The sequence below is a fragment of the Colias philodice genome, chromosome 5 (assembly GCF_061535455.1).
Source record: "Colias philodice isolate Cphi_HAF_F1 chromosome 5, ilColPhil1 Martin Lab GWU primary, whole genome shotgun sequence".
In the NCBI taxonomy this organism is placed as follows: Eukaryota; Metazoa; Arthropoda; class Insecta; order Lepidoptera; family Pieridae; genus Colias; species Colias philodice.
In genome coordinates, this window is record NC_143090.1 from 10,236,688 (window position 1) to 10,307,133 (window position 70,446).

Consider the following 70,446-nt stretch of genomic DNA (forward strand, 5'->3'; position numbering starts at 1 on the left):
AGCAAATCGAGAATTCCACAATAAAACCAATCAATAGAAAAGGGAATTTATGAATACTAGTTAGTAAGTCAGAGGCGAGGTATCATTACCAAAGATTACTAATCAGTTTAAAAACTAATCTCTATTAACAAAATAATAGACAAAATTGCGATATACATATCAGACTTGTTCACGCGTTTTTCATACACGCACAATACGCATATTTTCAAGATCCAAAGTTCACACATTGTCATGTATAGTACACCTCACGGATTCGTGGGCAGTTATCGGCAACCTTCGCTCGGAACTGACCTATGATAAGCGAAGGTAATCATTGCTACTGAAACGTAGGTGGGTTCTATTGAATTTAACGTATTTATGTGCAATTATTATGACCTTTATAATATAGAAAGTAGCATCTACGTATATACTATATAAGTTATTGAATAGTTACCGCTAATTATTTTATGTGGCATCTATGTTGCTGACTGCTGTACATGACCTGTGAGAGAGTTACAACGTCGTATTTATATCCTTTTCATGTTTTTATTTTATCTGGTAAGGATTTTTAGGGCTCAGATACCGCTAGCTCTATGGATGCCTACGTTTGAGGTCCGCAATGTTTCCGTCACCTTCCAATACGTACGTTGTTTTTATTTGGCCGATGTAAGAGTCCACATTCTACAGACCTACAGGCTACAGTACCCTATTTAAATACTAGATTAAGCATAGGTAGGTATACCTACTTCCAGATTACGATTGTTATTATTAATCGTTTATCATACATTAACTTATCATAGACTGATTTATAATTGTTTATTTGTGTATTTTTTCACTAGATTATACAGCTACGGCTACTACCTACCTGAACTTAGAATTTCTGAGATGAAATAATTGTAAATCTGTTTTGATTCTGTAACTGTCTAGTGTCTGTGGTCAATTATATTATATCTTAAATGAATCCTTCTGACTTTCTCTTTTTTGCATTTTATCTGCTAAAGTGGATGTTTTTTGAAATACAGAAGTAAAATTTACGACGTAGATCTCTGAAAGGAAGTGTGATATAATAGCTTAGCGCCTTAGCAAGGGAAAACATTTATTTAATGAGTCTAAATTTTTGGTTAATAATTTTAGGTCGATTGGTTAATTAACTAACTATAGTCTGTCCACTATAAGAATTGCTTTTTGACAGCTCGACGGGTGATACCAGAAGTGATGTTCAAAAGATTATCGATTGTGATACCATTTCAATTATAAATTCAAAATATTATCATAAATCGAATCAGGTACGTAAATAATAATTACAACGTAAACGTACTAATAAGATATGTAATAATAATACCACATATCTATGCATTGTATGTTAAAACTAAACTAAACTAATATTTTATTTTTTATTGGTTTCTATCTTACAATTTGGTTGTCTTTACGTTTAAATTATATAACATAATAGAAGAGTTTTTCTGTATCGGATATATTTTACAGAGTATTTCTATCGATTATTATAATCTATCGACCCATCATTGAATAATTCTGTGTAGACATCACTAAGTGGGCGGAACCTGTCCATGAAGAACGATAATTATTTGTATGACATTTTAACATAGACAATACAATCCTTCATAGGCGTGCAGCTGTCAAAAAGCAAATAATATAATGGACAGAGTATAAGTACCTATTTTAAAAGAAATCGTTTCTCGCTCGATCTCTAAAATGACATCAACTATTTTTTTTTCGTAATAATAACAAGAATTTTCCGTATACAATACAGATAATAATAATGTCACCGGTGCATCAAACGAGTTTTTAATATCAACTTGGGTCAGGCGTCATGGCTTCAAGCACTGCTCTATCACGACAAAAACATGCAATGAGCTTTCATATTTTTAACTGACTTCTTTCATTATTTTATAGGATAGCAAACGAGCAGATGTGTCTATGTGTTAAGCGATCCACGCAGTCCATAAGCATCCGATCCACTGAAAAGTGGCCATGAGTTTTTGTACACAAAAAGAAGGATGTGGTTAGGGAGCCAGGTGCAAATTTGGTTAACTATTTCCTCTCAAGAGATAATTCGTCAGACGCATGAGAGTATAGTATTATAAAGCCTCGTGAACGTCAGCTGGCGCTCGGTTGGGGGGGTGAGCGGTTGTAGCCTCCCACGCACATAGGAAAAAAAATACATTCATTCATTCATTTCCTCTCAGCTAAAAATTTGTCAAATTGTAGCTAACCCAATATCTCAACGAAAAAAAATAGTCAGCTGGTTACAACATGGTGTATTATACGTCAGCTGGTGTCTCGAACATGAAAGTTAAATTTAAAGAAAAATTTATTTTCCGTTATTTCCTCTCAAACAAAAATTTACCTGATGATAGCTTATATGTAACTGTGGATAAATATATATGTCAGCTGGCTGTATCTTGGTGGAAAAACCGTCAGCTGATACGGGAGGCTACAACCGCTCTTCCCCCCAACCGAGCTCCAGCTGACGTTCACGAGGCTTCATAATACTATACTTTGATGCATTTTACTAATTACCGCTTGAGAGGAACTTGGTCATAAAATCTGCTGCTGGCTCCCGGACCAATGGGGTTTCAATATCATTAGATAAGACATTTATTGCTTGACTTCTCTTATAAAAATGTGTTTTAAACTGTTTCATTTATTATCATCAACCATTATATTATTATAATCTGGTTGAACAATATTTTTGATAATTATTTTTGGTAACTATAAGGTAGGTACCGAATTCACAATCTTCATTTCATGCATTTGAATGCCATAATAAACCAAAAATATCAATTTCAATCTTCATTTCTCTTTTTTTTGTAGGTATAATGTATAATATATTTTCTTTGTAAAAAGTTGATGGTATTTATTAACAACTGTGCGTGATTCATGGAAATGATAGGTAGGTACCAAAACATTTTTTATGCAAAGTAATAAAATACTAATGGATTCCATGTTTTTTAAGTAGATGTCGACAATTTGTCTAATAAATTACTTGTAGGTACCTACCTATAAGAATTTTCCGATACATAATTTGTTTATAAGATTACAGCTTTCTCGAAAATTCGAAACTTGTACAGTACACTTAATTTTCAACATATCGAACGAAAGTCATCCGCCTTAAAATATTTAAATACGTATGAATTATTTATTATGATCCATCAATTACCTATATTAAGCACGAAAAAAAAAACAACGATATCATAGTTTCTTTACCAATAGTAAAACTTAGTACCTATGGTTAATTGGTAAATGTTACTATTCAGATTCTTGTGTGACATCTTTAATCAGCATATCGTATAGGTATATTAGTTCACTCTTTGATCAGCATTTTGAAAACTACCAGCGCGGCCGCGGCGTCTTAATTAGAAATTTTCGCATTTCTCGTAATAATAATAAAGGAAGTTTGGTCGATTTTCCAAGCAATACAAAAGTGTTTTTGAATATTATAGACTACCTATATATAAAAATGTGACGCACTTTTATTTTTATTTTCATTCCTATATTATAGTTACGCTAACGCTATACTCTATAGAAAAAACCTACACAAATATTTTGTAGTTTAATGTATTTACTAAAAAGCTTTTCAAGAGCTTAAATAAAGTCAGTGCAGTTAAGTAAATCCCATCAAAAACATCCTGTAAAAAACCCAAGTCTCGCAGCTCAGTTTTTCTACCGTCAAAAGTTGTGAGATCCATGTAATACCAAGTCGGTTAATCTATTTAGTGTCTACTTGAAGGACCTTCTGTCTTAAGTTATTACATAAGTTATTATCATGCCAATATTAAAAATATTTAACGTTTTAAACAAATAGATCGACTTGGACATCGCTTGATTTGATTATTAGTATGTATCACACTACACAGCACGACGGGCCAGCGACCAACAGGAACGAGAGTTTCAATCGCGTGAGGCGCGAGAGACTAAAGAATCTAATATAATATTGTAATATTCATTTTGTTTTCATGCGATGTCCAAGTCGATCTATTTGTTTAAAACGTTAAATATTTTTAATATTGGCATGATAATAACTTATGTAATAACTTAAGACAGAAGGTCCTTCAAGTAGACACTAAATAGATTAACCGACTTGGTATTACATGGATCTCACAACTTTTGACGGTAGAAAAACTGAGCTGCGAGACTTGGGTTTTTTACAGGATGTTTTTGATGGGATCTCACTTCTTTTTGTAGAGCCTTTCTTTTTGATACCACCACCAACCACCAACTGCATAAATAACTTTGTAATCCCATATATTTATATGGGATTACAAAGTTATTGATGCAGTTGGTGTATTTGGAAAACTGGACCGAAATTACAAAATATTTAAGTTTTCCCATGATTAAGACACTAAACTCTATATGTATTCCAAATATGAAGCTTCTAAGTCTGCTAGAAGTGCCTTGGACTTTTGATGATCGGTGAGTCAGTGAGTGACAAAATTTAGAAACTTTAACAAGGTGTCATTCTTAAACTACTGGTTCAAATTGACTGAAATTTTAAATATTCCGTGTTTATACAATGCCGGATTAGTTACTGAAGATTCAGGTTTCTTGCTTTATCCACAACCGAATTATAGGGGGTCGAAAAAGGCCCGAATTGCTTCGAGAAAAGGATGGTACGGCCGTGCCGCTTTTTTTTTGCTCGACTTGGCGGGGGCACTGCCGTGCCCCCAGATAACAGAACAAGAGCTGCCAACAAATCATTTGATGGAACAATTGGAGTTATTGAGGATTCGATAACACGTCGATTACGAACGAATCGAGATTGGGGATAAGCACAAGTTGGTACAATCGATATGGCGACTGGGATTTATAAAAAAAGTTTGCGTCCGCGAATTGTTAGGCCAAGTTTTGGAATTTTCGAAACATTTTAGACTCTATGACGACTACGCAACGCACGCTTTCTTTCCCGCGCTTTTGTCGACGCAAGATGGCCGCTTTGACACATGACACAAACCTTGTTTATGGTCGGCAACTTTGCGACTTGGGATGTGGCATGCGAGACGGTCACGAACCGCGGAAATACAATTTAACGAACGATTTCTATTCATGACTGTTTTATGCTAAGATTTGGTTATCGTTTTGCATTATTAAGTAGGTATATACCTAATATATTTTGGATGTAGTAAAATTAAGTATTTACCTACTCTAACTTGTAAAGGAAAACTTCATCCATTTTTCGAAAACATTGAAAACACATTTGATTTGTAAAGATTATCAGGTTGATTTATAGCTATCTATAATATTAATATATAATCAGGTATTAATATATAACTAATTACTTATAGATTTTAATCAATAAGGTAGGTCCACAATCTTGCAATACTAGACAAACTAAACAAGGAGACTTAATAAATAGTTATTCGTTTAAATTTAAAACAATGCAGAGTTTTGACTTTCAAGTGTAAAGCTTCAGCATATAGAATTGTTAACCGGAGAAGTGTTGAGATAAAAAGTGATAATTAATGTAAAATAAATAATCATTAAATTTATATTTCTCTATCAATGTTCATTAACCCTGTAACCTGTTTCACGAAAAAATGCATTTAAAAATGATAATAACGATAAGAGTTCACAAGAAATAATAAACAAATTATGAGATCGATGTAACACAATATTAAGCATTCACCTATGTTTGATACCTTTTGCAAAAAACTTATTTAACAAAACTGTTACTTGAAATTAGTTCCCAAAATTATGGGGAAATTGTTTATATCCAAACATAGCGTGACTCTTCCCTGAGTTACTGAACTGGGTCACAGAAACCCGTTATCATTTACCAAAATGATAAAATGAAGAAATTATGAAAACTTTTGAAGAATACCCACTATGTTTACGCTTGTAATGGCAGCGCTGAACATCGTTGATGTTTATCAATGAATAATTAACCACATTTTAAAGCCTCTTTCATTAATTATTAGACTGTTGGGAATTGTAAAATAAATTGCCGTTGTTGGTCTTTTGAATAGATATAACCATTTCATGTTCCACCAAAATAAGATAACAACATTCAAAAGAAATCTTTCAGGTTTATTTTTCTTTTACATATTATATTTTATCTAGGTAATAAAAAAAATGTTTCTGATACCTATTTAACTCAAAGTGGGCGTGCTCCCATAAAAAAAGATGCTTTATCAATCTTGTTTTAACAAAACAATTAATTAATCTCTCTTTCTTCAGTGTCAAACTGTGGTATGTTAAATCAACAAGCAACGATTAGATAAATCGATGTCAATGACCGAGAGATGTATTTTTTTCAGCATAGTAACGGTTGCGTCACAATAATTATCAACTATTTTTCTAATACGCGGATATCGCTTATCTGTAGGAAAGTTATAAAATTAAATAACGTGTTTACAAAAAAATAAGTTTAAAGATGCGTCATCTTCAGGTGATTGTAATAAGGTGGTACCTACTAGTAATGATGCTAATCACTAACTACTTCTTAATTGCAACTGTTTAGAAACCTTAGTTAGAAACACTGCAGAGGACTGAGGAGCCGATTAGAAAATTGTCTTGTTGTGCGGAAAGCAAAGCTTCTTTGGCAAAGCAAATATTTATATGTATCCCTATCGTGGAACATTTTTAAATCAACCGTCAAAATTTATACCTTTTAACAAAGAACAAATGTGACTGTATCATTGTTATGTTGTATTTTAAATTGGCAGAATCATCTGTTGGGATCGGGAAGTGCCATAGACAAAACAAGGAAAAAGATGTACAGATAGACAAAATCTTTGACTTTAAGAAATTTCAACTGCGAACCAATTTATAGTCCTGCTAAAGTCCTGCATTATTTTTAAGCAATCGAGTTAGACCACTACAAAAACACAGTTTTATTAAAAAAAAACCGGCCAAGTGCGAGTCGGACTCGCGCACCGAGGGTTCCGTACAAACCTGCAATTTTTTTTTTCACGGGTTAAAGTCAATTAGATCTAAGTATTTGATATGAATTTCAACTTGATAGCTCTACGCGTTCATGAGGAAAAAAGTAATAAGTTTATATTTATTAAAAAATAAATATATATTTTGTAATGTAACTAAAAATTTAAGGTTTTCGGAATTTTTCCTTTATGTGTGCTATAAAACGTTGCTTCATGCCGAATTTCAAGATTCTAGGTCGACTGGAAGTACCCTTTAGGTTTTGATTCCCTTGCGAGTACTTGCGAGTTTCAAAATATGCAGCTTAAATTGCTGTTTCTTTTGATTGCGTTGACATAGAAGTTTGATTTTGTTACAGCTTAAAGGTATTATAGACCTGAGTATTTGGTATGAATTTCAATTTAATACCTCTACGCGTTTATGAGGAAATGAGTAGTAAGTTTAAAATTATTAAAAAAAAATATATTATGTGATGTAACTAAAAATTTATGGTTTTTGTAATTTTTCCTTTATCCATGCTATAAGACGTTGCTTCGTACCAAATTTCAAGATTCTGAGTTCACGGGAAGCACCCTGTAGGTTTTGATTCCCTTGCAAGTGTCGAAAATCTGCGGCATAAACGGCTGTATCTTTTGATTGCGTTGGCTTAGAAGTTAGATTTTTTCACAGCTTCAAGGGACAGTAGACCTGAGTAATTGATATAAATTTCAGCTTCATACCTCCACGCGTTCCTGAGAAAAAGGGTCTTGACGGACGGACGGACGGACGGACGGACGGACAGACGGACAACAAAGTGATCCTATAAGGGTTCCGTTTTTTCCTTTTGAGGTACGGAACCCTAAAAACGCCAGGTTATATTAGTATTATGTTTTAGCAAATTAATTCAAAATAACATTTGTTATTAAACAAGAGACTGTATTGAGTGTACGACGTAACTACGTTATTAACGGTATTATTGCTGTTTCATTTTAAACATTATTATAATTTATTGTCTGTTATTTATTAATTCCGTGAAAGGTTTAAATTGTAAGACCTACAACACATTGTAATTGTAAAATACAATAATTTGGAAAATCCAAAAGTGCACGCCTCATAATTTTTTTTTAATAAATATTTATTAATTATTATTTTTGTTTATTTAATAACAATTAAACCACATCGAATCAGACCCTGAAAAATGAAAGGGTTCTATTCCTGAGCATACTCAAGCGTAAGAGAAAAAAAAAGACTCGATTAGTAAAGTATTTCGGTCGCTATCGTGTTAACAAGAAAAAGGATCCGCACATACAGACACACGGACGTCCAAGACAGAACTTTTTTAAACTGTTTTTTAACTAGTTTAAATAAAAAAAATGACATCAAAAATATCATGAACGTTAAAAATAGTGTTTTTTCTTAATATGTGTGTGTACATGTATTATCTTACAAGTGCAATGTATGATACATAAAGACATTTTAAGTTTGAAAAATCAGATGTTTTGCGCGAAGTGACAGTAGTACCCACCTCAACGCTTCGCTTATGAGGCGTGCAATAATTGTGACTTGTGTTCTTAGATAGGAATTATGTTACTTATTATGTCTAACGCTAAAATTATTTGTTAGAAGCTATCTGCTATCGCGCGAATCGTGATATCGGTCAATGACACGGCCGGCCCGTCTTACATATTTGACGTCAGTAATAATTACGAATAAGAGATAAAAGTTAAACAAACAATATTAGGATAAAGTTGAAAGTTGAACTCAGTTGATTAGCCAATCCAGAATTAGTTTAAAATTGTTAAACTTCGTAGAATGTGTTAGAACAAAAGACGACTCGAAGGATCATTGTTTCAGTAATTTAGAGAGTTGTTCACTATTCTGAATGTTACGTATATGCTATTAGGTATTTAATTTGGATACAATGTGATAATGAATTTGGGTGAGGAAAGCGGCTGTCTGTATGATAGAAATAAACAGGGCGCTAGAAAACCGCAAGATCACTTTATTTTCAAACATCGAAGTAGGTACAAAACAATATAACTTTAAAAAAAATTATGCTTTTCTTTCTGTTCATCCACACAGAATGGATCACATGCACCGCTAGATTGTAATATGCAAAAGCTAAAAAATATTAACATTTAAAGCTGCCGCGGGCAAACTCGCGCGTATTAGTTACTGTAGAAAATGAATACGCAATTCTGTCTACATCACAGTCTACATGGTATTAAGGTCAATAAATTATAGGTAGATTTATAAAATCAATTAAACTTTCCACACTGTTATCAGCATTGTTAATTCTTATCGATGTCTGCGGTATGAGGAAAAAAGAGTAACAGCCCTGAGGGCTAAGTTATCAAATCAAAACAAGGGTGTGTATTGAAGCGAAACCTTACCCTAAAGCGTAAAAAATATCCAGTTCAGCTTATCACCTATCCGATATGACACATCAATTTTAGATATGCGTTATATTGATTAAACTAATTGTTGCCTTGATTATTTTGTTAGGCGTTTGTTATGTTGTTAGTTGTTAGTTGTCACTAGCGGATTCAGATGCATCTCACCTCCGTAAGCGCTTCAGTTTAAAAACATAGAACATAGAATCCTAATATGTAAGTTTTTCTTCTTATTGTAGTTATGTTAAGTATGTCACTTAAAAACTTTTGACCAAATATTTACTTATGATGCTAAGTAAGAACCTACCTGAATACAGTTATATTTATGAATAAAATAAAATTAATTTATAGATAAGTAAGTAACTACTTATAGTAGTTCAAAATAATATTTTACGCATATTATGCGTTATTTATTCTCGGTAAGACATAGCTGTATGATAAAAAAAAAACATATGCATTATGTTTTTAATATTATAATATAGTTCAAGTAAACTACATTTTATATCCATTGGTTGGTAAAATATCGGGTGATGTCGGCGAGGGTGCTTGTAGGTGGTAACGACGCTGTTAACGTTGCTAGGCAACGGATATGTTTACCTTTTTTAGTAGTATGACGTATCCGTATACAAATCAAACAAGAGCCGGCGTGGTACGAGCAGGTGATATTTATATTCTTTAAATTTATTAATTATCACAATTATTTAATTCAAAAGTTACGTATCTAATACACTACTGTTTGTACTGTTTTATAACCTACCTAATTTGTAATTTTTCGCTGCTACAAATGATTATTTTTTACTAAAATTACAATTAGTTTTTTAAAAAATATTTTAGGGTGTTTTATTCTTTTTTATAATAACCTGCTGGAATGTTTAAATTTGTTATTTATTATAGAATATAGTCTAGAAATTAGATAGTATTAATGCCTAAAATTATAAAACCAAGCAAGTGGTTTCTTGTTGCATTTGTATAAACAGGCAATAATGATTTTTGAAAAGAGAGGTTTATTCACACGAACTCCATAATAATTGCAATGAGGGTGGTAATTAGATGCCTAGACCGAGATAGCCAGTATTTCTACCCCTTGGAAACCAACACCGTCTGTTTGCGGTTTATTCAGTGCATTTAATTTATTTGTTCAAAAGTATTCAACCTATTTCTCCAAAACTACTTTCTTTACATTTTCGCGGCTCATTAATTACCACAGATTAAATTTTGATAACGTGCTTCGTGTTGTGAATTGCTTTTTTTGGAATGGAATTTGAATTTAAATCTGTTCGACATTTGTATTTCGAAGTAAAGCATAAAAGGAAAAATAAACGAAAGAAGGTTTCTTTTCAGGTCTGAATAAATATCTGACTTTTCAGTGTTAGAAGTTTTAGTGCTAAAATATAATACGTCTTGTATTTTTCATTGTAGTTGCCTGCGAGGGAAGGTTTAACCACGCCGAGGAGCGCTCGGGCTCCGATCGGCCGTAGACCACCAAGTACGCTACCACAGCGATCTAAGAAGGAGGTAAAAAGGTTTTTTTATTAATACACAGTATTTTATTGAAACATGTTTAATATTAGGTAGGTACAATAATTATACCATTCAAAATTTGAATGATATTTCATTTAAATACATATTAATAATTATTAAATGGGTCATTTTCAAAATATTTGTACATCACGAAATTGTCAGTAAACTGTTTCGTTAGGAAATGTCAGGAAGTTGTAAAAGTAAGGCTGTATTCAGAATAAGGTAATATTACATATAAAAAAGTAAGAAGTCACTAGTTAAAAAAAAAATATATTTTTAGTTACAAAATAATCAAGAAACAATCAATTTTTATAACTCTCTGTTTGGTTTTCCTTTTATTTTCTTCTATCATTAGCTTCTTTCCATTTTTGTCTTCGAGCTTCTTTTTCACTGTCATTAAGATCTGATATTTTTCTTTGTCTTTGTTTCACTTTCTCGAGGTGTTTTTTCCTTTTCTTTTCATATTTTTCAGGGTTTTGCTTTTTTAGTTTTTCAATGTATTTTTTTGCCGTTCGGCACCGGTTAGCGGCATTCTGAAACTAAAAAAAGCTGTTGGATATATGTATTTTGAATAAAAATAAAAACAAAAGTAAGCATCACTCGTGTGGGTGGAAAAGCGATCAACACTAAATGCAATAAGGCAAGCGTTATCCCATCAGAAACCACTTGTAAAATTGGAGGCCAAGACTCACTGATCCGCTTTCACTATAAAAAAGTTATCAGATCCCAGGAAAAGTCAAGTCCCTAAGCCTGACTTTACTAACCCTACATCATAGTTTAAAAAAGTATGGCCTGTAGTTACAAAAAAATAATCTTGAGAGATTTATTGTTTTTCTCCTTTATTTTTATTCGTTACATTAAATTAACACACATTTTAATATCTTATTTTCATACTTTACACATGAGACCACAGCTTTACCGTCTACAATTTACTGACGTCAGTAAATGTCAAGAAATTGTTCGTCAGTAACATGTAAAAAATAACCTAAGAAATACTTTTACACAAAACATAATCACATTTACCATTACATTGAAAGTGTAATCTATTACTCTAGTCATAATTTAAGTATATTACAATTGCGGTAGGTGAATTCTTCAAAATGTACTTACTTTTGTTGAAAATACGTCGTTAGGAAAATGTAACTAAATTTTTTGCACAGCACACTACAGGACTTCTTCCATGTCTGGACGACGAACAAAATGGCGGCGCGTTAATGTGACCTTACTTTTCGTGACATGACCAGTTTTGCCAATGATTAGAGTTAGATTCCTCTTCTTTGTGATACAAGAAGTTGGTTAATTATGTCAATAAATCAGTGTCACGAAATTGTAACGATTGATAGGGACATTTTATAATATGTCATTCTTCGTTTATTTAAGGTGATTTAAATAGTTTAATCTATCAGATATAACACTTCAAACATTGCTTTTTAATTATGATAAAAAAAATAGGAAGTTTCATACAAAAATTCTGATAAAAATATTGGTTTTCATTGTCGTCCACATAGGGGACAATAAAAAAATGTATGGAGCTTTTTTTGTTACTTGATTTTCACATTAAATTTATGTAAGAATTTGAATCGCAATTCATTGCTTTTCATCAGAAATGATATGCAGTATGCTTAAGTTTAGTCTGTAAAACGTTAACAATGATTTATTTCAGTCGTAACCATATTTTTTTCGAAGATTTTTTAGGGGGACAAACATTTTGTCGTAATGTACAATTATTTTGAAAACGACCCAAATACCTTTTGTAGTTCTATTTTTTTAATTATTATTTTTTATTCAAGAAATCTCCTTCAAGAACTCCTCCAGACATGGATTCTCCAGTTGGTAGTGTAGGCAGTGATCTGCGGCGGCAAAATGAAGAGCTCCGTGCTCGCCTTGCTGGGGAGAGCGCGGATCACAAGCGGAGGCTCGATGCATACCGTCGTGCACAGCAGGGCCAAGCTGCGTTGGTTTCACGACTTCAAGCAAAAGTATGTAATAAAATTATTTGTTGTAGAAATAATTCATATTTCGAGTTTGATTATACCTATTCATTTTATTGGCTCCCGTTTTAGTGGTGGTTTCATAAAACATTACTTAAAAATATTGCATTGAAATCCGTTGCGTAGTTTTAAAGATCTAAGCTTAGACAAGCTTAGACAAGCTAAGAGACGGACAGACAGCGGGAAGTGACTTGTTCTAGTGGCTGGTTCACACTTTGATTAGTGTGAGTGCAGGTGATTAGTGCGAGTGCAGGTGTGTAGTGCGAGTAGTGTCCAATTGACTGCGAGTGCAGGTGATTAGTGCGAGTGCAGGCACGCTGCGAGTGAGGGGGAAGGGAGGGCGCGCGGGACGTGGCTACTCGCAGTCCACTCGCAAAAAAATAGAACACGCTTCTATTCACTTTACTACACAGCCTACTAAACACTCGCACTAAACAGTCGCTGTCCACACGTAGTACTACTCATCACCTGCACTCGCACTAATCAAAGTGTGAACCAGGGACTATGTAGTGATTTATTTATTTTTATTTATTTATAACACTTTACTATGCTAGTTATACAAATTACTTAAAACTAAAAATTATAGCTAAACTAGCACAGAGGGCGGCCTTATCACTAAAGAGTGATAAGGCCGCCGATTTATCTTTGTGTTGATTCAGTTTTTAAACGAAATTTCTTCCGTCAATGTCATTCTCATCTCTCACTTGTCTATATTTTTGTGCCAAAATTCAAAGCAAAATTCTACTTTGTTTACCTTACATATTTACAAATTACAATTCAAATTTATTGTAAAAGATGAAACAAATTGTCGAATACAGTGTAATTGAAAGCAATACAATGTTTCCTGCAAATAATATAAAAATCTCAACTCCAAATAAACACAGGTGCTGCAATACAAACAACGATGTGCAGAACTCGAGAACCAAATGCTTGAAACAACACCTCGGAGCGAAACGAGTTACCGACCATCTACTGGTAAAGCTATAGCACTGCCACCGCCGTCTCTGGCTACGTCTTCAAGTGATACTCGTAGGGATGAGCGTATTTCTGATTTGGAGACCGCACTCAAGAGATTAGATGAAGAGAAACGCAAGTAAGCAAATTTTATATTAAGTTATATATACCTTGTATGAGTTGTGGACATTTTTAAGCACACATGTATCATTTTAAGTTCTGTATTTATATTAAAATTAACTGGCTACTGAACCAATTAAACTAATGCATCAAGCATTTTCATATGAGGTGATCCATAGTATTTAATGTTTCTGTTATTTCGATTAAATAATTGCTGAAATGTTATGTATTAATTAATTTACTATGTTTTTTTAATTTCCATGTCAAAAATATTTCTACAAGAACAAAAACATTTCTTTATTTGTAAATAAATCAAAAGGGATTGTTTTGGAATAAATTAAATTTCTATGTGCCTTTCTATATATCACATTAAGTAACATGTAAATTTATATTTTTAACTTAATAATTAATTTAAAAATATAAAATTACTAGATGCGAAAAGCTGGTATCCCAAAACAACTTGCTCCGAGACCAACTGGAAGAGTCACATCAGCTGAACGAGGCTCTCACAAATGACTTGCAAAAGCTCACCAATGACTGGGAGGGACTGCGAGACGAAATGGCTATCAAGGAGGATGAGTGGAAGGATGAAGAACAGGTAAAGTATAAATAATGTACTAACACAACCAGAATAAACAATTTTTATATGAAAAATAATGAAAATGACTTAATAGAAAAAGAGAAGTCACCATGAAGTTAAAGCATATGCATTATTAATGTTGTTGGGTTTTAACTTTAAGCCTAAAAATTGGTTCTCTTTTGGAGATACACAATATATATTTTGTTCAATATCAATTACTCTATAAAATATATAATGTTATTTATTTTTGCAAATACTCAAACACATTTTCATTCATTGCAAAATTGTTCCATGTTCCATTGTCCATTTACATTTCTATGTTATTTTCATTGTTGTCACGTTTTTAGTCTTAGCTCAAACTCTCTCATTTATTCTTTCCACTCAATTTACAGGCCTTTAACGACTATTACTCCAACGAGCACAATCGTCTCCTCAATCTATGGCGTGAGGTGGTCTCTGTTAAACGATTCTTCTCTGAATTGCAAACTAACACTGAACGAGATCTGTACAAAGTGAAGAATGATATAGATTCCGCTGCCCGAGATTTAGTGGGGACGCTCAGTGGATACGCTATCACGGCGTATGCTAGTCATGGGAGCTCTAAGGTTATTGATTGAATCCATACTAATATTATAGATGCGAAAGTAACTCTGTCTGTCTGTTACTCAATCACGCCTAAACTACTGAACCAATTTTCATGAAATTTGGTATGGAGATATTTTGATACCCGAGAAAGGACATAGGCTACTTCTCATCCCGGGAAAAAGACGCAATCCCGGAAATCCCACGGGATCGGGATATATGCGGGTTTTTCCTTGAAAACGCGGGCGAAGCCGCGGGCGGAAAGCTAGTTAAAATATAAATTAATTGTTTATTATTTACTTATCTTGTGTACATTCGTTTATTTTCTGTAAATAGTTAATTAAATTGAAATATTGAGTTTGTGTAAGATACAATTTAAGCACGTCTCAATGAAAAAATTATATTTTTTGTAAATGTAAAAGTCAATAAACTACCAAATTTTATTTGTAGAAAATTATATGCTGCGTACTGAGGCATACATTGATAATCACTAATTATAAACAAATATTAAATTAAAAAATATCTCAAAATAATCTTCTTTATCTAATTTAGCCTGAAACTACCCAAGCACAATCTTCTACACCCATATCAGCAATCGAGAACCTTCGATCCGATTTACACACGGCAAATACACAACGAGACAATGCACTTTCTGAGTTGCGGGAAAGAGACGCACGTATACAGCGCCTGTTACAGGAGCTGCAGGGATTGGTGAGAATTTGAGCTTTATATTCTACGCAATAAGGTTCATATTTATAGTTCCTCGTATACAGCGACTGCTACAGGAGTTGCAGGGATTGGTGAGAATTTGAACTTTATGTTTGATGCCATAAGGTCCATATATATTTATAGTTGCCGTATGTGAGTTGCAGGGATTGGTTAGATTTGCACTTTATGTTCTATGCAATAAGGTTTAATATTACACAGCATGACACCACTCCAGGCCAAGTTGCGGGAACGAGACGTGAGTATACAGCGTCTGTTGCACGAGTTATAGGGGTTGGCGAAAATTGAGCTTTATGGTCTTCATGATAAGGTTCATATTTATGGTTGCCGATATACAGACATTGGTGCAGGAGCTGCAGGTATTGGTGAGAATTTATGCTTTATGTTCTATGCAATAAGGTTTATATTGATAGTCGTCGTGCAGGGATTGTTGAGATTTTGAGCTTTATAGTCTTTACAATAAGGTTCACATTGATACTTGTCCGCATACAGTGACTCTTGCACGATTTGTAAGGATTGGTAAGAATTTCAGCTTTATGTCGTACGTAATAAAGTTCATATTGATAGTTGCCGTATACAGCGTTTGGTGTACGAGTTACAAGGATTGGTGAGAATTAAGCTTTCATGCAATAAGGTTGATATTTAAAATATCATGTATACGAGCGCATAAATTAAAAAAAAAAAAACTAACCTTAGGATTTGTACTCGCAATATTATATGATTTATAGTTTATACATATTAACAGGAGGAGCGTTGCGAATGTGCAGAGGCGTTATGTTCAGAAGCGAATATAATGCGTTCTGCGTTAGAAGAAGTGGCTCGAGCATTGATACAGGACTCGGAAAGTGATGCAACACCCACACATATGTATTCCAGTGATAGGTATAGTTTTTTAGTGTTACCATATAAAAATATTAAGTTATTATTCGAGTGCATGTTTTCATTCTGTGACTAGATTTATAAATTTCAATAATTAAAAAATAAAAAAAATGAACGAAACACAATTAGATGTTGAAATGATGTATATTTTACTGTGTTATTTTAATTATTTGTAGAATTTAAAGTTTCTTAGACCTAAATTAAAATCCAATGAAACATTTCTTTACCTTACATTTGTGTACGTTTTAAACAAGACATGCCTTAATGGAAACAAAAAATACTACGAATAGGAGAAAATGAAAAGAATATTTATTTTATGGTTTATAATTCTTCTAAACATTAAATGCTTATTATATATTTACCAGATCTCCCAAACGAGGTGTACCCCAAGCAGCAAATGCCACAGCTTTTGCGGAAAGTACCATCTCAGCTCTGCAGGCCGCTTTGCACAAGTATCAGATACAAATACATGAGTTGCAGGTGAATATTAAAAAAAAAAAATTTTTATGAATCTTTAAAAAAAATTGTAGAAGTTTGTATGATCATTCATGAGTATGTATAATGATAGTCATCTTTTTAAATATTGTGATTTTACTTGCATAGCAAAATATGTACTAAATATAATGTATTTTTTACTATGTCTCCAACTCGAAGGACCAAAATGTAAAATATGAAATTAAAGTTTCATTTTGTGTGTTTATGAAAAATATGAATCTATCTACAGGTAAAACTGCAAAACACAAGGGAACAATTAATGACGTGTCGCAAACATTCCGATACAGCTGATAATACGCTCACTTCATTGGAGAACAAAGTACAGGATTTGCAAGGTGCTTTTATAGATATAACTATATTATTATGGTACTTATAAAGAGATAAAAACTTAACAGGGATTCTTTATTACAGTTATTAGTAACTTTTTGGCTGTCCCACTTGTAGTGGGATTGAGATATTTCACCGCGTTAAATACCTACTCAAACATTTATTCAATTACACTTCTTCGAGAAGCACTTTTGAATCGTTATAAAAATAGCCTATAACACTCTCTAGACTGCCAACCTATCTTCAGAGACAAGATTCATATGAAAAATGCGCTCCGTCAAACATAAAATACACGCCTTCGCATTTATAATATTAATAAGTATGAAACGAAACAATTCTAATCTAAATTAAATGATTTGTTTACAGGAAAGTTAGATCAAACGAACACAGATCTCAATCAAGTCGTGCAAGAGAAGGAATCTCTTCAGAAAACCGTAGAAGCGTTGCGGTGTGATAAGAACAACTTGGAAAGGAATAGAGTCGAAATTAACGCTATGGTGAGATGGATTTTTTTTATAGTTATATAAGTGACACTTCGTTAGTTTGAGAGTAAAATTTCAAGGTCGCGTCATTTCAATACCGTCACGTAGTAAAGAGACGATTTTAATAACTTTGAATCTTGCCGAAGATGTTTCACTTTTGACACGTGTGATCACACACGCTCTTTTTTATTAGGGTTCCGTAGCCAAAATGGCAAAAACGGAACCCTTATAGTTTCGTCATGTCCGTCTGTCCGTCTGTCCGTCTGTCCGTCTGTCACAGCCGATTTACTCGGAAACTATAAGTACTACAGTGATGAAATTTGATGGGAATATGTGTTGTATGAACCGCTACAAAAATATGACACTAAATAGTAAAAAAAAGAATTGGGGGTGGGGCCCCCCATACATGTAACTGAGGGATGAAATTTTTTTTTTCGATGTACATACCCGTGTGGGGTATCAATGGAAAGGTCTTTTAAAATGATATAAAGTTTTCTAAAAAACATTTTTCTTAAAGTGAACGGTTTTTGAGATATCAGCTCTCAAAGTCGTAAAAAGTATGTCCCCCCCCCTCTATTTTTATAACTACGGGGTATAAAATTCTAAAAAAAATAGAGGTGATGCATGCTAATTAACTCTTTCAACGATTTTTGGTTTGATCAAAGTATCTCTTATAGTTTTTGAGATAGGTTGATTTAACTGTAATTTATTATATTTGCTGCTACGGAACCCTTTGTGCGCGAGCCCGACTCGCACTTGGCCGGTTTTATTCTAACGAACCTTCATTAATACTTATAGGCAATTTCTCAATGTTTGGATAATAAGTTTCATGATGATTATTTATCAGTTAAAATGACTAATTAATTATTTTTGAAAATATATTTCGTAAAAATGTTCAAGTTAAAGTCGTTGAAAAAATTAAATGTTCTATTCAAGGTGGAGTCCCTAACATCGGATTACGAGAAACTGCAAAAGGTCAATCATCGCTTGGAGAAAACTATAGAAGCTTTGGAAGGAGAGAAGAGATCTCTCAACTCTGAAGTTGAGCATTTGCATAGAGAGCTGACCAGCAGGGACTCTGTTTTACGGTAATATACTAAATTTATCATCATCATCATCATTATCATCATCATCCTATATACGTTCCCACTGCTGGGACACGGGCCTCCTATGAGGGTACAGGCCATAATCCACCACATTGGCCAAGTTCTGGTTGGCGAATGTCACATGTCGTCGAACTTTTGATTCTTTGATATTTATTGTATGGTAAGAAATATTTGTAGGTATTTTACACGTTAATGATAAAAGAAAATTATTGCCAAATTATGGCTGCCCAGTAATAGAGTAAGGCAAATTTCAACTTTTGAAAGTCATTCAAAGGTAAATAAATTTGCTTTACTCTATTACTGGGCAACCTTAATTTTTCTATTGCTGTATTTATACAGATTTATCTAATTAAAATGTGTGTAATAAATTAAACTACTAAAAAAGATTTGGAAAATCCAATATTCCAATAATCCAAATCCAATACGCCTTATAATCGACTGGTCTACAATACAATTATTACAATATTGTATCTGTTTATGTATTATTATTATGTATTTTTTTCTGTAAATGAGAGTTTGTTTCTAAAATAAAAAAAAGACGTGTGGCACTCGGGGACTGCCGCGGTAAAGCTATTGCATGCTATGCCTTCAAGCCACACCTCCGCGCCCGTCCCCGTGGGGAGCGTGAAGTTTTTTCGTTATGGAATTTCTCGATTCGGTCCCCGCGCTCAAGTCCCGCGATAGAAGCTATGCAATAGCTTAATAAAATAAGAATAAAATAATATTACTTTCACAGTTCTGAAGAAGAACGTTCATCCCGTCTCCGATCGGACTTAGTGTCAACTCGTGAAGAGCTAAATAAAACTGCACTTGCAAGAGATCTGCTGGAACAACAGAAGTTGGAAGCGGACGCTATACTGTCGCAAATGGATAAGAACAGAAGTACGTACGGATTATTTTAACGTGGAAAAATAAGATACTAAAAATATTTAATACCTGACATAAATAAATAGTTAAAAAAAGGTAATACTAAAAGTGTTGAAAGTTTGAAACTATTTAATAGATTTCAATTCACTAGTTTTGAACATTTTTGCAGCATTGATGTAGTTAAGATTTTTTTGCGTAAAAGGTACCTGAATAAAACCAACGTTAAAAATATGTATATTTAAGATACAGGGGAAAAAAAGATAGCCTTTTAATTTAAGACCAATTGGCGCTGTGTGAAAATGTCGAAAAATGTTTAAAAAGTACACGTGACTGAAATAAAAAAAATGTGTGCGTGTACTAGTACACACGTAAGAAGTGAAACTTCTTTATGACCTTATTTTTAAAAAAATAATTTACTATATGCAACTTTACAGAAATACGTCGAATCACGCGTGGTAGGGATAAGAAAAAGATGGCGGGTAACGGAAAAATGTCACGCGTAACGAAAAATGTTACACTAAATTTTTTTCCAACCCCGATAAAGAATTTTCACTTCAATAAATAAATTAAAAAACTATAATTCTTTTTCTATGTATGTATGTACAATTATATAATCTAACTCCTCTTTTTATAAGGTGAGCTAGAAATAGAGCTGGAGCGCACGCTGCTCGAGCGAGGGGATTTGCAAGATCTTGTTGAGAAGCTGCAGAACTTAGTCCGGAATCTCGAGAGCGATAAGAAGAAGCTTATGGAAGATGTTAAACATGTTAGGAAGTTTTGATTGCTTTTTTGTTATATACTTTAGACATTGCTTTTGTTTGGAATAAAATTAAATCAGTAAATTATTTACGCACGGAAAATAACTCTATAATTAAAGATTTATTGTTTTTTTTTTTTTGCTTATCTTAGCGTAATTTATATTCGTCACACGCAATACATTCTGAAGTTTAATATTAATTATTCGTAACTTACCATAAATTATCGGATTTATTGTTTTTCTGATTAAAATGCAGAAGCCCTTATTATTGTCGTAGCCCTTAGTATTGTCGCTTAGAAATTAAACATTTAGTACATAAAACACAACCATAAAAATACATTTCTTACAGTTAGAAGACGAGAAATCATCTCTCTCCAACCAGTCATCAGAACAGCAGGGCGATCTGAACTCTCTGCGCAAAGAGTTACTCGCCGCAGAACAACATCGAATGGAGTTAGAGGCAGATAAAGCGAGTTTGTGCGAAAAGATCAAGTTCTTGGAAGGAGAGAGAGAGAAAGTAGAGATGGAGTTGCGACAAGTTGTTAGGTAAGTTGTTATAGTCAAGGATTTGTTGGGCGGGATATAAATGGTTTTGCAAAGTATTTGGAATGAGAAATCCTACTAATATTATTAATGCGAAAGTTTGTCAGGATGTGTGTGTGTGTTTGTTACTCTTTCACGCAAATACTACTGAACCGATTACAATGAAATTTAGCACACATATAGAGGGTAACTTAGATTAACACATAGGATAGGTTTTATCCCGGAAATCCCACGGGAACGGGAACTATGCAGGTTTTCCTTTAAAAACGCGGGCGAAGCCGCGGGCGGAAATCTAGTAATTTATAAAGGGTGGAAATCTAGTTTAATAGAAAATTTTCAAGACTATCATAGAGAACATTCATTTGACCCAACATGTAAACGTAAATTTTAAAGATCCTTTACCAATGGTACTTTCACTGTATTTGCAAATGTTTTTTCCTATTGAAAATAATACAACACAAACGCAATGCAAAAACACTTAATCAACAATACAAAAGTATTGTGAGTGTTTTTGCTCCATAAATATTTTTTTTATTAGCTTCTCTAATAATAATTCCAGAGAGCGTGGCGAGTTAAGTTCCCAACTAACAGCGATGGCGCGTAAGAAAGACGCGCTAAACGAAGAGATCATACGTTTGACACAACGGCTCGAACAAGCGCAAGAGATGATTGGTAGATTGAATCGCACTATAGAAGACCATGTTAAGGAAGGGGAGGAACGGCAGGTGGGAATATTATTTAATTTTAATTTAATTTATTTATTAAGTCAAGCATCAGGATTCAGGACTCATTTTGTTAGTAAGTAACAATTGATAACTTAAAAATTATGTTAGTAAAAATAATACAATTTAATACAAATTATTATGACTACTACTTATTATATTGTTGTTTTTAATATGCATAATAATTATGGTTGGTATATTAATGTGCTCAAATACGGCCGGTTTCAGCTTTTGGAGCTTGAATTTTTTTTAAGAATAGAAAAAAATCTATCATAGCGGAATTCGTACATATTTTTGCCGTATCGTGGCGAATTCTATACTTTTTAAACTTTTTAAATACAAAATAAAAACGTTATATACGTTTTAATGCTATGAAACTAAAAATTAAAAGCTTATGGACATGTTCTATGTATATATTTATTTCATGCGTATCTAACCCAAACAGTTAGATAAAAAGAAGTGCTTTAAATTTCCAGATTCTCATAGACAATCTAGACAAAGACAAGCAACACCTCCAAGAGCAATTAGCCAGCGTTCGTTCCGAGAAAGATGCGTTAGAAGCTGTGCTATTCGATACAGCTAATATGTTAGAGGATGCCGAAAATAGGAGGAGCAAGTTGGAACATGATTTGCAGGAAACTCTTGTACAGCAGGAAAACTTTAAAGGTAAGAATTGTAAAAAAACAGGGTTATTAATTTAGTATCTGTTTTACGCATATATTTGCATGCTTTATACAAAGCGAAACATGTTGAACAATTATCTCTTCACACCTCTCTGTACCATGTTTTTGGTAAATAAATGTTATTTTATTTTATTTTAATGTAAGATATTTTTGTTATGGTAAGATTTTAAATATAAGTAGATTTGAACCAGTCAAAATGTCGGTTTCATGTCGGAAAAAATGAATTCCGAAATCAATTTTCAATATTTAAATGCTGCAGATTGTATTCCAACAGAAAGATTATTGTTTATTTTTCCTAATTTTAAGAATTTTATTAATTTTCTGGTTTAAAAACTACAACTACACTGTTAAATACTATTTTTTTATTGTATAAATTATATTGTTTAAAATCACTTCAGGTCAAATAACCCGTCTGACTAAGGACCTAGAAAGCACAGAGAAGAAACTTCGAGAAACAAAGAGCAGTATGAGTCAGCAGTCCGGTAAGAAGGAGGCGGAGTACCAGCAAGTTATTACTAACTTGAATAGAACTACTACGGAAAATATTACTAAGCTAAAGGAGGAAAAGGTAATTATTTTTTGAAGTGAAACTTCTTTAGGCGCGTTGAGGGTAAAATTTCAAGGACATGGAGTAGGGCGACGATTTTCTTTTGAATCTTGCCAAAGAAGTTTCGCTTCTGACATGTGTGCTAGGCACGCACGCTTTTTTATCAATAATATTATCTTATTTACTTATCTCATCTTATTGAGTATTCAACATCCTTAACAACTTTATTAAATCCATTTTTTTCAGGAGCAATTACGCCAAGTGCTTGAACAGAAATTGAGTCAAACGATAGCAACACTAACGAGCGAGAAGGAAGTATTAGAAGCTAGTGCGAGGGAAAGAGAGAAGAAGCTACTCGCTATTAGAGATCAGCTGATATTGCAACATGATGAAGCGATGTTACGTGCTGAGAATGATAAGCAACAAGCTTTGCTTATGGGTAAGATTATCTTATATATAAAAATGAATCGCAAAATGTGTTGGTAAGCGCATAACTCGAGAACGGCTGAACCGATTTCGATAATTCTTTTTTTATTATATTCCTTGAAGTACGAGGATGGTTCTTATGTAGAGAAAACGTAAATATTATGTACCATGGGCGAAGCCGGGGCGGACCGCTAGTAATTAATATTATAAAGTTATGTTATCTTCTTCTTATATATAAAAATGAATCGCAAAATGTGTTGGTAAGCGCATAACTCGAGAACGGCTGAACCGATTTCGATAATTCTTTTTTTATTATATTCCTTGAAGTACGAGGATGGTTTTTACGTAGAGAAAACGTAAATATGTACCACGGGCGAAGCCGGGGCGGACCGCTAGTTTGATATAAGTTTTGTTTTTGGGTAAGACTTTACTTGTTTTCGGGTGTATTTTTTATATAGTTTGATATGGAAAGGGTTAATTTATTTTATATTGCAAGTGTGAAAGAAAGATAGCTAATAAGGTTTATGGTTATTTTTAATTAAATATCAGATTAACTAAAGTAACAAATCGTTTATTGTACATTGCACACAAAAATAGCAATTTACAAAAAGAAAAGTTTTATAACCAAAATACAATTTGGTAGCCTTATCGCTTATATGCGATCAGGTTATTGAAATCTCAGTTATATTTATTGCGCAGTACGCCTAATTATAAAAAGTAAAAATGTTTTTTTCGCATATCTTATCACATTTATATATATTTTTACATATTTTAAAGTGTGCCATTCACTTTAAGAATTCTTATTATTTGCCATTTTATACCGTAGAGTACAAGAAAAATCGTTTTCCTACGAATTTATTATCTGTACAAATTTCAGCACACCAAGAACACCAAGCGCTTATAGAGCGCTTAGAAGAAGCGAAACGCATTCTCGACTGTGAGCAGAACAAACTTGAGCGTTGTAAGCGAGACGCTCAAGCGAGGAGCGATCAAGATAGAAACCATATCAACCAGCTTAAAGATGACCTTGCTGCTTTGAAAACTAGACTGGAAGAGGCTAAGTTAGTATTTTAAATCTAGGGTCCTTTTATTATAAACTAGCTGCGCTCCGCGGTTTCACCCGCGCAGCTCCGCTCCTGTTGGTTTTAGTGTGATGATATATATGCATATAGCCTTCCTCGATGAATGGGCTATCTAACAAAGAATTTTATATCTCACAAATATGGAATAGTATCACAACTACATAGTACTTTAATTTGATAACTTAAACTACAGGGCAGCAGCAGAAGACGAATGTGCGAGATTCGAAAACCGAATCAAGGAATTGCATTTAGAAAAAGAAGCGATTAACCGCGAGTGCCAAGAGACACGTGCTCAGCTCTCATTGGCTGAGGACAAATATGACGCTGCGTATGCGCAGCTGCAGGATACTATACGCAAGTTGAAGGACTGTGAGTTTCTTGTATCCATTTTTTTAATGTTTGAATTTTTTTACGTACTAAATAAAAGCCTAAGCCTAATCTAATCGAAATTTTGTTATAATATACAGTTAGACCCTTGTTCCGGCACTTGTTTTAGCTAAATTAACAGACGTGAAATTATATGAGGTGATAATTTAACATTTTATTTTTTGACCACAATAGTATGAATTTTAAGCGCACTTAGGTACCTGAAAATGTAGGATACGACTCTCAATGCCTTTTTAGTTTTAAATAAAGCAGTACTAAACGAAAAGTCTGCCTAATAGACGCGTCTGCAGAGTTTTGCTTAGGATTTCTTCGCGTGATTGTGTCTTCATATAAATGTTTATAATATTTCAGTGGAGCACGAAACAGAGAGTTTGCGCAAAGAGCTCGGCGATACACGACGTCAGCTCAGCAACTGTACCGCGGAGCGTGATAAATACCACAGCGCGTGTACGGAACTACGTGAACATGTGAAGCGCGCAGAACTCGAGCGGAGAGATGCTGCGAGGGATAGAGACGAGGCCTATCATAAGATCGCTGGTGAGTGTGGAGGCGGATTAGCTTGGTGTAGCAAGTGGAAAGGCGGCATTAGATTGGAGTATTAAGGACATGGAGACGGCGGTAGGTCGGAGTGATAGGTGCAAGCGGCGGCACTGGTTTGGTGTGGCGAGTGGAGAGAGGCGGCACTAGATTGGAGTTGCGTGACGCGCGGCGGCACGAGCTTGGAGTAGCTAGTTTCTGTAGCATTACAATGATTCGAAATAAGTAGTGCTGCGCAACTGGAATACGTAGAAGGTGAGAATATGAGGTGGATGGAAGTGCTCAATTAAATTTTAATTGTGATTGACTTTCATATAATGTTAAAATTTTGATTTACATAAAAATAGTGGGCAAGTAATTTGCAAACTGAGATATGCGAGATGATGATGATAGCTTTTTAGCATCGTTTTCATCGACCTGGATATCTCTAAACATTTAAATGACTATTGAAATGTAAAAAGAACCAAACTTAATTACTCTACGACAAAAATATTAAATCCACCAAAAACAACAGGACTGGAAGAAACCCGTACTTCCCTCGAGCTCGAACTGACACGTATACAAACATTACTAAAGGAGTCGGAAAGCAGCGGGCAGCACGTGGACAGATCGCTGCGCACTGCGGAGGGGCAGTTGAAGCGGGAACGAGCTGCCTTGGAACAAGCACAGCATGATATTAAGGAGTTGCAGTCCAGGTGGGTAGTTTTATTTTTTGATATAAAAGGCAATTGTATTTTACCTGTTTCTGATTCAATTGGTTTCTTTTGTATATTTTTTTTCTGATATATTTTTTTTCATATCAAGAATTTTTAATGACCGTTTCGGGATTGAACTTTATTACTTAACTTTAAATTAACTTTGTATTTGTAGTTTTAATTTCTATAGAATACATTTAATATTTTAGGTTGACTACTTAGGAGATAAAGAAGAGTAAACAATTAATTTTGATACATGTAATTTGATACGTATATTATTGTTTGTCAAGTAAGAAAAGCACTTTGTTAGGTACTATTACATACATAACATGATGTATAAATATCACTTCAAAACCATTAAAAATATATCAGCGTTCACTTTTGATTCTGTTTTATTTCTACCTATTAACAACAGACTGCAGAACGAAAATGAAGAACGCGAACGCGTGTCTAACGAGGCGTGTACAGCGAAACGTCATGGCGCTGAGTTAGAAGCTTTATTGGGTGCTTCTCGGGCTGATCTAGCCGCTGTGAGACAGCGGGCTGCTGAACTTGAAGAGGCCTGTCGGGCGAGGGACCAGGTTTGTGTCAGCTGAAATATGTGTGTCAGCAATATTTGTTAGGGGTTAATTTTAATATGGTCGCGGAAGAATTCCAACCAATACCCGCGGCCCCATCATTAAAGCGGCTCGACGGTACACGGTGGGGTTTTAGTCGGTAAGAATCCGACATAACCCACGGCTCCTTCCCCGGGGGCCGTGGGTATCTTTGGAAGATTTCCCCACTTAAAAAAAGGGGTTAATTTTAATATGGGTATAGGATACATTTTATTGAAGTATCATCGTATTTGTTCTTTGTTTAGAATTCTTTAAACAAAAATTTCGACAATACAATAAACAATTTGCAGTGTAAGCATGGCTTGTCCTACTTTATAACTAGGCACGTCACTGAATCAATTGGTACAAAATAGTTGGAACATTAAAATATGCAGTAGAAAAGTATATCTATTTATCAGGAACTGGTGTTACGTCTGGAAGATTGTCGCTCGAAGGAACGGCGACTGGAAGAGCTCAAACACAACCTAGAAGTGTGTCTGGCGGACGCTACGCAACAAATACAGGAGCTCAAGGTTTGTGTTAATCACTATTATAGAAAATTCATGTTTACTTCGTTACAAGAAACCGGTAAATAATCTGACAATTGAAGAACGGCCATGTAAAAGGAGAATGTAATAATTTTAATGTTTTTTTTTTCATTTTTGTAGTCTTTTTTCTCCGGTCTGGTATACCGGGTCATCCAGATGTTGCAAAGTGAATATTAAAAAAAAGTCCTTAATTAAATAATAAATTGTATAATTTCTTGTTATACCCAGACCCGTCTAAACGCAAGCGAGGGCCGTTCCCGCGCAGTGGAAGCAGCACTAACCCAAAGTGAAGCAGCCCGCCGCGACGCAGACGCCCGCCTGTGCTCAGTAGCGCACGCTCTGCGCCGCGTGTGTGGAGTGCAGCCCGACGGGACGGTACAACACGCTGCCAGGAGACGGGTGGCCAGTCCGGCCAGGAGATACAGCCCGCATAGAGGTTGGTAGAGTCGTATTGGCTCTAGGTAGAGTCATTCATTTACGGTAGAGACAGTTCTAGCCCAAAGCAGGGTAGTCCGCCGTCATACAGCCGGACTGACACAGCCCGCATAGAGGTATGTAGAGACGTAGAGTCGATTTGGCTCAGGGTAGAGACGCTTAATTGTGGTAGAGTCGGCTTTAGCTCAGAGCGAGGCATCTATCGCTGTACAGCCGAGCTGCTCGCTGCGGCATGCGGAATCTACTCTATGAAGCTTTATAGTGGGTACACACGTACGTACATGCTCGATAAACTTGCTCGATCTCGAGCAAGTACGAACGTGTGTACCATGCAAGTCTCAAGACAAATGCTCGAAGCCAACCATTTCAATCCAACAACTTCGATTCGAGCAAGATTCAAACCTCCATAATTTTTGCTCGATGTTCGAAGCAATCTTGCTTGTACGTGTAGCTGCGACTTCGAGCATGTCAGTCGTGAGCGAGTGATTAATCGAAAAGGTTGTGCGTGCGCAGCTGAAATGTCGGACTATCGAGCGTTTACTCGTGATTTTGTGGAACAATTTATAAACATGTATCGAGAAGAAGAGTGTTTATGGAAAACAACGTTTAAAGAGTACAGCGACAAGGGTAAAAGAAACGCCGCATATGATCGTTTCATTTTATTATGCAAAACGGTGGAACCAAACATTGACAGAAATGGAGTGATAAAAAAAATTAACTCTCTAAGGGCATCTTGGAGGAGAGAGAAGAAAAAAATTTCCCACCAAACACAACAACGTATCGTCCATTGCTCGAAGAGTTTCAACGCACACTGAACATGATCTTCGCGCAAGCTTTTACGTGTAGACGCGAGTTCAAGCATGTCTGTGCTATAGCTTTGTTCGAAGAGACTTGCTCGACTAGCAAGTATGTACGTGTGTACCCACCATTAGGAACAGCCGTCCTAAAGTGAAAACAGTTTCAAGAGGTAGCATTAACTCTCCTGTCCGTTTTGCATGCGAGTGAAAATAATTAAAAATATTTACACCCACGAAACTAGCAATAAATAAAACCTTTGTAATTATTCTGTTGTGTATGGACATACTCACAAAAATTTGACATTGCGATGTAATTTATTTACCTTTCCAATAATATATATCTACTAGTCTGATTGATCTATTAACTGCTGTGCTGTATATAATAATAATACACACGACTCTCTTAAATGATAATAAAATGAATAACACATTATTTACTCAGCTCGCGAACATTCAGAGGATCGCAACGAGATCATTGACGTGGATCCTGAGATGATCAAGAAGGGAGTTCGCAATCTTATGCATGAAGTCTGTCAGATTGAGAGAGAAAGGGTACGTAACATATGTAATAATTTCTAAAACATTGTCTTTCACAAATATTACTTATTATAACCATTGAGATAATATTAATAGGAGACGACACCGCCTACATATGTTCCACTCAACATACGTCATGTGACGTATGTTGAGCGGTATTTTTTAATGGTTTTAAAGTGAAACGCATCAAACATGCCTTCGTGTGTGTTACGATATTGCACAAATAATACAAATAATACGGAAAAGTGCAAAGGAATAACTTTCATCGTTAAGTACCTAACTAAATAATAATTTTTAAAACTTAGTTAGAGCAAAAAAATGGCGCACAGATTTTGTTCGTGGTGTCTCCTCCATACGTAGTAATATTATCTCAATGATTATAACGCATTAATTTAATTTCAGGATGATTTCAAGACACAGATGAATGTGCTCAAGAAACAGCTTAAGGAAGTTACTGAACAACAAGGTATAAACGCGTATAGTGTTTCTTTTTAAAATATACATTGTTAGTTATTTTTAAATAAAATAATTTCTCGTGTACTTTCTTCCCACAACTATTACAGCATGTCAATAATGTTCCAAATCGATTTCCGGATTGTGGCAAATAATAAAATTCTTCGAGTTGTTTTATAATCGAATTAGATTTTCAACAATAATAATCTATTTAATTCAATATCAATTTTATGTAATATTTATATAATTTTTACATAAAACAGGTAAAGGGGAAGGAAAACTACAATCAGTGAGCACCAGTCTCCGCGGCGCTCAAGAGGAGAGATCTCGCTTGCAAGCTGCGTTGGGTCAAAGGGATGCCCAACTTAATGCACTAGTAAGTCAATATTTATTAATTTTATTAAGCTATTGCATAGCGGGCCTTGAGCGCGGGGACCGAATCCGGAAATTCCGTAACGAAAAAACCTCACGCTCCCCACTCCGACGGGCGCGGAGGTGTGGCTTGAAGGCATAGCATGCAATAGCTTTACCGCGGCAGTCCCCGAGTGCTACACGTCTTTTTTTATTTATTTAATTATTTATTGCACACACAAAAGAAATAGAGATACATAAAGAATAGATAAGGAAAATATGTACAAACGGTGGCCTTTTCGCTAGGTAGCGATCTCTTCCAGGCTACCGGATTTATATTAAATAGGTCTGTTTGTATTTTATTCTTGGAGTTGGTAATTTTTGTTTACATATTTTGTCGTCATACCCGATATATGATTTATTGGCTAGTTATAAGTTCTAAATGCGTTGTGTTTAGCTTATCTGCCTAAAAATTCATCGTAGACGTATCAGGAATAATCAGTATGCGGTAATATTTATTAATTATGTTTATGGTTTGGTTTATTAAAATTGTTTTCTCAACTAATTCATTATTCGATGAAGATTTATATGAGTATTCTGATAGAATGTCATGAAATGTTTGAGCGTTTAATAAAAATAGATTCCATAAATTGTCATAATATTTATAGTGGTATTCCTTATTTACTATTATTTACCAACTAAATGATAATCAAACTATTGCAGAATGAATCCGTGCAAACAAAGACAGTGGAAATTAGCAACTTGCGCGACAAGATTACCAGCTTAGAGGCAACGTTGAGTTCCATCACTGAAGAAAAAGTACAGAATGAGGTAATATTGCTTGATTAATTGAAAATAAAACCAGTTGTACTTATAATATTAATTTATTGAACATAAATTTAAATACTCGGATGGGTTTCATGCTTTTAACATAAATAATATTAAGAAAATAATTGCTATACTGCTGGCATATTATAACATGTGAAATATAAAGTGTTGTTTTTTTTTTCAGAATAAATCTGAAAATCTTCGTGGACAACTTGCAGAGCGGATACAGGAAGTGGCACAACTTCGGGAGGCCTTAGCTGCCGCGGAAGGTAAAGTCCATTTCAAGAAAGAAGTCCCGCAGACGCAGCGCTGTATGCGGTCGTAATAATGTTGGCAGGGTTAAATGTGGGGAAATCTGTGAGGGAAATTATGTATCGTTCATTTAATTTCATTTTATAAACTACTGCGACTCGAATATTTAGATAAAAAAATTGATATATGTTATGTATTGGCCGATCTCCCCATCTGTTAAATTAGTTCCATAATTGTCCGCGGGACTTCTTTCTTGAAATGGACTATATACTCTTATACTATTAGTGTGTTGTCGCTGTTCTAATGTTTTATCTATTAGACCACGCGCTTTGTGTAAAATTTTCAGTCAATTATCATTTTGTTTGAGCGTAACATACAGTGGTGGACGTTTAATTAGAAACACGTAACAGGATGAAGTAGTCATCAAATAGGTTTTGTCTTTGGAACACTCGAACCATGCTGTTTCTAATTTGTTGTCCAGACTGAATATACTCGGAAATCAGACTTCACTTAAAGTTGTTTAATTTTATTAATTTAAGCTAACGTTTGATTAAAATTAAGCAATTTCTTATAAAACTAGATAAACGGGTGTTCTATTACATATGAAATAATACTTAATCTCTAATACGTTAATACATAAATGTTAAATAAATTTGATGACTACTTCATCGTGTTACGTGTTTCTAATTAAACGTCCACCACTGTATGTATGGCTATATAGTATTTTACTCTTTTGACGACGCGGTTGGCGCAGTGGTAAAGTAACTGCCTACTGAGCCAACGGTCCCGGGTTCGATCCCCGGTCAGGGCAAATATTTGTGTGATGAACTCAATTATTTGTTCTTGGGTCTGGGTGTTATTATCTATATATATGTATTTATTAAATATTATATTTATCGTCGCCTAGTACCCACAACACAAGCCTTAATTATTGAGCTTACTGTGGGACTAGGTCGATTTGTGTAATAATGTCCTATAATATTTATTTATTATTTATTTACTCATTGTGTATCAGGTCGTGCATCCCGTTTGGACGTGCGTCGCGCGCAACTCGAAGGTGATGTGCAGCGCGCTGCCGTTGCAGCTAGAGACAGGGAGCAAGCGCTTAAGGTTACTAATTCTATAATATCTACAAATAATATAACCTCCTTTTTTTGAAGTTGGTTAAAAATCGTAGGAATCTCAAAACTGTACATTGAATATATTTTTAAAGAATACTTGGGGCGTGATCAATTGATACCGAAGCCAAAAATATAGATTTTAGAATTTTTGTCTGTTTGTCTGTATGTATGTCTGGATTAATCTCAAAAAGTACTGCATGTATTTATTTTAAATTTTGCATTAATATTACAAACAGTTCGGGTCAACATAATTATAGCCTATATTATATTGCTTAGACCAATAGCGTGATGATATGACCAGTGCAGTGATAGTGTAGTGGTAATTTATACATTTCAACACACTGATAACATTACATAGAAAATTAATAAATATCTGTAAAAGCCACAACAACAAAGAACTATATTTCACATTTGCCTATTTATTTCCAAACATTCCAGAAACTTCAAGATCGCTGCGAAGGCTACATGCGTACAATAGCCTCTCTAGAAGACAGGTGTACATCCCTCAAGGGAACAGTGGAACAATTATCCACGTCTCTACAAAAAGCTGCAGCCGCTGAAACAGATCTACGGGCTGAAGTCAGTAAGACGCAGAGGTTGTTGAACGAAGCTAAGAATAATGAAAATAACGCTATGGACAAGTTGAGGCAGATGCAGAAGAATATTGGTAAGTTGAAATTATTACAGGGATAACTTATAATTAGCATTTTAGGGTAGGACTAGTAGTATGGGGGTTGGATTGTCCGTGGCCGATAGTAAAAAGTTTTCAGTTTGACACATCAAAGAAATATTTTGCCCACGTTTTCAAAGGAAAACCCGCATAGTTCCCGTTCTTGTGGGATTTCCGGGATAAAACCTATCCTATGTGTTAATCCAAGTTACCCTCTTTGTGTGCTAAATTTCATTGTAATCGGTTCAGTAAAACTTGCGTGAAAGAGTAACAAACACACACACACACACACATCCTCACAAACTTTCGCATTTATAATATTAGTAGGATATGCTCAAGTTAGATTTTATAAGTTGCTTTTTTTAGTAGTTCTTATTTTCCAGTGTTTATCGATTTTGAATTCATATTTGTATATATGACTGTGTTAAAAACAAAGTAGGAATAAACAAAGCTTGGATTTTAGGTATTTCACTTCTACACAATGATTATTAATTGATGTTCTTAATTTAAATTATCTATCAGTTATTAATAAAACCTATATATTTGCAGCCAATTGTGAAAACGAGCGTCGCGTGTTAGCAGAGAAGTTGGAAAGCGCCAAAGTGGCCGCGAGTGAATATAAAAGATTGAACTGTCAACTGGAGGACCAAGTGCATCGTCTTACCAACCAGCTAGCTAACCTTGAAGCTCAGAAGTCAGTTTTATATATATTTTACTAACCGCTTCAATTTATAAATAAATTTTTATTTAGAACGATTTTTAATAAATTAAAGAAAACGTGTTTTTTTACTTATTTTCTAAAGCTTTGCATTTTAAAGACGGATAACGTTGAGAAACATGTGACGTAGAAAGAAATAATGATAATAAAAACGCCTATACGCCTAGTGTTTGTTTATCAACTAATTTAGCAATGTATAACCTAGGGTAATCTATAATAAGTAGGAGCGCAACGCCAACAAACTGTTTTACAGTTTGGCGAAAATTTGTTAAGGTTATATAGTGTTAATAAATGGTAAATTAATAAATAAAAAAAAATAAAATAAATTGGATGATCTTTCGCCTCTTATTCTAACGCGCTTTAGGGTGCTTTTCCACCAATGTGCGAGGATGTGTAGCGAGGAATGTGTTTGTAAATAACCAATAGTATCGCTTTAAACGCTTCAAACTAAATGAATCGATACTATTGGTTGTTTACATTATTTACACGCAGTTTTTAAGCTATTGCATAGCTATCGTGGGCCTTGAGCGCGGGGACCGAATCGAGAAATTCCGTAACGAAAACCTCATGCTCCCCACTCCGACGGGCGCGGTGGGGCTTGAAGGCATAGCATGCAATAGCTTTACCGCGGCAGTCCCCGAGTGCCACACGTCTTTTTTTAAATATCCATTATATGAAAGAAGTATGCATCACGTGTTCAGAATTTACTTATCTAATTCTAAAACTTTCAGAGCGGACCTAGAGTCACAATTACGCATGACAACATGGGATGGCAAGGAAAGCACCAATAGTACTGAGCTAGAGAGAGAGTTACACGCTCTACAGAGAGAGAGATCCGAGTTAAAAGCCAAAAATGACGCATTACAAGATACTATGAGGAAAATGGAGGCTGAAAGGAGAATGACTCGACCGGTGTTGAGGAGCAAGAGCCATGATAGGACTGATAAGTGCGTGTTTTACTCGGATTTGGATTCGGGTAAGTATTTTGTATAGTACTCGCAAAAGGTGCAAAAAGATTCTGAAAGCAGTTTGGATCGAGAGAGGTTGGAGAGAGATTGAAAGGAAATAATCTCGGTAAAGTAATAAGAGTGAGAATGTATATTATGATAGATTTGTGCGACACATATTTTCAACTCTATATGACATATAACAAAAAGTAAAGTAAAATATTAAAGGACTATATTTTTCCAAAGATTTAAATACTAAATGATTATTTATGATTTATTATGAAATCAATCACAAAAATAGTAATTTCGCAGTTTTATTTATGAAGTTACCATTGCCACCCTATGCCGCATTAATTTAGCAGATATAACAAGTTTCTTTTAATTAAATCATATAGGTGCCGATTCCTCAAAAGATTCCCGTATATACAAAGACTACAAAGATTACAAGGAAATACCGTGCAAGGACAAACCGTACGGTGCGGACTTCACTCTGCTCGAGTTGGAAAATAGAGAGCTAAGGATGAAGATACGGCGCTTGGAGAAGGAATTAGCTGATAAGGTAATTAGTGGAACTTCGTTTGGTAATTTTAAGAGAAGATTCAAATTTTTTAGGTAAATTACTGAAAAGTTTTATGTTTGTTTCTAAATTAGAAAAATGGCGGCCTAAATCCATCTCTTCACCGTTTTAATTGAGCGATAAGTTAACTTATATACAATTTCGTGGTAAATGTTAGTCATTTTTCTTGAGGGTTTCAGACAAAATAAATACATAACAATAAATTGCTTTTCAAGCTTTCCTAATCCATACAGCGTAATGTTAATTTTCGCGTCCCAGGAAGCAGAACTATCGATAGCTCGCAACCGCTACCTATCGGAATTGTCAACGGGCGGCAACAGACAAGACTCGGAGCAGTACAAGCAGGCCGCGCTGCAGGCCGAGCGGCTGCTCGACGCGAGGGAGGCCAGCCATAGACAGCAGATTATACGGCTTGAGAATCAGGTTTGTGACAATATTTTTGAAGTGAAAACTTCTTTAGCGGCGTTGAGCACTTTTTCTGTAATGGGTATAAAATCTTAAACTCGCGTCAGGACACGTGACCTGATCGAAAAAGCGTAAGACTGATGGAGAGTAGACAGCTATCTCCTCTCTACTACGCGCGTTTTCACTTCTGCCGGCACTCCCGGAGTGCAACCCGTCTTTTTTTGGGTTTATTTTTTATTTTAAACATTTCTTACTTATAATCTACTAGCTTCCGCCCGCGACTTCGCCCGCGTGGTGTTTTAATAAAAGATAGCCTATGTTCTTTCTCAGGGTCTAAAGATTGTCTGTGCCAAATTTCATCAAAATCGGTTGAGAGGTTTAAGCGGAAAAGCGTGTAAGTGGTTTAGGAGTCCATTGAGGACAAACATTGTGACGCGAGATTTATATATATTAAGATTTAACAATAACGTAATTTGGGTCAAGCTACACCAGAAGTATTCACGTGCGCTGGCCGAGCTTGCCGAAAAGCACAGTTCATTCACAGCAGCGCCCAAGTGCTTATCTATCCGTTAGAATATGGGTAAATCACTACATAGTATAAAACTACGCAACGGATTTTGATGCGGTTTTTTGTAATAGATAAAGTGATTCAAGTGGAAGGTTTTAGTATATAATTTATTAGGTTTTAGACAAAGCGGGCGAAGCCGCGAGCGGAAAGCTAGTCATATATAATTACTAGCTGCTCCGCGCGGTTTCACCCCTGTGGCTCCACTCCTGTTGGTCGTAGCGTGATGATCTATAGCCTTCCTCGCTCCATAAATGAGCTATCTAACACCGAAAGAATTTTTCAAATCGGACCAGTAGTTCCTGAGATTAGCGCGTTCAAACAAACAAACAAACTCTTTAGCTTTATAATATTAGTATAGATAAACGGCAATTAAAGTGTTCCCAGTTGTCCCATAGTTTCTTTAAATTTAGCGAGTAACGCTGTAAGTAAATCGCACAGTAATAATATATGGCATTCTAGACAGACAGAACATGCCATCATTTTTCACTTTGGTCATCGGTGGAATTGTCATCGAATTCATCACTTTATAGTTTCTTTAGCACTTATTACGTGCGGATGATGTCTAATTTTTGTATTACGTGAGTCTGTGTTATAGGTATATTAAGAAGAGCTGGAACGTCAACACATTTACACATTGCACATGTTAGGCCGGGAGATACTGACACAAAATTTCGGGCCATTTGTAACAGGATGGCGGTCTAGAGGGGTCTTAGTACGAAATGACAAAAAGAAAAATGATGGTCAGAACGCTGGTACCGGCGGACTAGTCGCGTGGGCGTTAGTCACACTCGTCGGATAAATAGCGAAAGTCCAACGATTTGTAACACAAAAATTTTAGAATTTACCGATAGCCCTTAAAAAGATGTAGGCGGTAGTGTCATGCCATACAGTTACGATGTGACTTACAGTCCGCCATACCGACGTGAATGCGTTGATTTAAAAAAAACAATTCAACCATTTGTACCGGGCTCACTTTTGCACAGGTAACCATCGTCGTGCAGCCATTTACTAAAATCGCCATGCCATACTTTTCGGACGATTCCAAATGGTCGCCATACCGCGGAAAAGTAGCGGAAAGCGCGGAAAGCGAAGATTTGTAAATCGTTTGACTTTCGCTATTTATCCGACGAGTTCGACTAACGCCCACGCGACTAGTCCGCCGGTACCAGCGTTCTGAGTTCTGACCATCATTTTTCTTTTAGTCATTGCGTAATAAGACCTCTGTAGAACCGCCATTCTGTTACAAATGACCCGAAATTTTGTGTCAGTATCTCCCGGCCTATGTATATGTCATTTTTTGCAATTGTTTATAAATACAGGGTGATGTAATTGGTGTAGTCGAATATCTAAAAATCTATGAAGAATTTTGTGATACAGTAAATGGAAGAATTATAGACTATTCACTATTTTACAGTATTTAATAAAATCATTTAATTTTTTGTTCATTTTCATTAGAAATGTCAATTTTTCTCACCAAGGTGGAAATTTGGATGATAAGGATCTTGTTAGAGAAATATAAATTTTGACTAAAATCGGCATTTTTTTTTTCAAAAATCAAATAACTAATTAATAATCAGAGTTAAGTATCACACTATTAAAAAAAATAAGCCAAACTATACACAATTTTTACCTACTTGATGCAATCCTCAAAGATCATGGACATAGTGTATTGCGCCTTCCACCATACCATCCAGAACTCAACCCAATAGAGTTACTATGGGGCATAATTAAAGGGAAAGTAGCATCACAAAATGTGAACTTTAACTTGAAAACTGTGTAAGAATTATTTAGAAAGGAAGCAAATGCTATTAGTCTGGATATGTTTAGTGACGTTTGGAGAAAGACGCGAGAACATGAGGAAAAATATATTCAATTAGAACCAAAAGTAGATAATTACACTGACTCATTTATAATAACATTAAGAAATTCCGACAACGAAACATCGAGTTCTTCGAGCGATGAAAGTTACAGTGAAGTAGAAGATTACGATTATGATTAAATAGATTCTTCTTCTTCTCTATAGATACTGCTTTCTGAATTGGTGGTAAATGTTAAAACTGTTAAACTGTTATGACGATTCAAAAGTGCTTCTAGAAGAAGTCTAATTGTATAAATGTTTGAGTTTGAGTTTAAAACCAATAGTGTGACAATTATACAATAAACATGTAACACATATTTGTTAGCGCGTATTGGTAGGTATTACGTACTTATTACAAATACATATAATATTTCTTAGATATCTTTACTCGACCAAAGTCAGGAATTTAATTATTATTTGATAATTGAATGATTATTAATACTTTTATCCAATTGATTATTATTAGAATAAATAATTAACTTCATCAATTGATTTACTTTTAAATTATAATTTTACAGGTAAATTATGAGAGCTTTCATAAGTAATTATATTTGCATATACATATCTACAACGCACCCATTTTACAATTCAAGTCTAAAATGAAACTAGAGTCGCATTTATTTTTGAACATACTGTAAGTGAAATTGCATAAGTGTGAGTACTGTGAACATGCCAGCTTTCCCTAATTGACCGATAATATAGTCAAATGTTCACTGACATGTATTCTGATGATAATAATATAAGCTATCCTATAGTCGGCACGGCGATTGGCGAACCTTGATTCCTATGACAGTTCGTGTTAGTGATGGGTCGTGTATACTTAACTTTTATATAGGCAAAGGCGTGGCTTCAGCCACGTCGGTAAACATGTATTGCATTTTTAACAAAAAAAAAATACCGTCTATACTGTTGTTGTTGTATTATTTTAAGTTTTTAGCATAGATTAGGTAGGTAAGTAAAACGAAAGTTTTCCAAAAAATAAAAATGCACGTTATCATTTTCGCGTAATTTTTAACCCGTTAAATACGTATTCTCTAGTGAATATTTTATCATGAAAATGGATGTCCCCTATTTAATTTGTCTGAAAAACTTTTTTTATCATAGGTAAATGGATATTTTTTTCAGATATATAGTCACTATTTGGTTCGATTTTCGATTTAAAAAATACGCACTCATTTCCATTATCGATATTTGTTTATCGAAACTTTCCGCACTAGTCGATAAATACCGATGTAAGTTTTGCAGGACGTAAACGTAGTCAGATTGAAATAATTTCTCGTAAATGTTAAGAATTGTTATAATTCCAACGGAATATCATTGTAATGGCATAAATCTACGTAAAAATAAATAAATGCCATTTTTAGACGCTTCCAATCTTATCTTAATATACTATTATAAAGGCGAAAGTTTGTATGGATGTATGGACGTATGGATGTATGGATGTTTGTTACTCTTTCTCGTAAAAACTACTGAACCGATTACAATGAAATTTAGCACACATATAGAGGGTAACTTGGATTAACACATAGGATAGGTTTTATCCCGGAAATCCCACGGGAACGGGAACTATGCGGGTTTTCCTTTGAAAACGCGGGCGAAGCAGCGGGCGGAAATCTAGTACGTTTATAATTTAATGGTGACGCCATTACAAGGTTGTGTCTTGGGAATAACTGTCAGGGATCATGTTTCGCCGTGCCAAAGTTAGTACTATAAATTTAAACAATTAATTTTTTGAATCAAAATTAGTATGCGGATTTAACACAACAAACACGTTCAATGGTCTGGAATCCGGAGGGAAAGGGGAGTTTATAACAGTTGGAGTAAACAGCTCACAACTAGTTTGTAACAGTTGGGATAATAGCTCACAACTATAGTTTGTAACAGTCGGGACAACAGCTCACAACTAAAGTTTGTAACAGTTGAGATAATAGCTTACAACTATTAAGTTTGTAAGAGTTGGGATAATAGCTCAAAACTATAGTTTGTAACAGTTGGGATAATAGCTCACAACTATAGTTTGTAACAGTCGGGACAACAGCTCACAACTAAAGTTTGTAACAGTTGAGATAATAGCTTACAACTATTAAGTTTGTAAGAGTTGGGATAATAGCTCAAAACTATAGTTTGTAACAGTTGGGATAATAGCTCACAACTATAGTTTGTAACAGTCGGGACAACAGCTCACAACTAAAGTTTGTAACAGTTGAGATAATAGCTTACAACTATTAAGTTTGTAAGAGTTGGGATAATAGCTCAAAACTATAGTTTGTAACAGTTGGGATAACAGCTCACAACTATAGTTTGTAACAGTTGGGATAACAGCTCACAACTATAGTTTGTAACAGTTGGGATAATAGCTCACAACTAAAGTTTGTAACAGTTGAGATAATAGCTTACAACTATTAAGTTTGTAAGAGTTGGGATAATAGCTTACAACTAAAGTTTGTAACAGTTGGGATGAATAGCCGATTTCTATAATTTGTAACATTTTAAGTGCGTAATTAACTAGTACTATAGTTTATAATCCTGTACATTTGTTAAATCTTATCGTTAGTAATACGGTATACTCTGTGTACACAGCTGAGCCAAGTCCGTGCACAGCTGGCAGCTGAGGTCCGTCGGCGGCAGAGCTACGTGTCGCGCTCGGGCCGCGCCGCGCGCGACATGCAGCGCCTGCGCGCTGCGCTCGGCGACTCGTTGCGGACCGTCGCACAGGTACACACACACAGACATATTATGTACAAACGATTTTACACTGAACTCACACACATACGTGCTAACGATTTTACACTGATCTCACACACATACGTACAAACGATTTTACACTGAACTAACATACATACGTACAAACGATTTTACATTGAACTCACACACATACGTACAAACGATTTTACACTGAACTCACACACATACGTACTAACGATTTTACACTGAACTCACACACATATGTACAAACGATTTTACACTGAACTCACACACATACGTACAAACGATGTTACACTAAACTAACACATACACAAACCCGTAAAACGATTTTGCAAATATCTAACACAAACACAGACGCAGAAATGGGTTTGCACCTAACTACCACACACACTCGCACACGTACAAACAGATTTGCACCTAACTACCACACACTCGCACACGTACGAACAGATTTACACCTAATTACCACACACACATACACATTTTAAAATATTTTTGAGTCACAGATGGATTTACGGCTAACTACCACACAGAGAGATTTGAACCCGCATCTTTTGCCGTACCGCGACCGTGGTATCGCCTGACCTTTCATCAACCCATGATGCCACCCCAGCAATCGAATTTCAGTCTTTTCTTTAGGTTTTATGCGCTTTGACCATTTCCCCCAATCCTTTTATTTTCATTGTACTTACAATAATTAATAATTGTACCTATAGTAAATTTCATTGTGTTTTTTCTAGGATCCAGCGTTAGATTCATACACGTTAGAACACGAAGCTCGCAAGTTGGACAGCACCCTAGCTCACAGTCTGCCGCCGCTCAATGATAGCTACGACTCCTCAAAATGAAAAAATTATGGAAGAAAATTATTAAATGTAGCAAGCAAGCAGTTTGAAATTCATATGAAAAATATGTATTTATAACATTGAGTTACATGTACTACGTACTAGAGAGGACATCGCTCTACACTATTTGTAACACGAGTTAGAGTCAATCGTGTCAAACTCAATTTTTTTTGTTACATTGGTTTTAATTGATAAGTTTATTCATATTTTTTTTAATAAGATAATCAATATTTATTTGTTACATTGATTGGTTTTAATTTATAAGTAATAAGAGGCAGAATATCTACAAAGTGTATGACTCACTAGCCAGTAGCCACCCCGCGCCGCCGCGCTTGTCGCACAGATTTTGTTCGTGGTGCCCTCTCTAGTAATAATACCTCAATGATTTATAAAGAAAAAAAGTATGTTTAGAGTAGTTTTGAAAGTTTAAATGTATGGTTTTTACAAAATTAGAAAAATGTGTGTTTGAAGTATTCGTTTACAGCAGATTGATATAGTTACTTCGAAATATTATTTATTTATTAGAAAAATTATATGATCGCCATATTTTGTTCTAGTCAAAATAATTATTTTTTTCGCCTATTTTAGATTAAAATCAAGTAAATGTAAGTAACGAAGTATCTCGTATATCATATTTTGTAGGTATTAGTATTCAATTATTGGTCCTTGTATTCAATTCGGAAAATAAATTACATTCAAATAAATTATTTTAAAAATTTGCGTCTTAGTCAAATTTGTCCATGTTTTTGTTTAGTTTAATAACTCAGGCCCCGGAATCACAGACACAATAGAAAATCTATTGTGTCGTGGCCCGATCGGGCCGTTCGGGGCTCAATGGGTTAATTACATAGATACACAATCACATCACATCACTAAGAATACTTCAAATGTGTAGGTCTAAATTCTAATCGGAAACCAAAGCAAAATCAAGCTCATTAGCATTACTTTAAAATGTGTTCACAAAAATTACCAAAAGTAACGGCCTAATCGAGATTGTCAATATACTTCAAAATAAATTCAACCTTATACTGATACAGTTAAAGTTGGTTTTACAAATCATCAAAACTCCACCCTGGGCAGACTTTTGGTGAGGACATTTTTTTCCGTGATTGTGTCTCGTTCAATCGATAGAAGGAATTTTACCTAAGAAAGGAATTCTAAAATTTATTATACCTATATTATTATTGTAGATATGTGGACCACTCTGCACGATTTGTAAAGTATAGGAATTAAAAGATAAACAATAATAATTATAAAATTGAATTATCGTGATTCTCATTGAATGTATGAAAATTCTTTTGTAATATACAAACTAGATTAAATTCCGTTTAATACGAACAGTTTAATATCCTTTTTTTTAATTTTTATTTATTGTTTACGTACTATGCAATTCGATTTCACAAAAACATAATCAAGTTTCAGTGATAAAGCAGAATATATCTAATAATTTTAAAGAGTTAAAACATTCAAATTTATTAGTATACGCAATTGAGCCCGAATTTTCAACTATCTCGATGCTAAATTGCATCATAACCAGTTTAGCAGTTTAGCGCGAGAGCCGAGAACGTAACAGACGAACACTTTCACTTGTACACAGTAAAATTAAGTAAGTATGAACCATAAATTTTTCCAATGACAAATATTCAATTTAAAACGATAGCTAATTAAACTTTGAACAAATAAGACGTGAGAATATAATAATGACGAATACTACGTTGAGTCACAGCGATGATGCCGTAAGGTCGTAGTAACCGGAAGAAAGACGGAAGTTTTTTTTCATCAATGACTCAGCTGCGCAAACTAGTACGGTCTAGTTTGTAATGCACTGTTAGAATATGTATGAGTTTACCTATCGGTGTTTGATCGAACTTTTTGTATTGATACGAGTTTTTATGCAGAACGACTTTAGAGGCAGCCTAATTAAATGCGGGTGCAATGCCACTATCGAAAAAATAGTGTTTTTCATTGTTTTCTGAGGCTTTTAATTCATAATAGCTTATTTTGGAATTAGGTAGTTAGTATCGTGGGATATGTCCGTTGTTATTTATTTAAGTACAAGTTGGCCGTGGATGTTTTATAAGGCCTTATTTCACAATCTTTCCCAACAGCTGATTTGCTTTTCTATACAAGTGTGACGGAGGCGTTTAACCTTACATTTTATTCATATTTTTCTACCTACGGCTACGCCGTGATTTGTTGAACCCATGTTTTCGTATAAAGTTACAATACATTTATTTATTGAAACAGCTTTCATCGCAAATGAATGCGTCCGTATGATTGTGTGGCCCACAAATTGTGGCATATCACTACTTCCCGCCCTTATCTTCATTTTGACGGAAGCATTTGCGCGCCATAATCCTATCTCTTTAGTTTCAATATGTGAAAGTTGGAATGGAATGTTGATACTGATACGGTCTTTTTGGGCATAGCGATAAAAATTTTATATTTTATAATTTTTGAAAGTTATTTATACACCTAAACGTACTGTTAGTGCCCTTACCTGTTTTCATTTTAACGATTCGATTTCGCTGTTGACAAACGTTTTGCGTTTCATTGTTGCGTAGAAAACCGCATAGTAGATTATACCTACTGCAAGTATTTCAAAATAAACGTTTAATTAAATCAATATTTATAAGGAAATTTTGTCACCGCGTGTTACACATACTTAATTAAAACTCAACACGATGAGTAAAGCGCCTACAATCTACATACTTAGTACAACGTTTCAACTTTGATATTAAATTATATTTCGAGAAACCCGAACATTTTAATGAATGTGGGTTGATTCTTTGACATGATAATGTTATGTATATTTTAATATAAACTGACTGATTTCCGACACGTCCTACTTGGAATTACAATAACATTAATTTCAAGCTTATATATTTATTGGTTTACGTACGTGCTGAATTATAAAAGAATTATGATTTTCTTTTCGTCGACGAGGTCTTTAGACTCGAAATTATTAAGAAAATGTTAATTACGAGTTTATAGACCTCACACATTCGGTTCAATGGACATGTACTAGACTAATTGAATGTATAATATTATGCCGTGTTTTACACAAAACTCGTGTTCAATATAAATTATAATGAAGTTATTCATCGAATTATAATATTTATTTATGGTATCAGCGAGACAATTCCAGGAAGCCAATCCTGTATGCGACCTTCATTGACCCCAGGAGAATAAGTCCTGGCGTGGCCACTCGTTAATAAGGTAAATTGAATGAAACGTGGGTCGAGATGCACTCTTGGAAAGCATGAATTACGTTCTACGTTCAATGAAAATTTCAGTATTATGCTTAATCTACTTATACGTGTAAAACTTATTTTTTTTTAGATATAAGAATACAAATTGTACTTACGGTTCATACTGATGTTCTCATACTCGTAATTATAGTATTATAATAATGATCTCATCAGTTATTGTATCTCGCATAAACTTTTTGTATACCTACCTGTGTTTTGTGATTCGTTCTCTAGTCATGATGTTTGTTTTTAAATATTCCGTCTAATGTTTGAAGTACGTATTAAAATATATATATTTAAGGTATTTTGAATACACGTGTAGTAGCACGAAATTCCTTAGAAATCTGTATTTATTCGGTAGATATTTTTATTATATTAATATGTACCTAACTATGTAATTTCCATGTATTACAGGAAAAGTTGTGGATAGGTACATGGGTTTCAGTGTCATTATCCTTACTAGTATGGTTTATAAATATTTTACAATAAATGCCTATAGATTGAAATAAATCAGTATTTTTTATGAAATTTTGTACGTAACTTATCAACATAATAATTGTGTTATCGCAAAGTAAATTGAGTTGATAACGGTAATATTGATAGTGGTGTGTTAGGTTCCCAAACTAGTTTTTATTCGATATTTCAGCGTTTTGTATAGAAATAATTCAGTGCATAATGTTTTGAATATGCACACGTATTATAATAGTATAGATTATAATATTTCTTGTCTGTTGGGTGAGACGCGTTTCATGGTGAGCTCGATCTATGTATGAGACCTTGTTACACCTCATGGGATGCGTCATTTCTACTTATTTCGAATAAAGTAATCCAACACTGTGTTTGTAATATTATAATTAGATCGCTTGTTTTATAGGTCATAGTCAATAAGGCGTATTGTGTTCATTTTCATTGGACTGTGTCAATTCTTATGTTACTAGAATGTCGACATACGCCCGCCACACACACTGCCATTTATTTATCAATAATAATTACCTACTGTAGTTTAGTTTTTAATAACACATTCTATGATAACTTTTTTACACATGGCAAATGAATAAATAGATGTAGATGAAAAATGTGTTTCATTAATTCGATTCCATTAAAATTCCAAAGCAATTGATCGTAAGTGGAGGGGGAACGGCTGACTCATACGCTCGTACGCGATAGCTGCTAACTGCTGACAATTTAATGCTCGAGCAGGAGACAAAAAAAACACGACACCAATATGAATGTTTAAAATTGGTTTTATTGATAAATTTGCAAAAGAAAAAGAAATTAATTGTACATGTCGATTATTGATTGAAAAGATAAAAATATACAAGTTTATAAATTTGCACGATATATATATAAAAATATAATTCAACTCAGATCAAGTCATTTACCAATATCCTTGTGCAGTTATTCTTACATTAACTGAAATTAGAACAGAGGAAACATCTAATCCCATAACAATATTTGAACACCTATTATAATTATTACTTTAACAAGGTTTTAGTAGTAGCAACACATGTCAGTAATTTACATTTAAATGAGCCAGTAGTCATAAAAATTTATCCAATGTACAATAACGATATTTTTTTAGATTTTTATTATACTTTATAAAGGAATACAGTCTGGCGAGTGCCTATGGGGACTATAGACACTGGACACACTACATGACGGGTGCAATCACCTAAGGCTCACTAAAATTTGTTCAATAGAGTCCCAAACGGTGTTGCATCAACTTCCTATCGATACACTCGTAGAATATAACAAGACAATAATATATCTGAAAAATTCAATGTATTCTTAATCAATAAACATTTTACATAGATTCAGGCCCAACGGCATGAGTTAGGCATCTTTAGAGCCTACTATAACCTTTCATCTGAAGTTCAGAAGTTTTAAACATTAATATACATAAGCATAACACCAAGTTCAGACATTGGGTAATTTTTACAATCCACAATAACAGCTATTAAAGAGAATATTTGCAATAATAAAATTTGTTTATTACACTAAGCAGAGGCACAAAACATGTTATGAAAGGTTTAGCTTACTAAATAATCAAAATGAGCATCTATGATGGAATTTACAGCTAAAGAGAAAAATACTAAGATTTACTAATTATTTGAATAACGTCATAATTATATTCTGCTACATAATATATAATATTTGTATTTTCCTGTTGTCTGTCTGAACTTAACATTAAAGTTTAATGTGGATCATATCCTCGTGATAAACATTCAGAGTCCACAATCTCATTTCCATAGAAAATTTGTTACCTAATAAAATGCAGCTTAATGAGTACAACAATTACAGTGGACCAAAGATGGCAAACTTCTGAACTTAGCGTTCATACGATACACTTGGAATTTTCTAGAGTGAAATGCACAGACTGGTAATATGTACTCGAACAACTATATCATACACGGAGCAAACTGTAACATTTACGCAGGGAGCCATCTGTAAAGATCTAACGTCTGCACACATTTCACTCTTAAGCACTGGATCACGATACATCAGCTTAACAAATGCACATTCTAGAACTGGTAGGTATCAAAACCCAACCATGCTCACCCGATCTAGTAACTTTTGGAACCATCTATAGCCAAATCCGGGTACGAGAAGTCTTTCAAATTATTAAATATTTAATACCTAAGTGGGTCGGAAGCGCCGCGGCCCTTACAGGAGTCTACATGTGTGTGGTTTTCTTGACCTCTTTTTGTTTTCCTCTTTGGGGGACTTTTTGTTGATTTGCCGCACTAGATCGTAGAACACTTCGTTCACACTGATTTTCGCCTTCGCGGAGGTCTCCATGAATACGCAATTGAAATGATTCGCGAGGTTCGCTCCCTGCTGCTTGCCAACCACGCGCTCCGCCTCCAGATCGCACTTGTTGCCGACCAATACCATTGGAACATCGTCCTTATCTTTCACCCGCAGGATTTGCTCCCGCAAGTCTTGTAGATCGTTGAACGTAGATTGTGCGGTTATCGAATACACTAACACGAAACCCTGGCCGTTCTTCATGTATAAGTCTCTCATTGCTGTAAATTGCTCCGTGCCGGCAGTGTCTAGGATTTCGAGCATACATTGTTGTCCATCAACTTCCACTTGTTTCCGATAGCTGTCTTCGATGGTGGGGTCGTATTTCTCCACAAAGATGCCTTGTACAAATTGTACTGTCAGGGCGGATTTTCCCACGCCTCCACTTCCTAATACGACTATTTTGTATTCACGCATTCTTAACTATTTTTATATTGTATGGTTATTCTGCACAGAAATTAAAGATTAAAGAAAATAAAAGCACATTAACTTGCAAGTTATTGCAAAAAAACCTTCAACAAGTCAAACCGCCATGACACCGTTAGCAGGGCGATGGCTCACTTTGTTGGTATTGCCATAATAGTAAAAAAACCTGTTCACATTAAAGTAAAAACAAAAACAAAGCACAGAATCATTTTTGTTTTCGAAACAACATTTAGCCATTTAAATTATTACTAAACAATTTAAATACTACGCAAAAAAGAAAGTAAATTTGACTGTAATGATTGTTATTAATTCATTGTGTATTTAATATTATCTAGTTTATTTATTTTCAATCGTCAGAATCAAATAATTTATCACAATGCGTTGAGTACAATATATTTTATCAATATAAAGTGAGAATATTATTTATAAAATCAAATTCGTGTGCAAAATAAACATCAAAATCTGTGATCTAAATATTAGATTTATTATTACGTTAGGCAACATATGCTTCATACTTGCCATGTTCTGTTTAGTAATATAATTATGAAGGTAGAGGGCGCTGTTACTAAAATGTCTTGTTATACTGTTTTATAAAAATAATAATATAATGAGATTTTTGCAATAACTGACTGATAGCTTTATTAAACATAATTTTTTATTATTATTATTAAATATTTATGATTAATTAATCTTCAATTTGATTATCTTTTCTCGTACTTTTTTTTTGAAAATCGATCAGTATTTTTTAAGTGTTTTGAAATATTTAGATACATGAATTTGGACAAAAGTTGTTCCTAAAATAATATTATGACCTCCTACACAAATTATTCCTTAGCTTTTCGTCCGCAGCTTCACTCGCTTTGTCTAAAAACTAATAAATTATAGACTAAAATCTTCCTCTTCCTCTTTCACTCTATTAAAAAACCGCATCAAAATCCGTTGCAAAGGTATTTTTAAAGATTTAAGCATACTTATGGACAGAGAAAGCGATTTTGTTTTATACTATGTACCTATTAATATTTCCTCCATACTTTATTTTCATAAATGGTAGCAAAATACAGATGGACTGTGGGGCATATGCACGCATATGGTTATGGGCACAACAAAAGACAGCCATCAATTTCGTGTTAATTACTACTGTCGTTCTAAAGGGTCTTGACTCCTAACATTCAGGGTAGAGCCGCACTTTAATTAGGTAGTTCTTAATATTGCGGTACAGTAAAATCATTTTACGTTGCTTTTTTAACGTTTTGGTATAATTTTATTTTCGTTTATAGCATCCGTATAATATCAAAACGAACTTGGTTACTAGGCACCTTTTTATTCCTTGGTCGTTGGTAATTTAAATTTTAAAATTTCGGTTAAAATGAAGTACCTTGAAGTGTCTTTACCACTTATCTAAACCCTACTAGGGTTTTTTATGATATTTGAAACTCCTTGCCATCTATGATCTGGCACGTAGAGAGATCGCTCCTGTCGCAGCTCGCTCTATTGAAGAGCAAACGCTGTCAGCTGTTGCAGGTTTGGCCCGTTTGGGCATTTTTAACTCCTAATATGAGAAGGCCTAAGTTTCTTTAAAAAATCGTACTAATTAAAAGCAGTGAACCACAGAAAAAATGTACTATTACTACTAATACTATCTTAATCTTAATCTTAATCTTAATATCTTAATACTATTATAAAGGCGAAAGTTTGTATGGATGTATGGATGTATGGATGTTTGTTACTCTTTCACGTAAAAACTACTGAACCGATTACAATGAAATTTAGCACACATATAGAGGGTAACTTGGATTAACACATAGGATAGGTTTTATCCCGGAAATCCCACGGGAACGGGAACTATGCGGGTTTCCTTTGAAAACGCGGGCGAAGCCGCGGGCGGAAATCTAGTCGTTAATATTTTTGTTACTATTCGAAGAAATATATTACCAGATAATTATTATTTATCATTTGTTTTGAATATATAAGTTAGGTACTTTTTAATTACTACGATGCATCCTAACAAACTTGTAAATTATTGTTTAATGTTTATATTACTGAAATTTTTTTATCCTTTTTCCGCAATATGAGTTAGATGCGATGCGTGCCGAAGCGTAGGTATAGGTACGCGAGTTGATTTGGCTTTTTCTATCCCTTTTCCCTTTCATGATGAATCGTCACATTATGACGTTATCGTAAGTTGTAAAGAGGATTTACTATAATTAGCATAATAATTGCGTGTACGTGTCCTGATTTACGTGTGGTGTGAACTGTGACCCACCTCAATGTAATTTTACGGTATCCCTCGGAAAATGTCGCTAGATATTAAAAATTATCATGGTACTACGCTGATCACGCGAGTCCTTTTAGCGTGATTAAAATGCAAAGTAATTCTGTTAATATTTTTGGGGATGATAAAGATTTTATTTATTATGTAATATTTGAAATGGTAATGTGTCGCTGTCTCGTTGGTAATGGTTAACTTATTTTTCTAATAATATGCTAATAATATATGTATTTTTTTTTTCAAAATACATATTATTAGCAGTTCCAAGCCTGGAGGGAAGGTTTTGATACGGCTAACCCTATAGCATCTTGGAGAGCACATGAGGAAATCTCCTAATACCTATTAATTTTCTTTTCATTTGCACTTTAATTTGAAATTCAAATTAAACTTATTTGAGAGAAATAAGAATGTTACCCATTATATCTTCTTATCTTCTTCTTATATATAAAAATGAATCGCAAAATGTGTTGGTAAGCGCATAACTCGAGAACAGCTGAACCGATTTCGATAATTCTTTTTTTATTATATTCCTTGAAGTACGAGGATGGTTTTTATGTAGAGAAAACGTAAATATGTACCACGGGCGAAGCCGGGGCGGACCGCTAGTCTTATATATAAAAATGAATCGCAAAATGTGTTGGTAAGCGCATAACTCGAGAACGGCTGAACTGATTTCGATAATTCTTTTTTTATTATATTCCTTGAAGTACGAGGATGGTTTTTATGTAGAGAAAGCGTAAATATGTACCACGGGCGAAGCCGGGGCGGACCGCTAGTCTTATATATAAAAATGAATCGCAAAATGTGTTGGTAAGCGCATAACTCGAGAACGGCTGAACCGATTTCGATAATTCTTTTTTTATTATATTCCTTGAAGTACGAGGATGGTTTTTATGTAGAGAAAACGTAAATATGTACCACGGGCGAAGCCGGGGCGGACCGCTAGTTACAAATAATTTCAAGGCACAAATACTACCAAAATTCTACCAATTCCAAATATTTGTTTAGTTATTAAATTCAGGCTGAATAATAATGTACTTTGTACCTAAATTATGACTAGATTATTCTAGGAATTTATTAAAACAACTAAGTGGACACTAACACAGAGGGCCTTTTCTAAAGCACAAAGTGGAATAAAATAAGGTACCGGATTAATTAGAAAGTAGAATAGCATTCTGCCCGCGGCTTCACTCGCGTAGACAAAGGAAATTCCTACGGGAATGACATGTTTCTTCTTTGTAAAAGTATCCTATGTTACTCTCTAACCTCGTAAGTCGTATCATGAATACATTCCCAAGGGAACTATTAAAAACCTACAGGGTATTCACGTGTCTTGAAATCTGCTTAAAAGAAAACACCGCTAAAAGCATAGATTTAAAGTTACAACAGAATGAAAAATTGATTGTGTATGTGATTGTGCACTGTGATTTTGCATGAGTTTTTTTGTACATTATATATGTATTTCTAAATCTACATAATATAATTATACCTAAGGGATACACAAAAATAAAAAATTGAGAGGATGAGAGGATCTTGGAACATAACATACCTACAACATAGGTAAAGTACCTAGGTAGGTACTTAAATTTTCGACAAAACAGCTTATCCAACTAAATATTATTTTAGGATTACGTAATATGTGCTTATAATTGCACGTGTTGTTTAAAATAAAATATTTTGGGTTCAGACGTCTGTAACGAAGGTCCATTACTAATGAGGGTACGATTTGCAAAGTAACGCTTTTTAGTTTGTTTAGGACCACGTACGCTTTTGATAGATTTTATTAATAGTTTAACAGAGAATATTTTATATTATGTACTTACTTAAACTAAGTATGTAGTCGACTGATTCATTAAAGTGAGTAGGCGGCCAGGGCGGGCGGCTAGCGTAGATATAAATTTAAACCGTTGTAAGTAAGGTAGTGGTGCATTATTGTAATTATTCTAATTCTAATTCAATTTGTTATTGAAATTATGAAGAATAAGATATGTGAATAATAATATGTAATAAATACTTACTTATACATAAGTGATTATTTTTACTATCGTTATGAATCGTCCCGTCTTGAATAAAATATAAATGTGTAAAATTCCGTTACATATCCAACTTCCAAACGCATACAAGAAAATGACCACATTACACTCAGTTTCTATTGAAGTTGAGAACAGCACTTGAGATGAACTCTCAGCGCTCAAAAAAGTTCACATCATTTGCGAAGTTCAATTGTTCTTTCCAGTTGTGATACCTTTTGTTTTGTATTTATTATGGAGTTGGACGATCGCTTGTATTCTGAGTTGGTAGTACGATTGAATAACATTATATTTGGTCCTGTGAAGGAAGACTATTGTTATCATGAACAAGATTTATAAAACTACATGTCCGTTAATATTAATTTAAACCCTAAATTTTGAAATGGGTATGCATGCGCAAAAAATGTACCTACCTACAGTTATCCATAAATTTACCTAAGTACTAAAATATCTGTAGAAGCTATTATTTTGGGAAACTAATCATGTTAAAATATAATTAAATCGCATACCTATTATTTTACATAAAATAACTCTAGCATATTATTATACAATCAATTCACCGATGTCAATATTATTGTTTATCTGTTATGATTAATTGAAGAACAATATTATAGATGCATGTTTGTTTGCAATTTACATAGAAGTGCAAAACAGCTCGCTCCACCGTGTAGCACCTGCGTATCGTGAACCATGAATTGTTGATAAGGGATAAGCGAAAGGCGAAATTTATACTGCCTTTGTTAGAATTTATCAATAAGTTATGTCCGTTGTGAAATTAGGGATTAAACAATATTGTGGTTAACTTAGGTAATACTTGGGTAAAATAAAAAAGCAAATTACATCTGTATCTTATAATAATAAATTTAATAGTTTATAAAACATTATCTATACATATAATAAATCTGTAGAAGGGTCAATTCTGTACATTGAAAATATTGAAAAAATAAATAGCAGGGGAACTGGATCGATACCAAACCCAAATATGTGATTAAAAAAATTTTTGTCTGTCTGTCTGTATGTGAAGGCATCACGTGAGAACTAACGGTTCGATTTCGATGAAACTTGGTACAATTATACCTTATTATCCTGGGCATAAAATAGGATACTTTTTATCCCGGAAAAATACGTAGAAAAAAAAAATCTTATTTTTTCTTAATTTTTCCGCGCGGACGGAGTCGCGGGCGGAAGCTAGTAAAACATAATATTCTTTCATAAAGCGATGAGCCATGATGATATTGTCGATATTAGTTATAAAGCAAGACAATGAATTAAATAATTTCTAACGACACTTACCTGCGGCCAATACCTACCTTACTATACCAATTTATTTAAAACTATGTAGGTATGTATTCAATTTTCTTATTTATATAAGTCTTTATAGTTTTGTAACATTACGATACAGTGAAATTAAACTCTACACAAACTGTATGTGCAGTTATGTAGGAAAAAGTGCGTTCTTCAGTCACAATATTTAAAACATACCATATATTTATCTTATTTTCTGTCATTTTTTGTATTTTTTTTGGTGCAATAGTATCTATTTATTAGGTACGCCGTACGTTCAACTATAAGTTCACACCATGTACCCCTACCAGCGTTCCCAGCAACTCTTGTACAGTTTCTAGAAGTTATCGTATCGACATTATCATGACTTATAAGAACGCTACTTGCTAACGTCATTAACAATGCATTAATTATTGTCAACTGTTTCGCAAAACCTTAGCTTCAGTTCCGTATAGGTTTCTTCTTGCACGTAGTTGCACTTTAAACATTCTTATACTAAAAATGTGTAATTACGTTCAAAATGTATGAAATATGCTAGCAGGGAAACTGAAATGGAGGCTTCGATAAAACCTATAGATAGATATTTACCGAGTAAATAGAGCATGAGGTGGTAAATAGATAATATTATTGTATTTTATTTTATATTACATATATTAGTTTATATATCTTAGATTAAAAAGTGTGAGGGTATATTTTATGAGCATAGACAAAAATTATGAACAGAGTAAGCGCGCCATGAAACAAATTTTCCCAAATTTTAATCCTTCACGAAAGATATCCACTACCCCATTAACCCACTATCCCATTAACTTCATACATTTCCTTTCCATCAGGTTGCCTGGTAGAGATTGCTGCTTAGCAATAAGGCCGCCTCTTGTACAAACTATGTCTTTCTTATGTATTAATGTTATTTTTGTCATATTTTAGTTTGTGCAATAAAGAGTTATAAATAAATAAATAAATAAAAGATAATTAAACTTTAAATATAATATCACTAGGATTATGGGCTAATTGCATGGATTGTGAAGTGATTTTCATTACTCTGGATATATTATAATAGTGAATGCATTGCCTAGCGTTAGTTGTTAATAATTGATTTTCGGTCCAGTGCACGGTGACGTTGGCTAACTTATATTAATTAGTTGCTAGCGGGCTTGTTCTATATCTATTATATTTGAGCATATATTGAGGGCATATATTGAGCATATATATATAATACTAGCTTTCCGCCCGCGGCTTCGCCCGCGTTTTCAAAGAAAAACCCGTTCCCGTAGGATTTCCGGGATAAAACCTATCCTATGTCCTTTCTCGGGTATCAAAATATCTCTATACCAAATTTCATGCAAATTGGTTCAGTAGTTAAGGCGTGATTGAGTAACAGACAGACAGACAGAGTTACTTTCGCATTTATAATATTAGTATGGATATCTAATACTAGTTTTAGTTCGGATAAATTGTTGACTATATCCTTATTGGACCCTCTTAATCATTTGTTTACTACCTATACATAAGTGAAGTCCCATGTCCCGTGGGGTCTAGTGGGGTAAGGGGCAGATGCATTATACATCTGTTTCACTGATCGATTTTCTTTAGGGACAAGTAGGTTATCAGCCTTCTGTATCCTACCAGACCGAGACATTTTTTTTCTTTGTCTCCACCTGGAATCGAACCCAGGACCCCTCGGCTCACGCGTCAACCACTGTAACAAGGAGGCGGTCTAACTATGTACAATGTACATACCTACCTATATATCTCTTGTAAAATGGTTGTCGAAAGGCTGCTCTACCTACCTATATAGCGACATGAGATGTCCATCAGTATTTTTTTAACTTATGTATTAAGTAACTAGATAATAATCATAAAAATAATATCTATTAAATATATCAAATCGTTTATAGGGACTTCTTTATATAAAGCAACAGCAACTCAATAATATGGATAAAACGTTTTGGATCCTAATTTCAATGGAAAAAAAATTGCAATCATTTATGAAATTATTTACTGAAATAATGAATTATAACTTATAAAATATAACATGTCACAATACAGGGTGGAAGGTTAAGATGGGGCATGAAGGGCAGGTACCTTAACCGTTGTAGCTACATGAAAACGTTCTTAGGAGACTATCCTTAAATTCTTGAGAAATTTTAATCTGCATTCACAGATTTTTGAAAAAATGTACGGTCAGCAAGGAAATCGACAGTTTTCAAAAAAAATTTTTTTGATGCCAATCGATCCAGTTTCTCATGGGGATCAAAACACTCTAAAAGACCAACTGAGGTATGAGTACTAGAAAAGTCAGAAATCGCGAAAAACTATTTCCACACATTCACTAAGAAAATAAGTGATACAACAAAAGATGCGCTAATAGAAAACTCATAAAATTATTATCTCTACTAAATTTGCCCCGTCTGCGTGCATAGTCCCCAGATTGCAATGCTTGGACTAATCGCCCATGGCGGTAGCATTTGTAGCCGTATTTCTTCCATGTTTTTAAAACTATCCAGTGCGAACAACCAACTTCGACGGCAACTTGTTTTGAAGAAATTTCGGGATATGCTTCCACAATTAGTGCTATAGTAGAGCCATTTTAATAGGCAACATTTGACAGTTCAACAAAATTCAACAACGTAACCTAGTAACGACGACATAGAATAATATGATATTTCGTTTTGTTAGAACTGCACATTTGCTTAACTTTTTTCAATTACGATAACATATTTATAATAATAATGACCGATACAAGTAATTTTAGGATTTGATTTTACTGATAAACCATTCTAAACATAATAAACAATTTCTGATTTAAAGAACTGACGTTGCTACAATTTTGTGTCAATAAACCTTTTTTCTTTTTAAATACCAGAGACGTTACTCTAAAAATCGAAATCTGACATCTAGAATCGAATGCATTGATTACTTGGGAATAAAAATCATCATAAATTATTGACATGTGTTTCAAGTTCGATTGACAAATGTTTCAAGTCCGTATCGATTAATTCACTTTAATCGATGTTTTTAAGCAGGTTACCACCCTATGAAGATAAAATTGATAGACGTCAAATGTTGCCTATTAAATTGGCTCGACAATAAAATTGCTATCACCGTATTCTCATGCAATACGCGTGAACGACGCGGACGTGTCAAGCTTTTCTTAAATGAGCCACTTTCTGCTAGATTTTTTACAAGATTCGCAATTACCTTTCGCGTCGGTACATGTCGCATTGGGTATTTATTCCTGTACCATTCCAATGCAACTGTTGGGTTTTAATTATTTAAAAAGTAAGCATCTAACAGATCTAAACGTTCTAAATTATTTAAGGACATTTTTAGTGAAGACAGAGTGACTTCTGGTAACTTTTGTTTTCTATGTGTTATTGTTTACATAAGCCATAAAAATGTGACGTGTTCGTTCGATATTCAAATTTACATAATTTTTCATCTCCTGCACGATCTGCCAGCCACCGCCCGCTCACGCCCCGCGTCGCTGGCATGTTATGTTGCTGTGCCTTTGTCTTTTTACTTGTTCATGAATGAAAATAGTTTTTCGCGATTTCTGACTTTTCTAGTACTCATACCTCAGTTGGTCTTTTAGAGTGTTTTGTTCCCCATGAGAAACTGGATCGATTGGCATCAAAAAAATTTTTTTTGAAAACTGCCGATTTCCTTGCTGACCGTACATTTTTTCAAAAATCTGTGAATGTAGATTAAAATTTCTCAAGAATTTAAGGATAGTCTCCTAAGAACGTTTTCATGTAGCTACAACGGTTAAGGTACCTGCCCTTCATGCCCCATCTTAACCTTCCACCCTGTATAATGTAGTAGGTATATTATATTATTTATTAGATAAACAGGGTGCGAGAAGCACAAATTGAAGAGCGTAAGTTTAGCGCATATAATGCGCATACCTAACTAGTTACCTAAATATAAATTTAATAAAAATTTTAATCATGAAAATATTAGCAAAGAACGCTAATAACGAAACTACTCACTAATTAATGAACTAAAACGTATTAACATAGAAAGTCTGGTCTGGTCAATTGGCTTTAGGACTAGTCCTAAAGCCAATTAAAGCGTTTAAAACTTGAAAGCAGATTTGCAATTTATACGACAAACTATGAAACTACACAATTATGACATCTATCATCCACTACTTTAACCTTTATGTACCTTAAACTTTCTGCTACTTGTATATGAATATGGAGCTAAAATAGTTTAAACTCTATCGAAGTTCATCTAAATATAAATTTGCTCAAACGTAAAGCATTGCGGTCAAATTTAATTTAGCGAATGCCATTGTAAAAGCCATAAAGATTTTAAGGATTGTGTCTTAATAATTAACCGTTGAAGTAAGACCTAATAACCTCTATAGTTAATGATTATTATCCATCAGAGGTGAAAGCCAAAGTTTATTCATAATATAGTTGAAAACTTTATATTATAAGCGTCTAAAGTTGAATGCACGTCTACTTAGCTGATTAATGTACTCACTTTGATGAGTTTTTCAATTACTGTTTGTTAGTTTTGTTTTAAATGGGATTTTGAAGTTATGCTCAAAATATAAAGTATAATTAACGCTGCGCATTGCTGGAGCCATTTAAAATTTAGGTCTTTTTTCATTCAATTAAATGTTTTAAACAAGTTTTTAAATTAGATAGGTAATACTTGAATTTTACTTAGTACCGACTTCAAAAAAGGAGGTAACTAATAATAATTAAATTATTTCAATCGATCTGTACCTACTACCTACCTATCGTGATTTGTGACTTCAATAAATTCATATATGTGCCTTGATTAACTAATTATATAATAAGTAAGTATTTGGCCACACTCGTTTCCAATTTACTTAATCATATTATATAAATACGACGGTTTGGTATCATGAAAGATACTGCCCTAAACCATTCAACAGCTCTATATTTACAACTCTATATAATTCTCATTTCTACTTTTATATCATATCGATTCAGTGTTTCTATTGTTACTACATAATATAACCTTATCTTTCTTTATAAATCTTATATATAAAAATGAATCGCAAAATGTGTTGGTAAGCGCATAACTCGAGAACGGCTGAACCGATTTCGATAATTCTTTTTTTATTATATTCCTTGAAGTACGCGGATGGTTCTTATGTAGAGAAAACTTAAATATTATGTACCACGGGCGAAGCCGGGGCGGACCGCTAGTGTTTTATATTTACGACTATTTTTGTTTGAACACAACTAAATCAAACGTAAAACAACCTGGAACGTTTTGTAAGGATCTCTTTATTTTGTTAAAATCATTGAATTATATTACATTGTAACAAATAGGTACAAAGGATTAGAAAAATCTGTACAAAACATTCAGGAAAATCTCTTTGCCATCAAAAAGTTTGGATAATAAAGGGTAAAAAAAAACTGAATCGGAATAAACTAAATGTGACTACAGTCTACAAAGGGTTGTTTATAATTCGATAACAATGGTACGGTCTTTCATTGATAATCTTGTAGTTAAATACCTGTTTGATTTATTTTTTTATTTTAATTGTTTTTTTTGTTGTTTTGTTTCAATCAGATTTACCGAGGTAATAATATAAATATGTACCTAAGTATTTTTTTATTAGGGATCAACCTGAGCTAAGTTTACACAAGTATGTCTACCTATAAAAAACATAGCATAAATATAAAAATCAGCGTTAGAACATTCTCATTTTAATCTCAATTTAACAGTACCTATCCCCTGTCCAATAGTCCCCTAGAACGGATTCCCGAATTCCTGAAACGATTCCGATAGAGGCTTGCTTTATGCGAAAACTTTTTGCATTAATTTCGTGGATTCGTGACGATAGGGCTGCCTCTTATTCATTTGCAAACCATTTGACAAGTTTATTAGTTAGATTTTAGGAAGTGCGTGAAGCTAGGAAGGTATTAGCTGTGGCCTTGGCTGTGGCTTTTATCAAGTACATGCGGAAGATTGCGAATATGTACCCGCATCCCGACTAAAGTAGCGCGTTGGTACACGGTGGGGTTGGTAGTCGGTAGGAATCCGGCATAACCTACGGCTCCTTCCCTGGGAGCCGTGGGTATCTTAGGCAAGATTTCCCCACTTGAAAAAAAAAATGGCTTTTATCAAGTGGTGTAAGTGCCTTCCTAGATTGTAGTTTGACTTCGATTTCAAATGGAAGATTTACATTAAAGTAAACAGTTTAGGTACGTAAATAGTAGATGTGATATAAATGCACCTGCAGTATATATTTTTTTATTTGTTGAATCTTACATTACAGAAATGTTCCTATTTTTTATTACGGCTCGAAGGACCATTACGAGACAGAATGCACGAACACTTCTTAACTAAGCACCTACACTAGTAGGTAGTAATAATTCAAATATTATAGCCATACTAATCTATACCAATAATCTATACTAAAATTGACATTTGATCAGTCATTCTAAGATCACGGCCGTGGGAAAAACTTGTTTTTAAAGTACTACACAAATAAAAATTCGTCCTCTGAGACGCGCACGTTAAGTTTAAAAATGTAACATATCAAGTTTGATATTTCTTGAAATACCCTAGATATGTAAAGCAATGGCTTAGGCGGCAGTCTTACCCAACATTATGTGAAGCAGCTTACGAAGTTATCTAATGATAAGACGACTAATTAAAGATGTACTTCCTTCTCCATACAGGCATCTATAAACAGCAAGAATAAAAATGTGTTCCTCAATTTTACCGGGTTCCCGTAGTGCATGTACCCACTACCCGGGTTCGGTCAGATGTCACTTGTCATCCCCCATGATAAGGGTCTAACGTATATTTTGTCATGTTTTCTTTATTATGTAATGTTACTGAACCTTAAGGAAATGATTGAAATCACTCTATTCCTCATCCCTTGTTAACAATTGAATGGAGACATCTTTGACATTTTGGTGAAGGAAATCGGTAAAGTAATCCTATAGACTCCATAGTATTTATGTTAGTCAACAGCAAAGCTAGCAAAATGCAAATGTGGGTAGTTTTAGTACCTACTAAGAGAAATGTATACAATTCAAATAAAAATAGAGCGTGTGTGCCGAGCGCACGTATCAAAAGTAAAACTTAGAGAGATACCAAAATCGTCGCCTTACTGCATTACGTGACAGATAATTGCAATGGCACTTCAACCTTGTTAATTCTCTATAGGTACCTACTCTGTATCGATTTGTCCACCTTTGATACCTTCGAAATGGGTTTTGCAGCGAGTCAGTCTATTTTCCGGCAAGCTGAGCCGGCGGTCGGTCGGAAAATGGCACAACACAAGAGACGCAATTGAGCATGTCACCGCGGAATGAAACGCCTTTGTTCTAGTTCGTTATCGAATTTAACAAAATAAATAGCTTTGGACTAAATCTGAATGATTTTCACGATTATTTTGATCAATTTATAATTCTAAGTACGGTTTAGTCGAACTATTTGAGTACAGTGGATTGTTCCAAATTATTGATAATTGTTTATCGAGTAAAGAATTTGCTAATTAATGGTATTTTATAGTTATATTCTAACTGATCTGACGATGTAGGTATTTCTTGATAAATATTTCATTCAATCAACACGCTAGTCATTCAATCGAATAGCAAATTCAACCGGATGACGGCCGTATTCATAAGATTTATGCTATTAGCTGATGTTCCCTGGGTTTTGAATGAAGGATAAAGAAATAATTGTAATGTAGAACTAATAAGCGTAGGATTTTTGTACTTATGATAGGTATTTTTGCAGTGTACAAAGAAATATTGCGATTACGTCAGTGATTATGTTGAGGTTTCTATTTAAGGATGAGATAACTATTTGTGCAGAGTATTGATTTAAAACGTAATTGGAAACAAATCGAAAGATAGCATAAGTCACCAACACAACTCAAAAGGTGGACCGCTCCCCACCGAACCTGCGCTTCCCTGTTAAGTTTAACATAGATCTACTAAAGCTTCCATAAAAAAATATATATAGGGATAACGACTAAGAAACGAGCCCACGAAAATATTAAGAATTTATTGGGGTTACTCTATTATAGTATGATAGAGTAAATAATTAACATAGGAACGTATCTACATACTCTGTGACTGCTTTTTTTGTTCAGCTTTTTTAGCGCGACGAATACGAATTAGGTTTAGTCGATGTTCCTTTTGTTCAGGAGTTTCATTAGCAAGTCGTTTACGAATCAAACTTAGGCGATGTTCCCTCTTCTCAGGTGTCTCATTGGCAAGTCGTTTACGAATTAGGCCTAGTCGATGTTCACGCTGTTCAGGTGTTTCATTCGCAAGTCGATTACGAATTTGCCCTAGTCGACGTTCTCGCTGCTCGGGAGTTTCCTTTGCAAGGCGGTCACGGATCAAACCAAGACGATGTTCTCGCTGCTCAGGGGTTTCCTTTGCTAGACGATCACGGACTAAACCAAGGCGGTGGTCACGCTGCTCAGGAGTTTCATTAGCAAGTCGATTACGAATTAGCCCAAGTCGATGTTCCCGTTGTTTAGGAGTTTCATTTGCTAGACGTTCACGAATCACGCTTAGCCGGTGCTCTCGGTCCACAGCTGACTCTTTCGTAACTCGTTTACGACCTTTTGTTTCATCTTGTTCGTCTTCTGATTCGCTGTCACTACTCTCACTACTGTTAGAAAGCTCACGTTTTTTTTGCCGCGTCTGCATCTTATGCTTTTTCATAGATGATAAAAGCTCTTGACAAGCTTCTAGTGCCTCCATGGCACCTGAATAAGTAGCTTTGGTGGCATCTTCATTTTCCTTTTGTTCATCCCGCTCTTCCATAGCTTTTGCTCTTTTTTTTACTGAGCCACACAACAATATTGGGTCTCTCAATTTTTTCTCATAAATACTTACATAGGTAAATTTTCAAATTAATTGTTACTAGCTACAATTATACCGAAGTGTATGTGACATACGTGTAGTTTATGCAAACAAATACATTAAAGATAATAATTGTTTAAAATATTGTACTAAACAAATTACAATATAATAATTATTGTAAATGATATGTATTTATAAGAATACAGAGTTCTGGCAGGTTGTTCTCGGTAGACACAGCTTTCCAAATCGGTGGTAAATAGTAAAACTATGCTATGGCGATTAGAAAGTTCTTCTAGGAGTCTAATTGAATAAATAATATTTGAGTTTGAGTTTGAATTGAGAATACCTGTGACTATATCTAGTATAGCAACAAGGAACAGTACAACTTCTTTAAGACCAAGAAAAGCATGAGTATTATACCAAAGTAACATACATTACCACACAGTCCAAAATTAGTAATAGTCCGATAAGAATAATTCGTAATTGGTTATATGCAAGTCCTAAACTACAGCTCAGTCAATAAAGTTGAAATGTATTGCAAGACATTTACAACTTTTTACAACTTGCCATTGAAGAAAAGTTGTAGTGATATCCTCAGGTTTAGTTATTAACATAAGATAACTATTTCTAAGATCCAGGGACTTTCTTTTCTTTCTTAGCTTGGAGACTTATGTCTGCAACAAACAGATTGAACTGCTGTATGTTTAAATAAAATAAATAAAAAAACTAATCTTAGTGTGTTCATAGTTGCCTATTCCAAGAGTTATTGCATAGGTATGATTTGTTTATTAAGCGTTTGAAAAGGCATGCAATAATTTGTGCTGCACTAATACTTATTTATTTTGATCTAGAAGCATCGCTTTAATATTAAAACAGTTGTTATTAAATAAGAATAAATGTTTTTATTTTATTAATTTCATTGAATGCCTTAATCAAGTTAAAGTTAAGCTTAAACACAGTAACTAGGTAACTTCAAAGGAAAGTTGGGACTATGTTAAATAGTCAACCGATAAATAATAACATACATACACATATTCTGTTTTTAAAACACACAATATTCAACTAGTTAAATATCAAAGGTTAAAGGATATTTAGTCAAAGTTACTTACCAGAAGTCGATCCAATATCGTTAATAAAAAGTATCGGAAGAAAGCTTCAAAATTTCATTTAGCCATATTAAATATCTTATTTCATATAGGTATCATTAGTCTATAAATTATTTAAAAGAAATTAGATCTTGTAATTATGAATATTCTTCTTGTATACAAAAAGAAAAAACAAAACACGAAAGCGTCTTGTCAATTGTCACTGTCAAATGCCAAATTTAGCTTGAATGATATTTGTTGCCAGGCGCCCAGGCTTCGTGCTTGTACGTTCTTTATTATTATACCTATGCATTTTTAATTTATTTTTTTCTGCGTTATGAAATATTTCTAGAAATCATAATAGTAATATGATTTATGAGAGATGAGTCGGCATGAATCCATCGAGGCAGAGGAAGATCAAAATTCGTAAGGTCTTCAACTAAAAAAAAATAAAATAGTGAAATAAAAAAATTATTAATGTGTGCTCCTCTGATCTACAGTGGTTCACCTGATCGCAAGAGCTCACTGGTATAAAAACATTTCAGTACGTATATAGTATATTGTCTAATATATTTAACTATGCGCAGCTGTGTTGTCTCTGACCTCCGACTTAGGTATATACCTAATATTATATATTTTGCTTGGCTGATGCCAATATAATATTGGCGAATGTTTTGTACGAATCAGATTATTATATGAACTTGTAAAAACCATATTCATAATATTATAATGATTAGTATTATTTTTTATGTATAGCGTTAATTTATAAATGAAATTAGATTTCAATAATATACAATCGTATATCCTATCTACATGAGCACGTGATAAATACCCGCTCTTGGATACAAAACACGTTTAAATAACATTCAGAATAAACATACGTTCCGGAAAACTCAACAAAATAGCGCCTTTGTTTTCCGTTGATTGTGTACCTCGATATTTTATTTCAATCAATTTACAAACCTATTATAATATAGTCGCTTTGGGAGCCAATTACCGCGGGATTGGATTTACAAAAAGTGTAATTAAATGTTTATTTTGTATTCGCTTACAATACCTATTTAAAATTTAATGGTCGTCGATCTATTGAAATTTGAAATGGGAGCTATTATGAGTTATTTTTGACTGGAATGTATTATGTACTTAGTATGTGGATAGCATATTTTTATGCGTGGCGATAGCATATTACATTATATTTATAGTGTGTGCAAAATTTATTATTTATTATTATGATTTATGAAGGGCGTTAAATCTGTTTATTTCAATAACATTAAAAGTTAAAACGAATAGGTTTATTTTTTTGCAGTCTATATTATAATACTTAGTAGGTACCTATATATTTAGATATTATGGATACAATTTTATTTATTTATTTATTTACTTATTATTTACAATTTGCTAAATTACTTTTAGTAGATAATTAACATGATGATTACTTTCAGATTTTCATTTTTCTGCTGACTACTGGGAACTTATAATTTATAACCAAAAACTCGCTCTTGATTCGTATCTGATTTAGGAACCTATAGATAAATTGTCTAAATATTACCAATATCTGAGTATAAATTCGCCGACAATAATTAAGTATTTTATAAATTTTTGAACTTCACACGTACGAAGCCGGGGTATTTCATAGTACAAAGGTCACGTTAACTTCCAGTTCAAACATTTAAATTCAACATTATTTCTTTCACAATATAATTCCATTTGTAGCAGAGATGACTGCGCAAACAGTGGTTTTGCTCGTGACGTCTCATAATGAATGGCCCCAGCACGACGCTCAGAATGTTTGATTAGTGATACCTGCATTAGAACATTCTGGAAAATATATGATGGAATATTGTTCTATGTACTTTTAATAAAAATAATAAGTGGTAACTTGTCCCTTGGAATGGCAACATTTTTTGAGAAAAAATATTATTTTAATTTGTATCTATACCTATCAGAATGATAGTGTTTTTCTTTATTGATTTTTATTACATATTTACTAGCTGTGCCCTGCGGTTTTACCCGCAGTGCTCCACTCCTGTTGGTCTTAGCGTGATAATTAGCCTATAGCCTTCCTCGATAATTGGGCTATCTAGCACCGAAAGAATTTTTCAAATCGGACCAGTATTTCCTGAGATTAGCGCGTTCAAACAAACAACCAAACAAACTCTTCAGCTTTATAATATTAGTATAGATTCGGCACTTGCGGCTTCTATCGCTACGGTAAATTGTTAAAAGCACAGATAATACAATTTGAAAATAAATGTTTCTTTCTTAAATTATTAAACCTACTGTTGCTAAAGCAAAAATTTCAATAGAAATTTGTGTTTTTAATATGTTGATTGAAATGTTATTTATAAAATAGCTACTATTTATTTAAGATTAATTATTAATGTAGTTTAAAATAAAATACCTATCTACATTTAAAGTATTGGTTTAAAATACCAAGATCCTATAATTTTAAATAGCTTGCGTTATGAAAATTAATTCTCTCTATGTGGAATCATTAACAAAGTCAATCTTTCAAATACATTATAATTAAAATCATGACGTCAGACTTTGTAGCCGTGAGAGCGCATTTCCATAAAATTACAATTATTTTTCATATGGTTAGAATTTTATAAGAAGCTTTAGCCGAGATCGGATAATTTTTATATGGAATTTTGTTAAAAAAACGTAGGTATATAGCATCACAACAGACAGACGGACAAAATGTGGTATTTTTCACATAAGTAAGTATAGATAATATTCAAAATGATAGACCTTAACAAATCACCAATCAAAATTTTTAATTATAGTTTCAATTAAAAAATATTTCTCACCGTCGATAAATATAGAAAAAATGTAGGTTGTGAATTATTGACACAGGCACTTGACCTTCCTTTCAACGACCCTTGATGAAAGTAGTTACTGAAAACGGATGTAGGCCAACATACGCTCGAAGATTTTTATATAGTGCAATTTTGTTTTATGTATTGTCACTGACTCACTGTATTTATGCTTTTTTAGTCTGTGCCGAACTTCTGACATTTCGGTCGTTTTGCCGCCAAACTTACATGCAAAATGCATGCAAAATTATTTTTATATTTCAAACTAAATTCGTTCTTTTTTTCACCTATTTTGTATATTAAATACTTTATAGTAAATATTTCTAATGCTTATCTATTTATAATGGCAATAAAATCACTGAGCATAAACAATATCTATTATTTTAATTCCTAGGACTTAGATAAGGATGTAATCAAGATTCCAATTACCTACTAGGAAAAGAGGTGGTCTTTTGTGAATAAAGTTGACATTAAAGAATACTAGACGTCCAACGTAGATCTGACTAAAATAAACAGAATGAAAATCTGGCCACATTTGTTATTTTAACCGACTTGCTCAAATAAGCGCAAAAGGTTTTCAATTCGATTTTTTTATTATATCCTGGGTTTCAACCAATTGCTGATTTTTTGTGGCTGATATGAAATTGATGTTCTAGGTATCTATCTATTAGGAGTTTATATTGCATCTTATATTATATAGTTCACAATAACCTCACGACAAGTCGACAACTTTGGCCTTTTAAATATTTTGATCAATCAGAAAAAAGGTAAAACTGTCGCATAAAGACAGGTAAAATGCAATAATGATAAAGTACGGCTCATTACCATTGGACGTCCAATTATTGTGGGTCTGTAATTGAGTCCATTCGACCAAGTAGGATCATCGAAGATTGGCCCAATCTGCCTCGTTAGCTATATTCTTGATCCCGTATATAATATATTGTGTATTTTCTCGTTCGTTAGCTTTCGAAGTATTGACTGAGTTAAATATTTTAGTATCCGTTTCAGTAAACCGGATTTGTTGATCGGAACCGTATTCGGATACGCTCTTGTGAAATAAATACTGCTGAATATTACGTGACGAGAATAACAGTGAAGCAGAGCAGCAGTATGTGAAAATTACTTATAAATTGACCATTCGTTGATCTGCTAGTGTTTCTTGTATGAAGGACGTGTGTTTGAATACTAAGTGGGGTGGAGATCGTGTAAATACCGTATTGTGACGATATGTGCTATGGATATGATGGAGATTGTTATAAATTATTTTGTTTTATATTTTTATATACTTAACTAACTGATATGGATATGAAGTGTGAAAAAACAAAAAATACAACCTCATAAGTAGCCATTACGTACTTCAATAATCACTTATAAATGCTTCTATAAACATACTTTACTTCTTAACAATATTACAGCCTATTATGCTCTATGAAAAATGGAGGTTTTACTCATAGATACCGCTTCAATACATAAAATCACCGGTACCGAAAACAAGCTTTAACAAGCAAGTTCCGATGAAAACATTTCAAGTAGGGTCTTCTAATTCAAGAACAATTTATCAGAGCTTCGAAAGAACACACTTTGCCGTACAAATTAATATTAAAATCTCACCCAACTAATGCTTTCAAATCATCTAGGAAGTGGGAATATACGGACGGATATTGGGTCGAGCTAAATTAAATATTAAAGCATTGAAGTTGAAGTCGTATCCTATGTCGATGTATCGGTATGGTTTCGGCAAGTTTCCATAACATACCTGAGTACAATGTTTTTATTGAATCTAGTCAGTACTTACAGTAATAATTTTTTACGGTTTTTAAAAGCCAAATTAGGTAGAGTCAAGGTAGAGTTTTACGTTCGTATCATGCCGTGCGCTAATATTGACAATACCAAAGAGTCTCTGATCAAACTCTGTGTGCTGTTTCTATAACAAATATTATGTAAAATGTACCCAATAAAACTACCGCACGCTCACTGTATCCAAATGCTATTCCAGCAACTAGAATGCATAATAATGCATTTCAATTATGACGTATTGTCAGAGTAATTGTCGCTCGACGTAGTAATTAGTCGTATATTCCGTGCAAAGTTAGTGAGATTCATCCAAAATTTCTGTCGCAACGTAGAGAGCCATTAAACTCTGTTTAGGCCGTAGACAGGTGGAATTACGTCGTGTTGCCAAAAGTTCCAGAGATTGAAAACTGTAACAAACGGAGCATTAACGATCGCAAACAGTTTCTACGGATATTCAAATGAGTTTCAAAGTCTAGTACATAGTTTTGTGCTAATGGCTAGGATATTGGTTTGTAAGTTCAGGTGTAATGAAAGTGGATTGCGGATCATACTAGTAATAGTTTAGAAAATCCTGAGTTCCAAGAACTCAGTCCGTTTTGTCTCTTTACAGGCTGTTCACGTGATTTGATGCACGTGTTACTATGTCGTCATCAATCTGCCAGTTGTTAGGTTTGGAAATTTTAAGGAAAAATAGAATGAAGAATTAATAGCGTTTAAAATGCGCCATTTGCAAGGCTTTTGTTAGACTAGTTATAGTTATCTTCAAGATATTTTTAAAGATATTTTTAATCTTAATCCTTAAGAATATCTTGAAGATAACGATGTTATATAAACAAACTATCAGTCTGCTAATTATCTGAAAGTCAACGTTAAAAATAAATATAGTTAATCATTATTTAATTAATCCAAGTTTCATCGTCTCTATAGACTCTAAAACCAGAGCCTCTTTTTACCCCTTTTAATATAAATCTGTTAATGAAATTATGAAACAAAAAATGATTTAGAAGTCAATTATATTAGAGGAAGATATACAAGAGGTAGCTTATCAAATTCTCTGTAGGGCGTGTAATTCGGTATCTTAATTAGAAAATATTTAAGAGGATTACAATCTAAGGGTGCTTACATACTTCACGACTTAGGGGAAAAAAATTGTGTTATGTTGCCATAAATGCTATTGAATATCAGATTTATACTTGAAAATACTACAGAATAAATATTTATGTACTTTAAAATATTTTATAGAGTGGATCTCATATTGTTTCGTTTACGTGAATTGTTAAATAAGATCTTAAGCTCTGTCCAAAATTCAGATTTTTTTTTCGGATAAGAATAGTAGGTACATGTATTCAATATCAAAAATAGTTTCAACATTAATCGATTTACGTTACTGTTCTCAACAATAATAAAGCTTTTACAAACTATTACTTCTTTATTGATCTAAGGCCTAAGGTTAGTGTGACCGCCTCCTTGGTACAGTAGTTGACGCGTGAGCGTAGAACCGAGGGGTTCGATTCTCGGTGGAGACGAAGAAAAAAAAATGTCTCGGTTTGGCAGGACACAGAAGGCTGATCACCTACTTGTCCCTAAAAGAAAATCGATCAGTCAAACAGATGTATGAATAATGCATCTGCCCCTTACCCCACTAGGGGACACGGGACTTCACAAGGTTAGTGTACCTATATCGGCCCTTAATTTACAACAATGTTGAAAGAAAATCGAATAACCTCGAATGCAGCGTACGAACATAAGATTATTTCACCTAATTGTTTTCACATTTCTCAGATTCGCGCTGAAATTTTTCGATTTCAATTCACAACACGTGTTCGGCTTGGCTTTAAAAATGTAATGGTGTAGGTATTATTGGGATTAAAACTTTTGTATATGTCTTGAATGTGTTTTAATTGTTCTTTGTGCTTATGAAAAATATACTTATCTATGAGTAAATGTTTGTGGAGTATTTTTGAAATGTTAACAACGTTTTCACTATACATTACAAAAGAAAAAAAATGTTGTGTGGTTTTATGAAACCACGGTAAAAGTGAAACTGTTCGAACGGTTCCGAATACTGCTTTGTGTAGCGCATGTCGCGTGTCGGTCGGCTGCCGAGTAGGTATACCTACTCGGCAGCCGCGATACACGCGACATGCGCTACACAGACCAAAAAGTTTGAGACGATGTAATAAAAGTTTCACTTTAATTATTTATGATGTTGTTTGTTCAATCTATAAATGTAAAGATACGGGTCACATATTCGTATTTTTCTAAACAAAGGACAAAAAAAGTTGAGTTAATTATCGATTCAATTTATATATTTATTATATACCTATACCTCATACATAGTTACATAAAAACTCTCTTTCTACATTGGTTTATGAATAAAAAAATATAA

General features: G+C 34.0%; 3 protein-coding genes across 3 annotated transcripts; 1 reads left to right on the forward strand and 2 right to left on the reverse strand.

Moving 5' to 3' along the window:
• The first annotated feature begins 13,644 nt into the window (after positions 1-13,644).
• Positions 13,645-41,970, forward strand: Root (ciliary rootlet coiled-coil, rootletin). Its single transcript, XM_089695194.1, has 36 exons — positions 13,645-13,853; positions 14,267-14,432; positions 14,807-15,019; positions 15,549-15,707; positions 16,468-16,604; positions 16,967-17,081; positions 17,326-17,431; positions 17,790-17,920; positions 18,842-18,993; positions 19,748-19,893; positions 20,514-20,644; positions 20,985-21,181; positions 21,738-21,903; positions 22,377-22,566; positions 22,982-23,151; positions 23,377-23,569; positions 24,434-24,617; positions 24,832-25,007; positions 25,377-25,562; positions 26,077-26,257; positions 26,673-26,838; positions 27,273-27,386; positions 27,630-27,837; positions 29,076-29,185; positions 29,573-29,636; positions 29,887-29,999; positions 30,698-30,805; positions 30,987-31,071; positions 32,070-32,164; positions 32,614-32,842; positions 33,395-33,539; positions 34,295-34,539; positions 34,906-35,069; positions 35,346-35,510; positions 40,499-40,633; positions 41,365-41,970. The coding sequence occupies exons 1-36, from the start codon at positions 13,687-13,689 to the stop codon at positions 41,470-41,472; spliced, it is 5,520 nt and encodes a 1,839-aa protein (XP_089551320.1). The 5' UTR covers positions 13,645-13,686; the 3' UTR covers positions 41,473-41,970.
• Positions 41,971-45,946: 3,976 nt separating this feature from the next.
• Positions 45,947-48,090, reverse strand: Rap1 (RAS oncogene family member Rap1). Its single transcript, XM_089695748.1, has one exon. The coding sequence runs from the start codon at positions 47,943-47,945 to the stop codon at positions 47,385-47,387; it is 561 nt and encodes a 186-aa protein (XP_089551874.1). The 5' UTR covers positions 47,946-48,090; the 3' UTR covers positions 45,947-47,384.
• Positions 48,091-61,057: 12,967 nt separating this feature from the next.
• Positions 61,058-63,664, reverse strand: LOC149488622 (uncharacterized). The gene is made up of 2 exons (XM_089695749.1): positions 63,472-63,664; positions 61,058-63,036 (listed from the first exon to the last, which is right to left on the reverse strand). The coding sequence occupies exon 2, from the start codon at positions 62,321-62,323 to the stop codon at positions 61,607-61,609; it is 717 nt and encodes a 238-aa protein (XP_089551875.1). The 5' UTR covers positions 62,324-63,036; positions 63,472-63,664; the 3' UTR covers positions 61,058-61,606.
• Positions 63,665-70,446: the final 6,782 nt, after the last annotated feature.

Bases quoted from the DNA above. Each gene is read 5' to 3' on its own strand.
- Root (XM_089695194.1), top strand. From the start codon at position 13,687: ATGCTTGAAACAACACCTCGGAGCGAAACGAGTTACCGACCATCTACT. The intron at 21,904-22,376 runs GTGGGAATATTA...TTAAATTTCCAG, and splicing joins AGGAAGGGGAGGAACGGCAG to ATTCTCATAGACAATCTAGA. The intron at 31,072-32,069 runs GTAAAGTCCATT...ATTGTGTATCAG, and splicing joins GGCCTTAGCTGCCGCGGAAG to GTCGTGCATCCCGTTTGGAC.
- LOC149488622 (XM_089695749.1), bottom strand. From the start codon at position 62,323: ATGGAAGAGCGGGATGAACAAAAGGAAAATGAAGATGCCACCAAAGCT.
- Rap1 (XM_089695748.1), bottom strand. From the start codon at position 47,945: ATGCGTGAATACAAAATAGTCGTATTAGGAAGTGGAGGCGTGGGAAAA.